Source organism: Schistocerca piceifrons, chromosome 2 (assembly GCF_021461385.2).
Source record: "Schistocerca piceifrons isolate TAMUIC-IGC-003096 chromosome 2, iqSchPice1.1, whole genome shotgun sequence".
Lineage (NCBI taxonomy): Eukaryota > Metazoa > Arthropoda > Insecta > Orthoptera > Acrididae > Schistocerca > Schistocerca piceifrons.
In genome coordinates this window covers 278,037,548-278,109,636 of record NC_060139.1, presented here as the reverse complement: position 1 = coordinate 278,109,636, position 72,089 = coordinate 278,037,548, and positions in this window count along the sequence as shown.

Genomic DNA, 72,089 nt, shown 5'->3' with positions numbered 1-72,089 from the left:
CAGGTGACGAATGGGGACGGCCGTTGACGGCGGCAGTTTTACGCCGGCTGCTGTGCCCCGCTCATTGTCTGAGACAGCCTGAAGACGCCCCAGGGGAAAGCGATCGGTCGTTTGCGCCCGCGCCAGGAGCGCGCCGCGCTGCGTACACAGTGCAGCAGTTCTGTCCTGGCGGTCAGTGACGCCGCAGCAGACAGCCAGACGCGCCTCGCCACACTTGGTGCATCTGGCGGGTGCCGTCTGGGCACGACCATAAACAGGATGGCCGGAAAACCGCACGCCGGAAGCGCCGCCGGACTTTCTCGCAGCCGCCGTTGCGTCACCAGGATGTTGCCTGTGTCGGAGGCGCGCATCCCGCCTAATCCGAGAGTCTGGCAGCAGGCAGGGTCTCCTCTGGACAGCCGCCTCACCTTTCTGAGAAGTCCTCCTCCACCTATTTATGTAGTATCTTGTGTCGGGATTCCAGCGGAAAGGAAGGGACGGGAAGGGAGCGACGACCGAAGTGTTCATGGAAATCATGTGAATTGCGATTCCTCTACATCTACATGTCTACATCTGCGTCTACATGGACACATCGTGATCACATTTAAGTGCCTGGCAGAGAGTTCAATCGAACCACCTTCACAATTATTTCAAACTCGTACAACGCGCGGGAAAGCGAACACCCATATTTTTCGGTGCGAGCTCTGATTTCCCTTATTTTCTTATGTTGATCGTTTCTCCCAATGTAGGTCGGCGTCAACAAAATATTTTCGCATTCTAAGGAGAAAGTTGGTGATTGAAATTTCGTGCGAAACATGCCGCAACGAAAAACGCCTTTGTTTTAGTGGTGTCCACCCTAAATCCTGCATCATTTCAGTGACACTCTCTTCCCTATTTCGCGATAATACAAAACGTGCTGCCCTTCTTTCAACTTTCTCGATGTACCCCGTTAATCCCACCTGGCAAGGGTCCCACGCCGCGCAGCAGTATTCTGAAAGAGGGCGGAAAGCGTAGTGTAGGCAGTCTCTTAAATATCTCCGTTACATTTTCTAAGTGTACTGCCAATAAAACGCAATCTATGGTTAATCTACCCACAAGGTTTTCTACGTGTTCTTTCCCATTTAAGTTCTTTGTATTTGTAATTACCAGGTATTTACTTGAATTTATGGCCCTTAGATTTGACTGATTTATCGTGTAACCGAAGTTTAACGGATTTCTTTTAGCACTCATGTGGATGACCTCACACTTTTCGTTATTTAGGGTCAATTTCCACTTTTCGCACCATGCAGATACCTTTCCTAAATCGTTTTGCAATTCGTTTTGATCTTCTAATGCCTTTACTAGTCGATAAATTACAGAGTTCTCTGCAAACAACCAATGAACGCTGCTCATACTGTCTCCTAAATCGTTTGTATATATGAGTGACAGCGAATTGCCCATAACACTACCTTGGGGAACGCCAGAAATCATTTCTGTTTTACTCGATGACTTTGTCAGTTACTACGAACTGTGACCTCTCTTATACGAAATCACAAATGCAGTCACATAACTGAGAGGATATTCCATAAGCACGCAATTTCACTACAAGCTGCTTGCGTTGTACAGTGTCAAAAGCCTTCCGGAAATCCAGAAATACGGAATCAATTTGAAAGCCCTTGTCAATAGCACTCAGCACCTCATGTGAGCAATGAGGTAGTTGTGTTTCACAAGAACGATATTTTCTAAATCCGTGTTGACTGTGTCGTTTCTCCATTTTATTACTTTGAGTGTCGCAGAGTCTCTCTCTCTCTGTCTCTCTCTCTCTCTCTGTCTCTCTCTCTGTCTCTCTCTCCCACCTCCCCCGTTAGAAGAGGAACGGAAATAACGCGTGTCCGCGAAGTAGGGACGAATCTGAATTTTGCGCCATTTTGTCATACGACGGTTGGCAGCCATGTTTTTTTTTCATGTTTATCTGCGATCCTTCCCATTAGTAGCCTGATAGATTTTGTGCAGTGAGCATTGTTGTTTGATGTTTGTTTTCGTCATGTAGTAGGTGAAAACTGAGCAACGTATCCGAGTGATAAAACGAGAAACAGTGAAAGTCTCACGGCAACCGTTCGTGATTTCCGTGTGACACTCGGACGTAACGTTGTTCGGATGTTGGAGACCAAAGGTTCTGTTTCAGCTTAAGGAAACAGGACGACTGCTATCGTGCGTGACAACGCGTCTAGAAAATCTGTTCGCCAACGAGCTCAACAGTTGACTCTACAAGGGGGTTCAAATGGCTCTGAGCACTGTGAGACTTAACATCTGAGGTCATCAGTCCCCTAGACTTACAACTACTTAAACCTAACTAACCTAAGGACATCACATATCTCCATGCCCGAGGCAGGATTCGAATCTGCGACCGTAGCAGCAGCGTGGTTCCGGACTGAAGCGGCTAGAACCGCTCGGTCACAGGGGCCGGCCTACAAGTGGGGAACGAGAACTTTATAAGAAGAATAATTTTCTCAGATGAGGCCCGCTTCCAGCTCAATGGTTTCGTCAAGAAGCAGAACTGCAGAATTTGGGTAACGAGAATCCGCGAGTGACTGTGGAAGACGATGTGCATCCACAACTACAGTGTGGTGTGAGTTCTGGGCAGGAGGAGTGATCGACCCGTACTTTTTTGAAAATGATGAGGAAGCTGCTGTCACCGTGAAAGGCGATCGTTACCGAAAGATGCTCTCTGATTGGTTTTTCCCATTTATTGATGAAAATGACGATTTTTGGTTTCAGCAAGATGGTGCGACATGTTACACATCCCTTGAAACGATTACTCTGCTGAATGAAAAGTTTCCTCAAAAAATTATCTCTTTGCGTGGCAACCACGAAAGCCCTGTCAGATCACGCGATGTTACGCCTTGTGACTTTTTTTGTGGAGATCTGTGAAATCAAAGCTATATGTAAACAAACCACAAACAATACACCAATTGAAGGATGAAATTAAAAGGGTTGTTAACGGCATCCCACCATATGTTTGTCAACGCGTCATCGAGAACATCAGTGAACGCATTTCTCGTTGCCGCGCGGCCTTGAGTGGTCATATGGACGATATAATTTTTCATACATAAATGAAAGGAGTTACTTAATGTGCGCCGACCGTTGTGGCCGAGCGGTTCTAGGCGCTTCATTCCGGAACCGCCCTGCTGCTACGGTCGCAGGTTCGAATCCTGCCTGGGGCATGGATGTGTGTGATTGTTTGTGATGTCCTTAGGTTAGTTAGGTTTAAGCAGTTCTAAGTCTAGGGGACTGATGATCTCAGATGTTAAGTCCTACATTTTCAATCAGTTTTGTATGTTATATAGCACTTTAATATTCGTCCCTTCTTCCCGGCCACCCTCTAGGTACACTATCATCATGAAAGCCACCTGCAACAGAGGGTGAAACATTGATTGATGTAAAAAATGGAGGCTCTATGACAAACATGGTAAAGTTTTACTGACGAAAATTAGGCTTTAACGTCCAGTTGAAGGAACTGTCCGGCCATTCGTCTCGAGGAAAACACGGAAAACCTAAATTTCGATGGCGAGATGGGAATTTGAATTACGCTTCTTCTGAATGAGGTCGCTGTGCATCGCCAACAACCAGTATACCACTTCGCTCAGTTTGATGAATTGATTAGTACAAGCATACTCTGTCTCCGCCTACTACCCTGGGCATTTTCTGTACCGCATTTATGTAACTGCTTCACCTAGATGGGCAATGAGTCCGTCACCTTGCAGATGCACAATTACGCTCGACCTACTGCGGGAATCTCAAAGTAGCGAGCATGGAAGTCATGGACGGGGAATGCGGATAGGTGGTGCTGCGCGGGAATCAGGGTCGTCGGCCCAGAGGCATGCCGAGATGGTCCGTAATTGCGGTAAACGCAGTGTACGGATGCCTAGTAAGCAAGAGATCCCACGTTCGAATCCCCGTCCTACACACATTTTCACTCGTCGCCGCTGATTCCACTTAAAGTCCCGTTGCAGCTGACATCAATAGTTACTTCCTTTTCCCTTCTTCCCCTTCCATCAGCCGAGAAATCACCGTAAGTACAAATCAACCTATTCTTAACGACTGTTTTCGATCTAAAAAGCAAATCAAAATGTAAATAACTTAATTACAGACCACTGATGATGCTTTACCTCAATAAAGCGAAACACGTCTGGTGAAACAATCACGCATTTTTGTAGTTGCAAGTACAGTACACAAATACCCTCAAGAACACTACATCATTATTTACTCCATTCGCAGATTAATAATTTCTGCTGTGAGGAGTAGTATGTTTTTTGGATGCTTAGTACCTCGTATACATGGCATAATGAAGCCATTAATACTTATTTTCCTCTGCGCAGCGTCAGGTGTTCAAGTGTGGACACTTGGACACAAAATGGTTAGTCTATACCGACACATATATCTGTGTGTGTGTGTGTGTGTGTGTGTGTGTGTGTGTGTGTGTCTGTGTGTGTGTGTGTGTCTGTGTGCAGGATAGGAGGCCCATTTGGTAAATGTGTATCATATTCATGTAACTAAACATATTTACATATGGTTCCATTGCTTTGCAACAATATTCAGCCATTTTTTTCAGAATATATAATGCTATGTAGTAATTGTAAAGAAACACTCATAGAACTGAGAAATTCACAAAGCCTTATCACTCTCGATTGTCAGTACTTTATTTACTGTCTCCAGCAAGCAGTAGGATCTCCTCTGGTGTTACGTTCAGCTCGGTAATGTCCAGGCCGAGCGTACAGCTGATGCAGCCACTGGATGTTGTCTACATTCTCCGAAAATTTTCTTTGAATGTCGTCCCAAAGGTACACTATGGGGCTTAGATCAGGAGACTGAGCAGACCACTGTAGCACTTGCAAATCGTGTCTTTCAAACCGATCAGACAACACTTTGGGTGGGTTTCGGGGTGGTGGTAGAGGTGGCGATGGGAGAAACATCGATGACGTCATCAATAACACACAATGTCGATGAACTCTCCTCACATACCCACTTATGAGGTGTTGTACGGAAAGGCCCAGCTGCATGAACAGAAGCAAATGTTAATCAGAAGGGGAGACGTCTGGTGAATATTGCGGGTGGCGTGAGACATGCCCATTAATGTCTATTCAAGGTTTCCTTCATTCGATTTACAGTACGTGTTTTGTCAGTGGCATGAAGCAGAACGACATTGTTATCTCCTGTGCATATTGCGGGCGTATGTCTTTGAGTGTGGTATTCAAACTGAGTAATTTTGCTTTGTATCATGCAGCATTCACCCTCTGACTTTGTAGCAGCCGATCGTGGTACGCCTCTCTAACCAGGACGTCCTTTGACTTTCACCTTACAATCGTTGTCTTTGAATCGTCCAAAACAATCTCTATACAATGTTCTCGACAGAGCACGCTCTCCATACGCTTCGACTAACAAACGATAACTACCCACGGCAAATTTCTTGAGATGAATGCAGAAGAGTAACACTTCCCGCAAATGCTGTTTTGTAAGTACAAAATCCGACATGTCCAAGGCACGAAATAGACATATTCTTTTCATTCCACTCGGAAGTCACACACAGATCTGAAAGCCTAATGTATCCATCGTCCAGTAGGCCCCATGTCACTACTACTACCCCCGTTTCGCCGACAGCAAAAAATAGTTCAAGATCGCAATATAATCGAAACGAGAACATCGTGAAAAACGTAGGTAGGTCGAACTAAGTGATGTTGGAGGCATTGACATTTCCCACACAAGCGACTATAGGCCACTGAATGAGGAACTGGTGGGTTACGAATACTGCCGACTGTCCCCGAGTCCGACACGAATTGAAAGCGGGAAAGAACACATGGCGAACGACAATATGTATTTTGTACTCCATCTTACTAATGACTTGGTTCACTAAGAAACGAGCTGACACAATGCGTGCGAGTAAGGAGACAGGTGAGGTTCCGTTGCTCTCAGTTTGCTGAGAATAAGGAATCAGACAATACGGGAACTGCCGACTCGGAAATGAACCATGGGAGTAACAAAACAGTTCAGGCAGTAACAAGACGGTACTTCGAGTCTGGTGGAATACTCCCTACTCAGTAACAGATATACACTGACGGAAAAAAATCTTACGCCAAAAATGTAATTAATGCAGGGAAATGAAATGTGGTGAAAGCATTTGTCTAGGAGACATACTTAAGTGATTAACACGGCAGGATCACAGGTTAATGTAAACATGAGATAAACCATTGCAAATGTGAAATGCTGGACATTAACAACCGATTTAACTGTCAGAAATTTGACTTCAAGCATGCAAACATGTATGTATTGTGTTGCACAGGTTCCGGATGTTAGTTTTTGGGACGGCGTTCCATGCTTGTTGCGCGTGGTCGGTCAATACAAGGACAGTTAATGCTAATTTGTCGATGATACTGGAGTTGTCGTCTGGTGGTGTCCCATACGTACTCGGCTGGAGGCAGATCTGGTGAGTGAGCAGGCCAAGGGAACGTGTCGACAGACTGTGGAGCACGCTGCGTTACAACAGCGGTAAGTGGGCGAGCATAACCCTGTTGGAAAACGTCTCCTGGAATGCTGTTCATGAATGGCAGCGTAACAAGTCTAATCACCAGAGTACCGTACAAATTTGCAATCAGGGTGCGTGGGATAACCACGAGAATGCTCCTGCTGTCATGCGAACTCGCAGCCCAGACCATAACTCCAGGTGAAGTTCCAGTGTGTCTACCACGCAGACACGTTGGTTGCACGCCCTCAACTGACCTCGTTCAAACCAACACACGGCCAGTACTGGCACCAGAGTAGAACCAGCTTTCATCAAAAAGCACAGCAGACCTGCACCCTGCCCTCAAATGAGCCCTCGCTTGATACCACGGAAGTCGCAAATGGCGTTAGTTTTGAGTTGTATTGTATGGAACTGGGTATCTAGAAACGACGGAGAGGCTTCGTCCCCGCCTTAACCCTCAATTGTTCTCAACCCTACTACAGGCTACAGCAGTCCACTCACCCCACCACCGCCACACACCGAACGCAAGGTTATTGTGTGGTTCGGCCCCCAGTGGACCTCCCCGGGAACGCCTCACACCAGACGAGTGTAACCCCAAATGTTTGCATGGTGGAGTAATTATGGTGTACGCGTACGTGGAGACAGTGTTTGCGCAGCAATCGCCGACATATGTAACTGAAGCGGAATAAGGGGAACCAGCCCGCATTCGCCGAGGCAGATGGAAAACCGCCTTAAAAACCATCCACAGGCTGGTGGGCACACCGGACCTCGACACTAATCCGCCGGGCGGATTCGTGCCGGAGACCGGCACGCCTTCCCGCCCGGAAAGCAGCGCGGTAGACCGCACGACTAACCGGGCGGGCTGATTTGGGGGGTTAGTGGAATGCACGCTACAGGGCATCTGAACCGGAAGTTTCGTTGAAGTAACCGATTTGTAACAGTTCGTTGTGTTACTGAAGTGCCAGCTGTTGCTCAAATTGTGGCTACATCGCAGTGCAGTATCGCAGAAGGAACATCCAGCTTCTCGTAGCCGTATTACACAACCTCACTCAAACTGAGTTAAGTGTTGATAATGCCCTCTTTGTCGCTTGAAAGGCATTCTTGAGTAACATCAGCTCACCGCGTCCGGTCTCGAAGGTAACTAACGCCCACGACCGTTACAGCGTGTATTTAAAGCAAACCTGATTCGTATCCTCATAGTGTATACTGGTCTATGCTGACTGTCGTAGTTTTTCTCCTGGTTTACTGTAGAACCGAAGATGACAGCTAGACTGTCGAAACAAGTCACAGAGATAAATAAAAATATTTCAGCACGTAATCTGGGGTTTAAAAATCCTTATTTATGTAATGGAACTGTTCAATACACATTTTTTCCTCAAGAATCGGAGAGCCCGATACACTAATTTAGAAGACGATCCAGTGAGATCGGAGTCAAGATTTCACTTTTGCAACAATTTTGATGGTACAATCATTAACATGATTTATGTACGGAAATTAATGATGAAACTAACTTAAGATTAATTATTTAACAAGAAACATACTATTTATGTATTTTCGATGTGCTTGAGTTACGTTTCTATCTGAAGTATTAGTAATTGTTCACAAAGATAAAATTAACAGGAGAACGCTTCTGTGTATGAAATATTAATTAACTGTATCTCGTTGGTTAAATTTGGTTTTTTTTGGGGGAAGAGACCAAACAGCGAGGTCATCGGTCTCATCGGATTAGGGAAGGACAGGGAAGGAAGTCGGCCGTGCCCTTTCAGAGGAACCATCCCAGCATTTGCCTGGAGCGATTTAGGGAAATCACGGAAAACCTAAATCAGGATGGCCGGACGCGGGATTGAACCGTCGTCCTCCCGAATGCGAGTCCAGTGTGCGAACCACTGCGCCACCTCGCTCGGTTCGTTGGTTAAAAACATCGATTATATCGACTGTACATACATATCTTTGTACTAAAAATTCCATATGCCTGTAATTGTCAACAAGTGTGTCATTCAGTTACGGAGTAGTGAGTCGGAAGTTGGCAGCTTATGGCGTGAGCAGCTGGACTGTGAAGGCGTTTGGTTTTGGCTGGAAGAGATTTGGTTGATACACTATGTGATCAAAAGTATCCGGACACCTGACTGAAAATGACTCCTTGCACCTTTGTGGCGCCCTCCGTCAGTAATGCTGGAATTCAGTATAGTGTTGGCCCACCCTTAGCCTTGATGACAGCTTCCACTCTCGCAGGCAAACGAGTACTGGAAGCTTTCTTCCGGAATGGCAACCCATTCTTTACGGAGTACTGCACTGAGGAAAGGTATCGATGTCCGTCGGTGAGGCCTGGCACGAAGTCGGCGTTCCAGAACATCCCAAAGCTGTTCTATAGGATTCAGATCAAGACTCTGTGCAGGCCAGTCCATTACAGGGATGTTATTGTCGTGTAACCACTCCGCCACAGGCCGTGCTTTATGAACAGGTGCTCGATCGTGTTAAAAGATGCAATCGCCATCCCCGAATTGCTCTTCAACAGTGGGAAGCAAAATTGTGCTTAAAACATCAATGTAGGCCTGTGCTGTAATAGTGCCACGCAAAACAACAAGGGGTGCAAGGCTCCGCCATGAAAAACACGACCACAATATAACACCACCGCCTCCCAATTTTACTGTTGGCACTACACACGCTGGCAGATGATGTTCACCCGGCATTCGCCATACCCACATCCACATCGGATCGCCACATTGTGTACCGTGATTCGTCACTCCATACAACATTTTTCCACTGTTCAATCGTCCAATGTTTACGCTCCTTGCACCAAACTAGGCGTCGTTTGGCATTAACCAGAGTGACGTGTGGCTTATGAGCAGCCGCTCGACCATGAAATCCAAGTTTTCTCACCTCCCGCCTAACTGTCGTAGTACTTGCAGTGGATCCTGAAGCAGTTTTGAATTACTTTGTGATGGTCTGGGTAGATGTCTGCCGATTACACATTAGGGCCCTCTTCAGCTGTCAGCGGTTTCTGTCAGTCAACAGACGAGGTCGGCCTGTATGCTTTTGTGCTGTACGTGTCCCTTCACGTTTCCATTTCACTATCACATCGTAAACAGTGGACCTGTGGATGTTAAGGAGTGTGGAAATATCGCATATAGATGTATGGCACAAATGGCACCCAATCACCTGACCACGTTCGAAGTCCGTGAGTTCCGCGGAGCGCCCCATTCTGCTCCCTCACGATGTCTAATGACTGCTGAGGTCGCTGATATGGAGTACCTGGCTGTAGGTAGCATCAAAATACACCTAATATGAAAAACGTATGTCTTTGTGGTGTCCGGATAATTTTGATCTCATAGTGTATTTATCTTACAGAGAAGTTCGATATGTGCAATTTTATGGAGATATACACGGAATCAATGAAAAGAAAACCAATAACAAAGAAAGAAGCACAAGCAGTGATCAGATTTGAAAGTTAGTGAGATCATACCTACTAGACATAACAATTATTGTATTCAGCGAGAAATAATCTTTTACAAGCTAGAAATTCATCAAGGAGCAGCAAGAAGTAGGTACTGTGCGACATCCGTTCTCGCCTGATTAATTAGCTGCTTAGTGATGTAAGCTAAATAAGTAATAATTTGGACTTTATTGTTCCGATTATTTATTCATAAGAGAGGAGGGCCGCTTGGAGACCCACAGTGAGACACGTTTCGGACTCTGTCAGACGGCAATAACGCTGTCTCACGCGATCACAGGGCATTTCCGCGACCTTCATGGACATTGCTCGATAACCTGACGCTCCCCACGCCCCGGAAGCAGTCGTCACACGGGACGGGTTCCTCAGCGACGTGTTTCTCATCGCGGAGCACGCCAGACGTGGTATGCATCGTCGTAGCTGCAACGTTCTGAAACGACCTGCTACATCTCACGGAACGTGTTCCTCATCGTGATTCGCGACCTTAACGCTCTCGAGCGGAAGTTCCCGGATGCATCTGGCACGTAAACGAGACAGTTTGCTTACGAAGGTGGACTGGTGTAAAATAGTTGCGTTATTCGGAGAAGAGCGGAGAAATTAGCGAAGATGATTCTGGAATCGTCGGTGATTGGAACAGCGAATTGCTCGCAGAAGAACACTACATAATGTTGTACAGCAATCTGAAATGCATAATGACTTCTAGAATTTATTAGTTAACCCAACTGAATCTTCATCCCATTTTCTGTTTTAATGTAGTTGTCGTGTGTAACGTCAGTTCACGTATGCATAGTGTTCATATTGTCGATGTCGCATAGCCTACCAGCACTCTGAAGTAACGTACTCCGTCACGTAGCATTGAAGATGGGTACTTGTTCCGTAATTACATTTAAATGAAAGAGGAGATTTTTTTCGAAGATGCTCACCATTAGTGAAAAACATATTTACTGGCAAGATACCAACATGAGCCTCTCCATAAACCCAGAGGTAGGTAGATATGATTTAAAGAAGGTTTCATAATATCAAAAACTTCCACTGTGTAATTTGCGTTTACTTTCTAACATACACTGGCAGTCACGTTTAAGATTTCTGGCCGCTGAGAAAACGTTCCAGTCGTTGAACTTGGCAACAAGAATTGCAGCAAATACATTGTTTATAATAAACGATATTGACTTTTGAAATAATACTTGTATTAAACGAGTAAGAACGACACAAAATCTTTTACGAAAAGAAACTGAGAAACAAGTTGAGGCGAACCTGCTACCTGTTTCTTTACAGCTCACGATGCTTTGAGCTACGCTGGAGTCCGAGATGGGGGGCGTCCCTCAGTGTATGGCACAGATTGTCTAAAGGCTGTATGTACAAATGTTGTTATTTCATATTTAATATGCAAAGTGTACCAAAAAAGACGCGCTTTTGGTAATACATCACTGCGCTGTAGCACTGAAACGGTATACTTTAGTAGCACACAAGTTGTAACACTAAAAACTTGAACTACAGGAAGCTCTTACCTACCCATACGTAGTTTCCTGTCATTTTATTATAACAAATCGTACATTAAACGACGAGATTTCGACAGGTCTTGAATTTGGCGATGCTTCGAAACAGCTTACGGTCATGCCACGTACTCTATGAGAAAGAAAGCCCACCAGATACGGTGTTCAACACTCCTGCAGTAAACAAAAAAAAAAAAAAAATGGAAATGGGCGTCATTGGCCGGAAGGCCCCTTGCAGGGCAGGTCCGGCCGCCTTGGTGCAGGTCTTATTGCATTCGACGCCACATTGGGCGACCTGCGCGCCGGATGGGGATGAAATGATGATGAAGACAGCACAACACCCAGTCCCTGAGCGGAAAAAATCCCCGACCCAACAGGTAATCCAGCCCGGGCCCGTAGGACGGCAATCCGTCACGCTGACCACTTTTTTTAAATCTCGTTTTGTTCTATATTGTTCGTTGAATTTGTTCGTGGCGGACGTCCATTGACACTCGTTCAGGTTGTTCATTGATCCATTCACTCAGTTTTTTTTTTATTACAGCGGGTAGTTAAACCCTCTGTCCGAACACGCTGAGCTACCGTGCCGGCAACCACTCAGCTATCGAGGCGGACACCCCTGCGGTATAGCGGCTCGTATGTTCTGCTTTGACGTAAAACGATGTCGCATGTCACCGGCCACGTCCCTCTTCACGAGGCAAAACTCTGACTTGTCAGATTCTTTATTTAACGCCCCAAAGTGTAGTGGAACGTGGAACTCCACGCTGTGTCGTCACCAGCTGCTCGACATGTGCGTTTCGATGGAAATGGAAATGTCGTGTGGCTAGGGCCTCCCGTCGGGTAGACCGTTCGCCTGGTGCAGATCTTTCGATTTGACGCCACTTCGGCGACCTGCGCGTCGATGGGGATATCCTTATCCGTTTCCGCGATACACAGGTTCAGAGTTACCCTATTTGCAGACGTAAAATACGCACGTGAAGTACGGCGTGAAGCGAAAACGTAGTTTATAAAGTGACGTAGCACGAAGAAACTTGCTGTGAAGTGCCACCGTTATCATGAGAATGGTTCTGGGAATCCCTTGTTGGAGAATTGAGGCACATTCAAAATTTTTGTCCACATAAAATCTGCCCTGATGTGTGACATTAGTTTTGCGTAATTTAAATTTCGAGTAAGTAAAATACTAAAATTTTACACAAAGTTCTTTTCATATTACCGACATGCCCTGCTGTAGCAGGGAAAAGAAGAGAAACAAACTAGAAAATGTTCCTATTAAGGAAAAACAGGCGAATATACTCCTGTTTAAAAGATTATGCAAAGTGGGATACTGGCTGCCACATTTGACCCTCTTCAGCACCTTTAAAAATTTTCCAAAAATTTTTGTTTCCGCACATGTGCTGAGAGAGATGGAGAACAGTGGCAGTGGGAAAGAGATGGGAAAGTAATAAATACTGAAAGATGGTAGACAGTCATTGCAGTATATAAAGAGAAAAGGAGACAAGGGCAGTGTGTGAGAAAGAGGGGGACACAGTGGCAGTGGAAGATAGTTGACAGTGACAGAACAGTGCTAGGAAAAGAGTGGGAGAGGAATAAAGAGAAGGAGAAAGTGGAACTGCCTGATAGCTAGTGATAGTGAGAGACAGAGTATATGACAATGACTACGAGGAAGAGAGAGGCAGTGACAGTGAGAAGAGACAGCAGCAGTGGGGAGGAATGAATGAGATACTAGCAGCAAAAAAGAGCAAGAGGGAGACGGTAACAGTGGGAGGAGGCAGCAGTAGTACGACAGATTGAAGACTGTGTCTGTGATACAGGAGACAGTGACAGAGATATACAAAGAGGTAATGACAATGAGTTGGGCTGAACGAGTGAGTGAGAATGAGCAACTGGGAGTGGGTGGGTACGAGCGGCTTACAACGATGGACTAGTGGGTGAGAATGAGTTACAGTTAGGGGAGTTTGTGGAAGTATGTGGTCAGATGCATCTTCAAAAAAGCGGGAATATGTTCGGGTGCCAAAATTTTTGGGAAGAATGTAAAGGTGCTGAGGAAGTTAGAACGAGGTAGCTGGTATCCCATTTCTGAATCAGAGTCTTTTAAACAGGAACATATTCGCCTTTCTTCCGCTTGTCATTTACGCTCACTGCCACGGTGTGAACGTATGTGAAGTTACACTGACGAGCGATCAAGTCTTCTGGGAGTTTCACTTTTTTGTTTTTTTGTTTTTGTCGGGCAACGCGTACGCCATGCAGCAGCAGCAGTGTTGCGGGAGGCGTGGTGCGTGGGGAAAGGAAGCCACGGCCGGCCAGCTGCCGCCGCGGCGACCTTGGCTCGCGATGCGGGGGAGTGGGGTGCGTGGCGGAGCGCGCCAGCGCCTTGTAAGGCAGCGGGGTCTGCCGGACGCCGCCGCCTCGTGACTCATGAATGGGAACGCCGGCGATCTGCGAGCAGGAATTCGCGGAACGCCGCGGCGGCCCCGGCCCGCTGCAGCGCCGGATGGCGGCGCCTCTGCCACGCACCGCTTACGCAACGCCGCCGACTCATCCCGCCGCTGGAGCGCTGCGGGCACTCGCCCGGCAAGTTGCTGTGTCTTTCACAGGGATTTTGTTGTCATACGCAAAAGCTGCAGCTGATAAAAAATAAGGAGGAAAAGAATATACCGGGTGAGCAAAAAGTCAGTATAAATTTGAAAACTGAATAAATCACGGAATAATGTAGATAGAGAGGTACAAATTGACACATGCTTGGAATGACATGGGGTTTTATTAGAACAAAAAAAAAAAAAAAAAAATTACAAAAGTTCAAAAAATGTGCGACAGATGGCGCTTCATCTGATCAGAATAGCAATAATTAGCATAACAAAGTAAGACAAAGCAAAGATGATGTTCATTACAGGAAATGCTCAATATGTCCACCGTCATTCCTCAACAATAGCTGTAGTCGAGGAATAATGTTGTGAACAGCACTGTAAAGCATGTCCGGAGTCATCGTGAGGCACTGGCGTCGGATGTTGTCTTTCAGCATCCCTAGAGATGTCGGTCGATCACGATACACTTGCGACTTCAGGTAACCCAAGAGCCAATAATCGCACGGACTAAGGTCTGGGGACCTGGGAGGCCAAGCATGACGAAAGTGGCGGCTGAGCACACGATCATCACCAAACGACGTGCGCAAGAGAATTTTCACGCGTCTAGCAACATGGGGTGGAGCGCCATCCTGTTCTAATAAAACCCGATGTCATTACAAGCATGTGTGTCAATTTTTACCTCTCTATCTACATTATTCCGTGGTTTATTAAGTTTTCAAATTTATACTGACTTTTTGATCACCCGGTATAAAATCACTGACAAGAAAAAGGGCCTAGATTATAGGACATATCCAGGGCGTTCCAGGAGGAAAGGTCAATACTCAGGGACATAACAGGAAATATCATTCTAAGCAAAAAAGTCTAGTATACATCGACTTTAAAATGCATATCTTAAGAGCTATGAGCACTTACTCATCTTCCATACTGCTACTGCAAGGTCTTTCCACATTTTGAGACGTGATAGTATGGGCCAAAGCAATAAAAACATGTGCGTACCTTAAGAGCTATGAGCACTTGTTCAGCTTCACTACTGTCAAACATTTATCTTCTGCTGAACAAGTGCTCATCGCTCTTAAGGTCTGCATTGTAGAACCCATATTTACTAAACGATTTTTTCTTGTTTTGATCAATTCTGCCTTCCCCACAAAATATGGTAATCAAAGAGTTTGCAGTAGGAGATATTTGTTTCACAGTATCGAAGAGGAAGTAGTGCTCACAGCTCTTAAGGTACCCGTTTAAGAGCTCATGGTTACTAGACTTCTTTCCTTCGAATTATATTAACTATTATGTCCCTAAGTATTGACCATCCCTCCTGGGTCATCCTGTATACTAGAGAGAACTGTAGAGGGTAACAACTGTAGAAAAAGATATTGGGATATATTCAGCAAATAATTGAGAAAAAAAGAAAAAGAACTGCAAAGCTGAGGCCCTCGTTTGTTTCTCCCTGAGATATAATCTCTGCTCTCCTGTCCACTATTTATCACGATCATTAGCCGTAGCACAAATCTTTTTTTTTTTTTTGTAACATGGGCAACTACCTCTCGAACAGGAAAAATCAATTACGAACTTCCAGCATGCTGAAATAATTGTAGGTCAGAAACTTCTGTTAATCAGTACAACGAAAAATCAGCCAAAGTTTCAAATTCCCCTTTTTTGTTCACTCGGTGACTACGCGCTGCAACTGTTCATTTGCACATTTTTGACATGGTTTTTGCATTTTCGGAAATACGATTTTTGACTATGTTACGATGACTTAAAAATGGGTCTTGTGCCGATTTTCGGGACGATTGTGTTCCGGCCGCGAGTGTTGGCCTCGCCAGAGATACTGGGGCGCCGAGTTGGCGGCGAGGAGAGGAGGGTTGGAGAGTACCGAGCGAGAAGGAGAGAACGGCAGAATATTGGGGTCCGGATGATCCGAATTGTGCATTAATAATTTTGGCACTCTGTGGTGATGAAGTGACGGTGAAACCGAGACGTTTGGGAATTCAACACTGCTGTGGAACGATAAGCCGTGGGCTCTGCAATTTTATGGACGCAATTTACGGCGACCTGCGGCCGATGTCGTTTGTGGGTGTTTTTGCCACGGCAGATAAACAACACAGCGTGGGCCCACAATGAGGATGTCATGATATTGGAGAAGAAATCAGTGGAAAATGGTACGTGTGTTAGCCTTCAGTGACTTCTGCGGTGTTAGTTTACTTAACTGTGTGGACACTGAGCAGTAAATGTCACTTTTCAACGGTATTTACGATTGTGTAAAAGTGTGGCCAATGCCAGATGGGCGCTGTCATAAAGTTATTATATTTCTTATTTGTGAACATAATAATCTGTTGTCAGGATTACTCATTGGACAGATCTGAAATTGTCAGTTCTGCGCTGTAGCTCAGAACTGGACTTTGACAAATATGCTAACTGTGAGTTTTGGATATGTTTTTATATTTATGTGTTAAATGAAAGTGAATTTTGAAGTTTGTAAGATGCCTTTGTACGATTACCATTCTGTAAGGGTTTATTTGGAAGTGATGTTGTTTGCTACTGTTATTGGTTAAGTATTTATTACGCGATTAATCAAAGGAACAATTATTTAACCAGCCTTTCCATGAAGTGTTTTAAGACTTGTTTTTCAGTGAACTATTATTAATAAATTACGTAAATTAGTAATGTTGTGTAAGCAGTTATTGAAGGCACCCATCTCCATTAGCCAATCAACCATGGCCAGTTGCGAACGGGCATTGATGTAACATTAGGGGTCTAGAGGCTATTTGTTAAGTTGTGGCAACGCTAATCCTGTTGTTTGTTGTTCTTGTTGAAGTGTGTAGTCGCCCCTAAATTAAATACTAATTCCACACAGTCTCGGCCCGAACTAGTCGAGTGAATAAAAAAAAGTGAAATTTGCAACTTTTTTAAAATTTTATGTGGTACTTCTTTAAAATAACGAGTAAAAATAAAAGTGAAATTTGCAACTTTTAAAAATTTTATATGGTACTTGTTTAAAATAATGAGAAAGAGACGTACCACAAATTTATTAAACGTGGTAAACCTACATACATACTCCGCAAGCCACAGTACTTTGCGTGGCGGAGGGTACCCTGTATCATTACCTGCCATTTTCTTTCCTGTTCCACTAGAAATAGAATGAGGGGAAAACGACTGTATTTTTGTCTCCATACGAGCCCTAAATTCTCTTGTCTTATGTTCGTAGTTCTTACGCGAAATGTACGTTGGCGGTAGTAGAATCGTTGCACGGTCAGCTTCAAATGCTGGTTCTCTAAATTTTCTCAGTAATGTTCCTCGAAAACATCGTCATCCTCCCTCCATGGATTCTTTTGAGTTCCCCAAGCATCTCTGTCAAACTTGTGTTGTTCTAACCTAATGGTAGCAAATATAGCAGCTCGCCTACGAATTGCTTCGATTTCTTCCTTTAATTCTACATCGTACGAAACCCAAGCACTCGAGTGTTAATCAAAACTGGGTCGCATAGCATCTTACATGGGGTCTCCTTTACAGTTGAGCCACACTTTCCCAACATTCTCCCAATAAACCAAGTCGACCAATCGCCTTCCCTACTAGAGTATTTCCGTACTCGTTCCATTTCATATCGCCTTGCAACATTACGGCTAGATATTTAATCGATGTCACTGTGTGAAGCAGCACACCACTAATACTGTATTACAACATTACAGATTTGTTTTTCCTACTCATCTACACTAACTTAAATTTTTCTACATTTACAGCTAACTGCCATTCACTGCACCAATTAGAAATTTTGACTAAATCATCTTAAATCATCTTGTATACTCCTACAGTCACTAAACGGCGACACGTCCCGGTACACCACAGCATCATCAGCAAACAACCGCATACCCCTGCTCACCCCGCCCGCTAGATCGATTATTTATCTGGAAAATAGCAGCGGTACTATCACACTTCCCTGGGACACTCCTGAAGATACCCTTGTCTCTGATGAACACTCGCTCTCGAGCACAACGTACTGGTTTCTGTTACTTGAGAAGTCTTCGAGCCACTCACATATCTGGAGACCTGTACCGTATGGTCGACCTTCCTTAACAGTCTGCAGCGGGCCCCGTGTCGAATGCTTTTCGGAAATCTACCGATAACCAATTTGACTGTTGCCCTTCATACATAGTTCGCAGAATATCACGTGACAATCGGGCAAGCTGAGTTTCGTACGAGCGATGCTTTCTAAAACCATGCTGATTCGTGGACATAAGCTTCTCAGTCTCATCATCATCATCATCATCATCATTTAAGACTGATTATGCCTTTCAGCGTTCAGTCTGGAGCATAGCCCCCCTTATACAGTTCCTCCATGATCCCCTATTCAGTGCTAACATTGGTGCCTCTTCTGATGTTAAACCTATTACTTCAAAATCATTCTTAACCGAATCCAGGTACCTTCTCCTCGGTCTGCCCCGACTCCTCTTACCCTCTACTGCTGAATCCATGAGTCTCTTGGGTAACCTTGCTTCTCCCATGCGTGTAACATGACCCCACCATCTAAGCCTGACTGCTACATCTATAGAGTTCATTCCCAGTTTTTCTTTGATTTCCTCATTCTGGACACCCTCCTGCCATTGTTCCCATCTACTAGTACCTGCAATCATCCTAGCTACTTTCATATCCGTAACCTCAACCTTGTTGATAAGGTAACCTGAATCCACCCAGCTTTCGCTCCCATACAACAAAGTTGGTCGAAAGATTGAACGGTGCACAGATAACTTGGTACTGACTTCCTTCTTGCAGAAGAGAGTAGATCGTAGCTGAGCGCTCACTGTATTAGCTTTGCTACACCTCGCTTCCAGTTCCTTCACTATGTTGCCATCCTGTGAGAATATGCATCCTAAGTACTTGAAACCGTCCACCTGTTCTAACTTTGTTCGTCCTATTTGGCACTCAATCCGTTTATATTTCTTTCCCACTGACATTACTTTCGTTTTGGAGATGCTAATCTTCATACCATAGTCCTTACATTTCTGATCTAGCTCTGAAATATTACTTTGCAAACTTTCAATTGAATCTGCCATCACAACTAAGTCATCCGCATATGCAAGACTGCTTATTTTGTGTTCACATATCTTAATCTCACCCAGCCAGTCTATTGTTTTCAACATATGATCCATAAATAATATGAACAACAGTGGAGACAGGTTGCAGCCTTGTCTTACCCCTGAAACTACTCTGAACCATGAACTCAATTTACCGTCAACTCTAACTGCTGCCTGACTATCCATGTAAAGACTTTCAATTGCTTGCAAAAGTTTGCCTCCTATTCCATAATCTTGTAGAGCAGACAATAACTTCCTCCAAGGAACCCGGTCATATGCCTTTTCTAGATCTATAAAGCCTAGATACAATTCCCTGTTCCACTCATAACACTTCTCCATTATTTGCCGTAAGCTAAAGATCTGGTCCTGACAGCCTCTAAGAGGCCTAAACCCACACTGATTTTCATCCAATTGGTCCTCAACTAATACTCGCACTTTTCTTTCAACAATACCTGAGAAGATTTTACCCACAACGCTGATTAAAGAGATACCTCTGTAGTTGTTACAATCTTTTCAGTTTCCATGTTTAAAGATTGGTGTGATTACTGCTTTTGTCCAGTCTGATGGAACCTGTCCCGACTCCCAGGCCATTTCAATTATCCTGTGTAGCCATTTTTAAGACCTGACATTCCACTGTATTTAATGAGTTCCGACTTAATTTCATCCACCCCAGCCGCTTTATTGCACTGCAATCTATTGACCATTTTTTCCACTTCCTCAAATGTGATCCTATTTCCATCATCATTCCTATCCCATTCTACCTCGAAATCTGAAACATTACTGATAGTATTTTCACCTACATTGAGCAACTCTTCAAAATATTCCCTCCATCTGCCCAAGGCATCCACAGGATTCACCAGCAGTTTTCCTGACCTGTCCAAAATACTTGTCATTTCCTTCTTACCTCCCTTTCGAAGACTGCTAATTACACTAATTACGCTTCTCAGTCTCATTCAAATTAAATATATTTAAACTGATAATATGTTCAACAATTCTGCAGTAAAGCGATGTTAAGGATATTGGTGTATAATTTTGCGGGTCTGTTCTTTAACTTTTCTTATACTATGTACAGGAGTCACCTGCGCCATTTTCCAGTCGCTTGGCACTTTGCTCTGGCCGGGAGATTCGCGATAAATGTAAGCTAAGTAAGGGGCCAATGCCGTAGAGTACTCTTTGTAAAACCGAACTGGAATTCCATGCGGATCTCGAGACTTATATGTTTTCAATTCTTTCAGTTGTTCCTCTACACCAGGGATGCCTATTACTACGTCCTCCATACGGCAGTCTGTGTGATGGTCACACGACGGTATGTCTGTACGATTCTACCGCGTCAACGATTTGGTACTTGGATGTTTTGACCTTGACAATGGGGTTTAATATCTTTTCGCTGCAGCCTCTAACATCTTTTGGTTTAACCTTTGTGGGGTATAAAAATGACATTCTAGATAAACTGACAAATGATGACTTTTAATCTTGATTGAAATGTAATGGAAATGACTTGATCTAAAACTGCGCAGCGCAACGGTAAGGTCCGAGGCACGGACGAAAAGAATGTTTCAACCGCACGAGAGTTCTGGGGGAACCGGGTTCGTTTTCATGAATTTTGTGAATCACTCGAAATGAAGGCCGAGATGGTATGTTTGCGAATGTCCGTATCTGACCTCATCCTTGACTACTCGGAGCTCGTTTTCCGTCTCTGAACAACTCATCATCAACGGAATCCAATTCTAAATTTTCTGTCTCGTTCGCAAGCCCTTTAACCGTTTGGCCCTCAACGGATTCGCTCTTCTCGTAGAGCGTTGGTGGTAGTGGAGGGCGGTGCACTGATGCACATAGCTGGGCGTCAACCGAGTGACGGATAAGCCCAGCCTGGAACAGCTCGTCTTAGCTCACTGGCTCCGTAATCCGCGCCGCCTATCTGTGACTCACTCAAGCACGCATATCTGCCCTCCGCTCAATACGTGACTAAGCTAAGCACAATAAGCGGTGTTTCCCGCTCTGCTGCGAGCACGTAAAAATCTAATATAAAAACGCTAGGGACCACAGCCGCTATAAATTTCTCGAAAGAAGTTCTTTTCCTGCGTGAGGCTGTGTCTCTGTATCAATTCGCTTGCACATCTTCAAACGACATCACACAAAACATTTAGGTCATACACTGAAGCACCAAAGAAGCTGGTATAGGGCCGACTTTTGTGGCCGAGCGGCTATAGGCGCTTCAGTCTGGAACCGCGTGACCGCTGCAGTCGCAGGTTCGAATCCTGCCTCGGGCATGGATGTGTGTGATGTCCTTAGGTTAGGTTTAAGTAGTTCTAAGTTCTAGGGGACTGATGACCTCACATGTTAAGTCTCATAGTGCTCAGAGCCATTTGAACCATTTGAAGTTGGTATAGGCATGCGTTTTCAAACACAGAGATATGTAAACAGGCAGAATACGGCGCTAAAGTCGGCGACACCTGTATACGACAAGTGTCTGGCGCAGTTGTTAGATCGGTTACTGCTGCTACAATGACAGGTTATCAAGATTTAAGTGAGTTTGAACGTGGTGTCGTAGTCGGTGCACGAGCGATAGGACACAGCATCTCCGAGGTAGCGATGGACTGGGGATTTTCCCGTACGACCATTTCACGAGTGTACGGAGAACATCAGGAATCCGGTAAAACATCAAATCTCCGACATCGCTGCGACCGGAAAAAGATCATGCAAGAACGGGACTAACGACAACTGAAGAGAATAGTTCAGCGTGATAGAAGTGCAACCCTTCCGGAAATTTCTGCAGATTTCAATGCTGGGCCGTCACCAAGTGACAGCGTGCGAACCATTCAACGAAACATCATCTAAATGGGCTTTCGAAGCCGGAGGTCCACTCGTGTACCCTTGATAACTGCACGACACAAAGCTTTTACGCTCGCCTGGGACCTTCAATACCGACATTGGACTGTTGATGACTGAAAACATGTTGCCTGCTCGGACGAGTCTCGTTTCAAATTGTAACGAGCGGATGGACGTGTACGAGTAAGGAGACAACCTCATGAAACCATGAACCCTGCGCGTCAGTAGGGGACTGTTCAAGATTATGGAGGCTCTGTAATGGTGTGGGGCGTTTGTAGTTGGCGTGATATGGGACCCCTGATACGTCTAGAGATGACCCTGACAGGTGACACGTACATAAGCATCGTGTCTGATCACCTGCATCCACGCATGTCCATTGTGCATTCCGACGGACTTGGCCAATTCCAGCAGGACAAAGCGGCACCCCACCCCACAATTGCGATAGAGTAGTTTTAGGAACACTCTTCTGAGTTTAAACACTTCCGCTAGCCACCAAACGCTCCGAGACATGATCATTGTTGAGCATATCTGGGATGCCTTGCAACGTGTTCTTCAGAAGAGATGTTCATCCCCTCTACTCTTACGTATTTATGGACAGCCCTGCAAGATTCATGGTGTCACTTCCCTCAAGCACTACTTCAGATGTTAGTGAGTCCATGCCACGTCGTGTTGCGGCAGTTCTGCGCGCTCACGGGGGCTCTACACGATATCAGGCAGGTGTACCAGTTTCTTTGGCTCTTTTGTGAATGATTACTGCACGTCGTGATCCACAGAGCAGTGTGGGAAGAACAACATGTTACGGTGTCTCTAACAACTGTTCAGCACAACGATAGAAAGTGTAGGCGTCACTACCACAGACGTGAAGTTCTATACAGCGAGCCCCATTTGCTTTGTCAACACCGTATAACTTTTTGTCAGGAAGCAAAGTAAAAAATGTATCAAGCAAATGATGTTTAGCTACCAAGCGGACATTAACCAGAATGATGGCCTTTCTTGTAACCTTCTTCGTTACAAAGATGTGAGCAGCAGTAGGTCTTTGAAGGGATACACAACAATTCTTCGGAATTTCTAAAATTGTTGCGGGAGAGTGCTACCCAAATGACTGTTCTGTTTAGTGTGTAGAATCTATGAGACTGGCGACACACCACCAGCCTTACGGAAAAATGTCACCCGCACAGTGCTAAAGACAGCAAAGCTAGAAAACTACTAGAACAGAAAAATCAGCTTAACTGTTCATGCATCCACGTTGTTGACAAGAACAATACACAGAACAAGGGAGAAAGGAATCTGAGGGTCCTTTAGATGACGATCACTTAGGCCTTCGGAAGGGTGAAGGCACCAGAAAAACAATTCTGACGATGCAGTTGATAAAGGAAGTACGACTTAAGAAAAATCAAATCATGTTCTTGGGATCTGTTGAGCTGGAAAAGACTTAGAACAATGTAAAATGGTACAAAATGTTCGAAACATGAAGAAAATAGGAGCTGTAGGGAAAGACTAATTGGTGGTTGTAAGTTCCTATGGGACCAAACTGCTGAGGTCATTGATCCCTAGGCTTACACACCACTTAATCTAACTTAAACTAACTTAACGCTAGGGACAACACACACACACCCATGCCCGAAGGAGGACTCGAAGCTCCGACGAGGCGAATAAGAATTGAAGACTAAGAACGAAGTGCTCCGATTAAAAAGGATGTAAGACAGGGATGCAGCCTTTCACCCCTACTGTTCAATCTGTATATTGAAGAAGCAGTGATAGTAATGGAACAAAGGTTCAGGAGTGGGATTAAAATTCAGGGTGAAAGGATATCAATGACGACTCGCCGATTAGATTGCTATCCTCAGTGAAAGAGAAGACAAATTATATTACCTGTTTCCGTGAATGAACACTTTAATGACCAGAGAATGATTGAGAGTAAAGAGAAGACAAACGAAAATAAAGAGAAGTAGCACAATGAGGACAGCGACAAACTTAAGATCAAAGTTTGGGACCACGAAGTAGAACAAGGGAAGAAGGCTTGTAAAGTCATCAGATTACCAAAACGAATTGCAAAATGATTTAGACAAGATATGTGTATGGTGCGAAAAGTGGCAATTGACCTTGAATAAGGAAAGGTGTGAAGTTATTCACATGAGTGCTAAAAGAAATCAGCTAAATTTCGATTACGCAATAAGTCACACAAGTCGGAAGGCTGCAAATTCAACTAAATACTTAGGGATAACAATTACAAATAACCTAAATTGGAACGATCACATAGATAATGTTGTGGGTAGAGTAATCCAAAGAACACTTAGAAGGCGCAACAGGTGTACTAATGAGACTGCTTACACTACGTTTGTCCGCCCTATTCTGGAGTATTGCTGTGCGGTTTGGGATCCGCATAAGGTGGGACTGACGGATGACATCGAAAAAGTTCAAAGAGGGGAGATAGCGCCACAGACATGATACGTGAATTGGAGTAGCAATCATTAAAACGAAGGCGTTTTTCGTTGCGACGGGATCTTCTCATGAAATTTCAATCACCAGTTTTCTCCTCCGATTGCGAAAACATTCTGTTGGTACCCACTTAAATAGGGAGAAATGATCATCACAATACAATAAGAGAAATCAGGGCTCGCACAGTAAAATTTAAGTGCCCCTTTTTCCTGCTCGCCGTTCGTGACAGGAACGGTAGAGACACAGCTTGAAGGTGGTTCATTGAACCCTCTGCCAGGCACTTTATTGTGAATAGCAGAGTAATCACGTAGATGTAGATGTAGACGAAGGCGTTCGTGGCGTAAAGTAATCTTCTAGTACCGAATATAGGCCTTAATTTGTGGAAGAAATTTCTGAGAATGTACGTTTGGAGCACAGCATTGTATGGCGCTGAAACATGGATTGTGGGACAACCAGAACAGAAGAGAATCGAAGCGTTTCAGATATGGTGCTAAAAAAAAAAAAAAAAAACATTTCAGAAACGAGGAAATTGCCCGCAGAATCGGCGAAGAAAAGAAAATTTTCGGAACACTGACAAGAAGGAAGGGTAGAATGATAGCACATGTGTTAAGTAACGACTTCCATGGTAGATACCAGAGATAGCTGTGAGGGAAAAAGCTGTTAGGGGGGACAGAGATAGGATTACGTTCAACAAATAATTGAGGTTGTGGTCTGCAAGTGCTACTATGAGATGAAGAGGCTGGCGTAGGCGATGAATTCGTGGCGGGCCGTATCGATCCAGTCGGAAGACTGATGACTCAGCGTAAAAGGCTTTTATAAACAAAACACTATTTTTTTATTTGGTAAATGGTACACTGCGAAACGTTTTTGAGCAGGTGTTCAGGAGGTGGAGTGGAATACCAAATAAAACGTAAACTAGCCGGCCGGAGTGGCCGAGCGGTTCTAGGCGCTGCAGTCTGGAACCGTGCGACCGCTACGGTCGCAGGTTCGAATCCTGCCTCGGGCATGGATGTGTGTGATGTCCTTAGGTTAGTTAGGTTTAAGTAGTTCTAAGTTGTAGGGGACTGATGACCTCAGAAGTTAAATCCCATAGTGCTCAGAGCCATTTGAACCATTTTGAAAACGTAAACTAAAGTCCGTCCGAACAGGGCTTGGGGGCCTAACAGTACCGACCCACCGCAGTGTCATCCTCAGCCCACGGGCATCATCAGATGCAGATATGGAGGGCATGTGGTCAGCATACCGCCTTCCCGGCCGTTGTCAGTTTTCGTGACCCCCATCAAGTAGCTCCTCAATTTGCCTCACAAGGGCTGAGTGCACCCCACTTGCCAACAGCACTCGGTAGACCCAGAAGGTGACGCCAAGCCCGACAGCGTGTAACCTCGGTGATCTGACAGGAACCGGTGTGACTACTGAGGCAAGGTCGTTGGCTATATACACTACTGGCCATTAAAATTTCTACACCAAGAAGAAATGCAGATGATAAACGGGTATTCATTGGACAAATGTATTATACTAGAACTGACATTTGATTACATTTCCACGCAATTTGGGTGCATAGATAGTGAGGAATCAGTACCCAGAACAACCACCTCTGGCCGTAATAACGGCCTTGATACGCCTGGGCATTGTCAAACAGAGCCTGGATGGCGTGTAGAGGTACAGCTGCCCATGCAGCTTCAACACGATACCACAGTTCATCAAGAGTAGTGACTGGCAGATTGTGACTAGCCACCATTGACCAGACGTTTTCAGTTGGTGAGACATCTGGAGAATGTGCTAGCCAGGGCAGAAGTCCAACACTTTCTGTATCCAGAAAGGCCCGGACAGGACCTGCAACATGCGGTCGTGCATTATCCTGCTGAAATGTAAGGTTTCGCAGGGATCGAATGTAGGGTAGAGCCACAGGTCGTAACACATCTTAAATGTAACGTCCACTGTTCAAAGTGCGGTCAGTGCGAACAAGAGGTGACCGAGACGTGTAACCAATGGCACCCCATACCATCACGCCGGGTGACACGCCAGTATGGCGATGACGAATACACGCTTCCAATGTGCTCTCACCGCGATGTCGCCAAACACGGATGCGACCATCATGATGCTGTAAACAGAACCTGGATTCATCCGAAAAAATGACTTTTTGCCATTCGTGCACCCAGGCTCGTCGTTGAGTACACCATCGGAGGCGCTCCTGTCTGTGATGCAGCGTCAAGGGTTACCGCAGCCATCGTCTCCGAGCTGATAGTCCATGCTGCTGCAAACGTCGTCGAACTGTTCGTGCAGATGATTGTTGTCTTGCAAACGTCCTCATCAATTGACTCAGGGATCGAGACGTGGCTGCACGATCCGTTACAGCCATGCGGGTAAGATGCCTGTCATCTCGACTACTAGTGATACTAGGCGGTTGGGATCCAGCACGGCGTTCCGTATTTCCCTCCTGAACCCACCGATTCCATATTCTGCTAACAGTCATTCGATCTCGACCAACGCGAGCAGCAATGTCGCGATACGATAAACCGCAATCGCGATAGGATACAATCCGACCTTTATCAAAGTCGGAAACGTGATGGTACGCATTTCTCCTCCTTACATGAGGCATCGCACAACGTTTCACCAGGCAACGCCGGTCAACTGCTGTTTGTGTATGAGATTTCGGTTGGAAACTTTCTACATGTCAGCACGTTGTAGGTGTCGCCACCGGTGCCAACCTTGTGTGAATGCTCTGAAAAGCTAATCATTTGCATATCACAGCATCTTCTTCCTGTCTGTTAGATTTCGCGTCTGTAGCACCTCATCTTCGTGGTGTAGCAATTTTAATGGCCAGTAGTGTAAAACATAGAGGACACTGTTTAAAAAAGACGTTCATATCATCGTAACGGGCAAAGTTATAAGTGAGGCAGTCATACTGGTTAATGTCCCGTTGGTAACTGAACAAAATTTGCTTGATGCAGTTTTTATTTTGCTTGTAGGGAAACGTTATTTGGGGTGATGAGATAAATACAATGCGCTGTATGCTGCATAAAACGAAACATGTGCAACCTGTATGCTGATTTCTTTATTGCCAGACTGTCGTGTGAACCATTACATATTGTAAGCATACAATTTTCGTTTGATATCGCTTAGTAACTGCCAAGAGAGTGAAATTAACTAATCGCAAGTAAAATGAAGTCTTGGTTCAAATAAAAAGGAGTCTCGAGGAGGATAATATTTTCCTGAAGAGAACAATTTTTTTAAACTGACTCGGCAATACAACCATCTCCTTTCTTCACAACTAAAGCGGTACAGTTGTATTAAATCCAATACGCACCTTGTTGAGTTCGCTACGCGCAAAACGCTTTCCTCTTTCTGTATCTGCATCTATACTCCGCGAACAGCTGTGAAGTGCATGGCAGAGGATAGTTCCACTGTACCGGCTAATAGGGCTTTTTCTCGTGCCGTTCACATACGGAAAAACGATTGTTTAGTTCCCTCTGTGATTGTCTCCAGACACGTCTTCTCTGGTGGTCAGGGCTCAGTTCGAAGCGGGACTCATGACTAACGACAGTTCTAATCCAGTGAATGAGATTCCAGGCGCCGACGACCAGCAGAGAGGTGACTAGAAACATCCCAGTTAGCGGTGGAATACCAAACTGACTGTCGCCCGCCATACGGCCAGACAACCAGGAGAGATGATGATGTGGGGTGGCATCTCATCACAGGACCCCTTTTGTTGTCGAGTGCGCCACCGCTGCAGCACAGCGGTACGTGACGATATGTGCGGCCTCTTGTATTGCCCTTCATGACAAGCTACCTTGGGCTTACATTTCAGCAACATAACGCCTACCCTACCTTGGCCAGCAAGGTCGCCAGATCTCTCCCCAACTGACAATATTTGGAGTATATTGGGCAAGACTCTCCAACCATTTTGAGATTTTGACGATCTAACTCGCCAATTGGACAGAATTTGGCACGCTACCCCCCAGGAGGGCATCCAAAAGCTCTATCAATCAATGCTAAGCCAAGTAAATGCTTGCATAAAGGCAAGGTGGACCAACGCGTTGTTGGTTTGCCAAATTTTTGAAACTCTTTCTCTTGAAGAAATCATCCAGTTTTTCTGGAATTCTAATAATCTATTTATGCGAATGTGTACGTCACATCCACTGATTTCCGTCACATTCTAATAGCTCATTCGTGGTGGGCCTATTTTTTTGTCCTGGAGTGTATTAATAACAGCTTACGAGGCGGTATGAAATCAATGGCATAAAAAATATAATATCCATAATGCGTCGCCGTTATCCAATTGTAACATAGTTTACATTGTCAACAGTAAAAATTCATGTAGCTTCCGGGCTGTCGTCTGCTATAACCTTAAAAGTTCTTGTGAGTAACCGTGTAAGCAACATATGTTTTGGGTGTATGTGGCTTATAGTTTATATTTTAAATTGTGTCATCAATTTTAGAGTTATTTAACTCGATAAGATGATGTAAATATGAACATCAGACAGCTGTTTGCATTAATCCAGTTATATTCGAACAACCAACCGATGGGTGTACCTGGAAAATGGATTACACAGAAACTTCATTGCGAAAATAACTTACGAAATCAGAGATTAACTAACAAAGAAACAAATGCCATTTATATGGTTTGAAACCTAGGTCAAGAGCTTTCGACTGCTACCTTCCGCAACCGTTGGCTGTTTTTATTTCAAATATTATATTCGCTGCTGCAACCATGCTTAAGATTCCAGTTGATAAAGTTGGGAGCATGTTGGGCAGGTCCTTGTAACTACCTCGGCATTTCGACGACCTAACGCGCTAATTGGACGTAATATGGCACGACACTCCTCAGGAGGACATACAACGACTCTATCAGTCAATGCGAAGTCCAATAATTGCTGGCGTAAGGGCCAGAATTGGAGCAAAGGGTTATTTGTGAAGCTCTCTCTTGAATAAATCATATAGCTTTTCTGTAATTTTGATAATTTGTTCGTCTGCAGATGTACATCACATCTACCGATTTTCGTCTTATTCGTGTAATTCCTTCGTGGTGCGTCTTTTTTTTTTTTGTCTTAAAGTATATTTTATGCTATCTGGTGATGGTCGTGGTCGGTAACTGGTGAAAAAGCAAAGTAAATCATCGTCAGTGGCTGTTGTCGGTGTATCACGTAATTTTCAAATAGTTACGACCTGTGGGGCAGCGCCTACTTAAAAGTTACGCCATGCCCGGTTATCCCACATATCTTACAGCTGTGACGGAACGTCGTGTAGCCGGGCTTCTTGTTGCGGAAACTACACGAGGGGTCAGTGCTGAGTGCTGAGCGGTTAGCCAACGGGCGTGTCGGAGGGGTAGCAGAGCAGAACGCCTGGCCGATGCGATGCGATTCGGTCAGCGAGCGAATGCTAGTGTGGTAGTGCTCGCAGACCACACGAGAGCCGCTCCATCTTCCGGCAATTAGGCCAGACCGGCTCTGGCTATGCTGCAGGGTAGCCAACTGCGAGGTCCGGCGGGGCGCCTTTCGTGAGGCGGCGCTCTAAGGTCTCCCACCCTGGGGACGCGGACGACTGTGCGCCGAACTTCGGGATGGGGGGAGGGGGGTCGAAAAGTTTCTAGCCTAACAAATAAAGACTGATAGAAATTTCATAATAACAATTTATTTTTCAATATAATACCCGTGTAACTAATATAGTTGCGGGTACGCTCAGATAACTTCTGCAAACCATTCAAATAAAACGTCTTCTATTTCGAGTTGTAAGTAGGCTGTTTAAGTTTTTATGTAGGTAACGCCATGTAGCGCTCTATATGAAAATCACTGACTGTGGCTGGTTTGCATTATTGGAATTTCCTATTGTAGTGTTGGGCAGTTGGCTGTTAACAGCGCGTAGCGTTGCGCAGTTGGAGGTGAGCCGCCAGCAGTGGTGGATGTGGGGAGAGAGATGGCGGAGTTTTGAGAGCGGATGATCTGGACGGGTGTCCATCAGAGACAGTAAATTTGTAAGATTGGATGTCATGAACTGATATATATATATGATGACTTTTGAACATTATTAAGGTAAATACATTGTTTGTTCTCTATCAAAACCTTTCATTTGCTAACTATGCCTATAAGTAGTTAGTGCCTTCAGTAGTTAGAATCTTTTATTCAGCTGGCAGTATTGGCGCTCGCTGTATTGCAGTAGTTTGAGTAACGAAGATTTTTGTGAGGTAAGTGATTCATGAAAGGTATAGGTTATTGTTAGTCAGGGCCATTCTTTTGTAGGGATTATTAAAAGTCAGATTGCGTTGCGCTAAAACTATTGTGTGTCAGTTTAGTGTTGATCAGAATAAGTAAAGAGAGTAATGTCTGAGTACGTTCAATTTTGCTCAGCTGTTTGAAAATCAAATAACGTAAGGTGTTTATCAGCACAATCATTCAAAAATTTTTCTACGGGGACGTTTCAGAGCCCAGCCAAACAAAAACTTTTGGGTTTGCCGATGTCATTGCAATTTTGAGAGAGAAGAGAAAGTACTTGGAAGTTCAACAATGGGTACTGTCTTGAAAAGAGGTTATAAGCTGAATGTCAACAAAAGTTAAGCAAGGGTAAAGGAGTGTAGTCAATTACATCTACGTACATATTCCTCAAATCACCATACGGCCCATGGCGGAGCGTATCTTGAAGCACTATTAGCCACTTTCTTTCCTGCTGCATTCGCAAAAAAAAGAGGGAAAAACGACCGTCTACAAGCCTCCGTACAAGCCCTAATTGCTCGCATCTTGTGAGATTAGATTAGATTAGTTTCAGTATTCGTTCCATAGACCCAAAAATGAGATGATTCTCGTTGGTGTGGAACAAGTCAGAAAGTTTCAACAAAAAGCATCAAACATTTGAATATAATACTCGCTACACTTGTCATTTGTCAGGAGATTGTCCAACTATGCGAATACATTACAGTAAACTGGGACTGCTAGTACTTACAGAATTAATACACTTTCAGAATGAAACAAAGTTATGCACTTTTAATAAATTTATCATACACAAAATACCTTATCTTGACTGTTATGATCAAGTGTGGCCAAACCTGAAATCTAACACACATTTTTACTTAAGATTGTCTAACAGTCCCTGTTAAGATATTCATCTACAGAGTAGAAGAGTTGCCTAACATAAAGTCTTTCAAACTCTCTTTACTCTGTGCTTCATATGAAACAAAGTTTTAATGCTTGCTGGCAGTTTACTGAAATTGTGTGTTGTGCCAGATTTTGATGTAGATTGTTCTTATTCCTAGTACTGATACTATGTATTGGGCTATTGGTTAGAAATAGAGTCATATTACTTGCAACAAATTTCATTAAGGAGTAAATATACTGAGAGTCAGTGCTTAGAATCCTTGAACAGGTTTGTACATGATGTTCTTGAATTTACACCGCAAGTGAGTCTTATTACACGCTTTTGCACTTCAGAAACTTTTGCTCGGTTTGACGAGTTATGATCCCATATCACATAATAGAATGAAAGTAAGCAAAATATACAAGTTTTTTATATTTAAATCTCCTAAATCTGGCATCATTCGCATTGGAAATACAGACCTGTTTAGCAGCTTCAGCAATTCTGCGGTATGGCCTTCCCACCTGAATTTATTATCGAGTTGTAATCCTAGAAATTTAACACTTTCAACCTCTTAGATCTGCTTGTCTTCATATGTTGTACATATTGTAGAAGGAAATCTTTTATAGGATCTGAAGTGCATATAGTGGGTGTTTCCAAAGTTTAATGACAGTGAATTTAAACCATTTATTAATGTGAGTGGAAATTTAATTAGCAGCCATTTATGAACCTGTACTTGACTTGCTGCTTATTGCAACGTTTGCGTCATCTGCAAACAAAGAAAACTTAGCATCTGGCAATGTGACAGACGACAGGTCATTAATGTACACAAGAAGAAGCAACAGATCCAAGATGGAACCTTGAGGAACACCACATGTAATTAATTCCCAATCAGATGAAGATTGGTTGCTTATTCCACAGGTATTTTGCAACGACACCCTTCGTTTCCTGTTAGTTAGGTAAGATTCGACCCATTTTGCAGCACTGTCAGTGGCATCATAATATTCTAATTTACTTAAGAGAATGCTGTGATTCACACAATCATATACTTTTGACATGTCACAGAAAATGCCAGTAACCTCTAATTTTTTCTCAAAATAAAGGAACTTAGATCTCTGGACTACTTGCGTCAGTATCTTGCAGTGTTCTTCGTAATGCATTATAGCGCTAACTTTGAGCTGTTCCTAGACAGTAAATACAGTTTCCTTTTTGTCCCACATGATATCTTAATTTCTTGTTTAATCCACGGTTTATTTTTAGATTTCTGTGTGATATGAGTTACCTTTAGGGGAAAACAATTTTCAGAAGAGGAAGCAACTTTAGTAATGAATGCTTTATACTTTCCATTTGAGTCTGAAGTATTGTAAACATCTATCCAGTTTGTCTTTGAGCAATCTCCTAAAATTCTCAATTTTTGACTGATTTATTATCCACCTGTACTCAGATTTAATAGATTTTATACATCCTGACAAGTTTCAACATTTAACGTAAGATGCTGCATGTCATGATCAGATAGCTCATTTACTATTTGTTTTGTGATATGACTTTTCCCTAGATTTGTCTCCGAAGAGATCATCAATATCAGTCTCAGAGGATTTACATACTGTACCCTGGTTGCAAAGCTCACAGTAAAAATTAAACTGAATGACAATTTTAATGGTTACAATAATTGTTCACTGACAGAGCTTTTCAATAAATCCACACTAAAATCACCAACAACCACAATATCCTTATTTTTACTGTGAGCTGGGACAGCAGAGCTTCCAAGTTTTTTATGAAGAGGTTAAAGTTTCCTGATGGTGCTCTAAATATACTTATTATTATAAAGGGCTTCTGTTGCACAAGCTCCTAGGTGCAGCTCTGAGCAAAATTTATTAATATCAGTATTCTTGAAATTAAAACAGTTTCTCACAAATGTGGCAACTCCTTTTGTCTCCATGGTTTCTTTACAGAAGTAAGAAGCCAACTTGAATCCTGTAGCATTTAACATATCTATGCCAGTGGTCACGTGTTGTTCAGAGGGGAGAGTATATCAACTGGTATCCTCAACTCTAATTCTTCAACAGAAATAAGCAACTCATTAAGCTTACCCCTTAGTCCTCGGATATTCTGATGCAATAAAGATAACTGATTTTGTGCACTGGCTGAATTACAACTGGATGAACCTAATTTTCCTGTCAATTTTTAAAAACTTCAGTTTCAGTTAGAGGCTGTTTGCATGATTTATGTGCATTAAAATTTCCTTTCTGGCTGCTTCTTTTATCAGTGTGAACGTCATTTTCAACCTGTCACTAAACATCTTTTCTTTCTGCCTTCCCTACCCCAAAAACTGATGTTCTGTCACTTGTAACCACGGTACTTGACCACATGTGATAGTGCCCCCACCCCTTAAGTTACTTCCTATTAAGTCAAACAGTTTTCCCTTCCCTTTCCTATTGAGGTGAAGGGCATCCCTAGTATAATCCCATTTACTTATAGATTCAACAAGAACCACACTGATATGAGACCCCACACCTGATCCAGCAGCCATTCCACCTCTAAATTAACTCTCCTAACAAAAGAGCGTAAGTGAGGCTGGTCATGGTACCTCAAAATATATTCAAGCTCAACATCAGTATGTCTCGTTGCTGAAGCTATCTTCACCAGGTCACCCTGGTTGGCGAAGGTAGAATCGTTCTGCAGTCAGCCTCAGATGCCAGTACTCTAAATCTTAGCAATAGTACCTTGCAGAAAGAACCACGTCTGAAACTTCCTGGCAGATTAAAACTGTGTGCCCGACCGAGACTCGAACTCGGGACCTTCGCCTTTTGCGGGCAAGTGCTCTACCATCTGAGCTACCGAAGCACGGCTCACGCCCGGTACTCACAGCTTCACTTCTGCCAGTATTTCGTCTCCTACCTTCCAAACTTTACAGAAGCTCTCCTGCGAAACTTGCAGAACTAGAACTCCTGAAAGAAAGGATATTGCGGAGACATGGCTTAGCCACAGCCTGGGGGATGTTTCCAGAATGAGATTTTCACTCTGCAGCGGAGTGTGCGCTGATATGAAACTTCCTGGCAGATTAAAACTGTGTGCCCGACCGAGACTCGAACTCGGGACCTTCGCCTTTCGCGGGCAAGTGCTCTAACATCTGAGCTACCGAAGCACGGCTTACGCCCAGTACTCACAGCTTCACTTCTGCCAGTATCTCGTCTCCTACCTTCCTACCTTTCTGAGAACAACGTCTTCCCTCCAGGGATTTCCATTTGAGTTCACGAAGCTTCTCCGTTTATTTAATCGTGTCAGGAGCACCGTACATAAAATCAGAATAATTAACACATAGATATCAAGTATGTAATAAATACAAAAAGAGTATAAAAGTATACAGATATATAAGCAGAATCAAGTGGTTTTTTTGTTTTATGAAGTCTTGGACCAGAACCTGGCCACGTCCAGCACTTCCGGGGTTGCATTCATCAAATCCTTCATGGTGCAGGTACTTGGGCACAGCACACACTGCGTGAGGTGGGTGGTGGTTTGAATGTGTGTCCACAGTCACACAGCGCCTGTTCATTTGAGAGGCCCCATTTGCGCATATTCTCTTTGGATCGTGTGACACCAGAGCGCAGCCTATTAAGAGATTCACATGTCGTCCATTCTTCCATATGGCCGGGAGGGAGTTCTTCGTTTGGGACTAACCATTCCCCAAGGTGCGCGTTTTCTTCTCGCCACATTGCCAGCCTCACTTGCCGCGGTGTCCCGACGATGTTTTCTGCTGTGTGCAGGAAGCTTTTTCTAGATTTTAGTCGACGGCGGGCTGGCTGGTGTTTGTACAGCGGGTGGGCTGGTGAGGTCAACGCCTTTGCCTTTTCCTTCCTGGCCGCTATTTTCCTTCTAATATCTGGTGGGGCCACGCCTGCCAGGCAGTACAATTTATCAGTCGGGGTTGGTCTCAGACAGCCTGTGATGATGCGACAGGATTCATTAAGCGGTATTTCTACTTGCTTGTGTTTAGTGTTCATGCAGTGCTTTTTATAGGTGAGGCCTAAGTATTTTGGTGTTTCGCAATGTTCCAGGGGCACTCCTTCCCAGTTAAGTTGTAGTCTTCTTGCAGATTGTCTGTCCTTTAGGTGGAAGACGCAGGTTTGGGTTTTCCCTGGGTTAGGTTTGAGATGGTTCCACTTATAGTAGGTGGCAAGCTGTTCGAGGGCTTCTGACAGATTCTGTTTAACAGTTTCAAAGCTGTCTGCTTAAGCGGTAATGGCGCAATCATCTGCATATATGAAGCCTTCGGTGCCTTGAGGGAGGGGCTGGTCATTGGTATATATATTAAAAAGTGTTGGGGCCAGTACGCTTCCTCGGGGAGGCCATTTTTCTGTATCCTCCACCGGCTTCTCTGTCCCTGAAAATCCACGAAGAATCTTCGATTCTGGAGTAGGTTTCCAATCAGTAAGGTTAGTCTATAGTCCCTACTCATTGCGTATATTTTCCCCAGGAGCAGTCGGTGGGTTGACTGTGTCGTAGGCTGCTGATAGGTCTAGGAAGACAGCCCCGACGATCTTCCTGTTCTCGAACCCATCCTCTATGTGTTGCGTTAATATTAGCACCTGTGACGTACAGCATTTGCCCTGCCTGAATCCTGCTTGTTGTGGGGTCAGGAGGGGCTCGATGGCGTCCGTGATTCTGTGGAGTATCATCCTTTCCAAAACCTTGTACATATGGCATAGCAGAGAGATCGGCTTGTAGTATTTGGCATTGTCACGTTCTTTGCCTGGTTTTAGGACGGCAATGACTCGCGATTTTCTCCATATTTTTGGAATTTTGCAGGATGTCTTGCAGTTGTTCATCATATCGACTAGCCATTTCCTTGTTACAGGTACAAAATGCTTTATTTGCTCGACGCATATATCATCAAGGCCGGCTGCTCTCCGCATTTTGCACTTACTGATCGCCTTCTCCAGTTCCGCCAAGGTAAAAGGCTTGGATAGTTCTTCGGTCTCCTGAAGGGGGTTTCGTTCTATGCTCCTTCTTTTTTGTCTTTAGGTTGTCGTATCTTGGTGGTTTCCCATTTGTGAGAAGCTGGTGTGCAATTTGGTCTGCTGTGACGTTCGCGTGTAGATTTGGTTTGGTGGGGTCATTGGCTAGGCGTTTTATGAGTTTCCAGGCCTTTTGACTATCTCTGCCAAAATTAGTTTCCTCCATCAGATTGGTCCATTGCTCCCTTCTCACTTCTGATATCCAGGAGGTAATAACTCTTCCTCTGGAGAGTGTTTCTTCACTGAAGGGGTTTCTTTCGAGGAGCATTTGGGGGGTGAGTCCTGGTGTGTAACTTGTTCTGCATCCCCTTGGAATAGACGCTCGGGAGCAGGTTTTGACGGTGTCCACGAAGCTGTCATAGTTCTCTGGATCTGGGCTATATGTCTGGACTCTCTCTTCTAGTATTCTGGTGAATTTGGGCCAGTCTGCCCTCCTGAAATTATATCTCCTTCTGAACTTTACTCTTCGTGGTATAACTATTGGCAACATTTGGCACATTATTAGGCGATGTTGTGTCTTTGGGATGGGGGCGCAGATGGACTTAAAGCACTGTTGTGCTATATCTTCGCCGACGAATAGGAGATCCGGTTTGTATCCGCGGCGCCACCTACCGCTGTTGAAAGATGTGGGAAGTTTGCTGTCGTGAATAAGTGCCAGGTGGTTTGACTCGGCCCACGCCAGAACGGATTCACCGTTTTTGTCTTCTTGTGCACATCCCCATACGTGACTATGGCTGTTGAAATCGCCGATGATGAAAGCCGTTTTCTGTTTACCGATTTTTACTGGTGGTTCAAAGTGGAAGTCTACATTTGGGGGTTTATACAGTGAGGTCACCGTGTATTCGTCAAATTCCACCGTTATAATCTCGATGTCTTTCTCCTCAGTGTGATCCGCCATCCTCACTTGGAGGTCCGGTTTGGTGAACACGGCACTCCAGTAATGCGCGTGCGGTCTTTCTGCTACTACTTTCATCCCTGGAACCTTGGGGCGTCGGTGTTGGATGTCCCTATGCGTTTCTTGCACGCAGACTACGTCACATTTAGTTTTCTTTTGACAAAGCTCGCTCAGCAATTGTTTTTTGCTAGACGAAAGACCTTCTATGTTCAAAGAGATGTTCGTCAAAGCCGGTTCTGATTAGAACCTATCCGGTTTTTCTCGAGACATTATGTCGCTCTACTGTGATGCTTCTGGTGTGAGAGAATCTGCCGGCTTAGAGCCGTTGCCCAGGGGACGCCCGAATGTGTTCTTAATGACACATCCTTCGCGGAGGCTTCTCTCGTGTCCCCCAGCTTCTCCGTAATATTAGCGTGCTGATAGAACCTACTAGTAACAAATCTAGCTGCACGACTCTGAACTGCTTTAATGTCTTCCTTTTATCTGACTTGGTGGGGATCCCAACCACTCAAACAGTACTCAAGAATGAGTCACACTAGCGCTCTGTATGCTGTCTCCTTCATGGATGACCTACACTTTTCCAAAATTCTCCCAATAAAACGAAATCGTGCATCACCCTTCCCTGCTACCAACCTGACGTGCTCATTCTGTCATATCGCTTCGCAACGTTACGCCTAGGTATTTAATCAGTATGTGTCCAGCTGCACTCAACTAATACTGTATTCGAAGTTGCAGGCTGTTTCTCTACCCATCCGCATTAACTCGCATTTTTCTGCATTTAGAGCAAGCTACTATTCATCACACCAACTAGAAATAATGTCTAAGTCACGTTATATGTTCCTACACTACTCAACAATGACACCTCGCCATGCATCCCAGCATTCAAACAGCCATAAATTGATGCTCGCTATGTCGATCAGGTCGTTTAGGTATATAGATAACAAAAACCGGCCCTGTCACATTTTCCACTCCTGGCGATACCCTTGTCTCTGATGAACACTCGCCATCAAGGACCACTTATTGCGTTCTATTATTTGAGAAGTCTTCGAGTCACTCACTTTTCTGGGAACCTACTCCATAGGGACCTTCGTCAGCAGTCTACCGCGGGGCACCATGTCAAATGCTTTCCAGAAATCTAGGACTATGCAATCAGCCTGTTGCCCCCCCCCCCCCCCCCATACATGCTTTGTAAAATCATCACTTGAGAAGAGGGTAAACCGAATTTCGGATAAGTGATGTTTTCTAAATACGTGTTTCCATTTCTGGCCATTAAAATTGCTACACCATGAAGATGACGTGCTACAGACGCGAAATTTAACCAACAGGAAGAAGATGCTATGATATGCAAATGATTAGCTTTTCAGAGCATTCACACAAGGTTGGCGTCGGTGGCGACACCTACAACGTGGTGACATGAGGATAGTTTCCAACCGATTTCTCATACACAAACAGCAGTTGTTGTGATGCCTCATGTAAGGAGAAGAAATGCGTACCATCACGTTTCCGACTTTGATAAAGGTCGGATTGTATCCTATCGTGATTGCGGTTTATCGTATCGCGACATTGCTGCTCGCGTTGGTCGAGATCCAATGACTGTTAGCACAATATGGAATCGGTGGGTTCAGGAAGGTAATACGGAACGCTACGCTGGATCCCAACGACCTCGTATCACTAGTAGTCGAGATGACAGGCATCTTATCTGCATGGATGTAACGGATCGTGCAGCCACGTCTCGATCCCTGAGTCAACAGATGGGGACGTTTGCAAGACAACAACCATCTGCACGAACAGTTCGACGACGTTTGCAAGAGCATGGACTGTCAGCTCGGAGACCAGTGCTACGGTTACCCTTGACGCTGTATCACACACAGGAGCGCCTGCGATGGTGTACTCAGCGATGAACCTGGTTGCATGAATGGCAAAACGTCATTTTTCGGATGAATCCAGGTTCTGTTTAGAGCATCATGATGGTCGCATCCGTGTTTGGCGACATCGCGGTGAACGCACGTTGGAAGCGTGTATTCGTCATCGTCATACTGGCGTATTACCTGGCGTGATGGTATGGGGTGCCGTTGGTTACACGTCTCGGTCACCTCTTGTTCGCATTGACGGCACTTTGAACAGTGGACGTTACATTTCAGATGTGTTACGACCCGTGGCTCTACCCTTCATTCGATCCCTGCGAAACCCTACATTTCAGCCGAATAATGCGCGACCGCATGTTGCAGGTCCTGTACGGGTCTTTTCTGATTACAGAAAATGTTCGACTGTTGCCCTCGCCAGCACATTCTCCAGATTTTTCATCAATTGAAAATATCTGGTCAATGGTGGCCGAGCAACTGGCTCGTCACAATCTGCCAGTCACTACTCTTGATGAATTGTGTTTTCGTGCTGAAGCTGCATGGGCAGCTGTACCTGTACACGCCATCCAAGCTCTGTTTGACTCAATGCCCAGGCGTATCAAGGCCGTTACTACGTCTAGAGGTGGTTGTTCTGGGTACTGATTTCTCTAGATCTATGCACCCAAATTGAGTGAAAATGTAATCACATGTCAGTTGTAGTATAATATATTTGTCCAATGAATGCCCATTTATCATCTGCATTTCTTCTTGGTGTAGAAATTTTAATGGCCAGTAGTGTATTTGTGGACAGAAGCTGTTCTGTCTCAAGAAAATTTGTTATGTTCGAACTCCGAAGGTGTTCAAGGGTTAAATCAGGTAACGCTAGGAGAGTCAGGTTAGGAAATTAGACGTGGAAAGTAATAGCTGAGTTTTGCAATTTTGGCTTCCATACATCTTTTAAGGCAAGTGCCGGGATGCCTCATTTGAAAAGGGCACAGCCAATAGTGAGGTACCCCTTATTTTCAGAGAAGAACGCATTTTACTTTATTTCCAGTTTTGCTATTTAAATGAACGTTATCAGCGCTGCAGGATGTAAGGAGTAAGGAGCGAGCGCTAGGTTCCCACGCTGGCCAGCAGAGGCGGTTGTCCATCTGGCGCTTTCAGAGCCAGTGGGATGAGGTGCCGATGCAGAAATCGTTCGTGGCGTCACAAAGAGGTAGGCAGGAAAAGTACATTTATTCTGGCGCGAATCAAGTAATTGTTATTAATAATTATTTACTAACAAAAGTTGCCTTTTGCCACTCAGTCATTAGGAGGAGTCTGCAGGTTATAAATACTATGTGTTCAAATGCGTGTTAAATTTTATGGGACTTAACTGCTAAGGTCATCAGTCTCTAAGCTTACACACTACTTAACCTAAATTATCCTAAGGACAAACACACACACCCATGCCCGAGGGAGGACTCGAACCTCCGCCGGGACTAGCCGCACAGTCCATGACTGCAGCGCCTGAGACCGCTCGGCTAATCCCGCGCGGCATAAATACTATCTTTCAGTAATTTTACAACGCCAGGAAACGTTGATACTACTAAATAAATGAATAACTTTGGCATAACCGAACTATGATCTCGCACCGTTAATAGTTAGCTTACAATCAGTGTGAACAAGTTCATTTTACGGTGTTTCTTAAATAAACACACCATAACGACATTCCTGTAAAAATTATTTGCAAAAAAAAAAAAAAAAAAAAACCTTATTCCTGTTTCATTACGTGAAACGTAGACAGCAGTATTGTACTTTCAGAATCCGACGGCTCTGCAATGGGACATAAAACTACGAAAGCATCTCCGCGTTACAGGTAGGAGGAATTCCTACGCGGTGGCTCACTAAGTCAGTGCAAGGACGTACTGGCTTAATTATCGCAGAATTCGGGTAGCCAGTTATACTTTACGCCTCTTACCGACCATCTACGGACTCACTGGCTCAACTGAGACATTTCTGGGGGTTTAGTGTGACTGGGCGGTTCCTGCACTCTCACCTTACCCCAGACTTCCGCAATCCTCCGAGTCACTAATGACCCCGCTATCGACAGTACGTTAAACTCTAATCTTTCTTTTTTCGTAATTTTAGCGAGATGCTTTTAATAATTATTTCCACAGCGGAACTCTTGTCTCAAATTCTGGTAAAGAATCCAAAGAGATTTCTTGGTTCAAATGGCTCTGACCACTATGGGACTTAACTGCTGTGGTCATCAGTTCCCTATAACTTAGAGCCACTTAAACCTAACTAACCTAAGGACGTCACACACATCCATGCCCGAGGCAGGATCCGAACCTGCGACCGGAGCGGTCGCGCGGTTCCAGACTGTAGCGCCTAGATCCGCTTGGCCACTCCGGCCGGCAAAAGAGATTTCTGGTCGTATGTAAAGTAGACCAGCGGAAAGGCACAACTAGTACCTTCTCTGCGCAATAGTGACGGTTACAGTGCCACTAAAGCGGAGTTACGAGACAATTTCCCGTAATCCCTTCACCGAAAGATACGAAGTAACTGTTTCAGAATTCGAATCACGAACAGCTACCAACATGAGTATATCTTAAGTAGATACTCTCGGTGTAGCGAAGCAGCTTAAATCACTTAATAAAGGCAAGGCCTCCGGTCCGGATCGTGTGCCGGTTAGGTTACTTTCAGAGTATGCAATATAATACCTCCGTACTTAACAATCATATTTCACCGCTCACTCAAGATCCATATCTAAAGACTGGAAAGTTACACACGTCACACCGATACTCAAATAAGGAAAAACGGGTAATCTGTTGATTTACAGACACGTATCACTGATATCTATTTGCAGTAGGATTCTGGAAAATATGCTGGATCCGAACATCTACTGACAAAAAACAGTCAGCACGGATTTAGAAAATATTCTTGTCAAACTACCTCTTCCTTGTTGGAAGTAATACATGCTACCGAGAAGGGATCTCAATTTGATACCATATTTCTAGATTTCGACTTTTGGCACCGTTCCTCAGACGAGACTTCTAATCAAACTTCGAACGTATAGCGTATCGTTTCAGTTATGCAACTAGATTCATGATTTTCTGTCAGAAATGCAGATGATAAACGGGTATTCATTGGACAAATATCTTATACTACAACTGACATGTGATTACATTTTCACTCAATTTGGGTGCATAGATCCTGAGAAGTCAGTACCCAGAACAACCACCTCTGACCGTAATAACGGCCTTGATACGCCTGGGCATTGAGTCAAACAGAGCTTGAGTCAAACAGAGCTTGGATGGCGTGTACAGGTACAGCTGCCCATGCAGCTTCAGCACGATACCACAGTTCATCAAGAGTAGTGACTGGCAGATTGTGACGAGCCAGTTGCTCGGCCACCATTGACCAGACGTTTTCACTTGGTGAAAGATCTGGAGAATGTGCTGGCCAGGGCAGCAGTCGAACATTTACTGTATCCAGAAAGGCCCATACAGGACCTGCAACATGCGGTCGCACATTATTCGGCTGAAATGTAGGGTTTCGCAAGGTTCGAATGAAGGGTAGAGCCACGGGTCTTAATACATCTGAAATGTAACGTCCACTGTTCAAAGTGCCGTCAATGTGAACAAGAGGTGACTGAGACGTGTAACCAACGGCACCCCAGTATGCCGATGACGAATACACGCTTCCAATGTGCGTTCAGCGCGATGTCGCCAAACACGGATGCGACCATCATGATGCTGTAAACAGAACCTGGATTCATCCGAAAAAATGACGTTTTGCCATTCGTGCAACCAGGTTCGTCGTTGAGTACACCATCGCAGACGCTCCTGTCTGTGATGTAGTTTCAAGGGTAACCGCAGCCACGGTCTCCGAGCTGATAGTTCATGCTGCTGCAACGTCGTGGAACTGTTCGTGCAGATGGTTGTTGTCTTGCAAACGTCCCCATCAATTGACTCAGGGATCGAGACGTGGCTGCACGATCCGTTACAGCCATGCGAATAAGATGTCTGTCATCTCGACTGCTAGTGATACGAGGCCGTTGGGATCCAGCACGGCGTTCCGTATTACCCTCCTGAAACCACCGATTCCATATTCTGCTAACAGTCATTGGATCTCGACCAACGTGAGCAGCAATGTCGCGATACGATAGACCGCAATCGTGATAGGCTACAATCCGACCTTTATGAAAGTCGGAGACATAATGGTACGCATTTCTTCTCCTTACACGAGACATCACAACAACGTTTCACCAGGCAATGCCGGTCAACTGCTGCTTGTGTATGAGAAATCGGTTGGGAAACTTTCCTCATGTCAGCACGTTGTAGGTGTCGCCACCGGCGCCAACCTTGTGTGAATGCTCTGGAAAGCTAATCATTTGCATATCACAGCATCTTCTTCCTGTTGGTTAAATTTCGCGTCTGTAGCACACCATCTTCGTAGTGTAGCAATTTTAATAGCCAGTAGTGTATGATACAACGTCAATGAAGCAAGCAATACGCTGCTAATATACACTGCGGAACCAAGGAACAGTTAATTTCGTAATGGATGGGAGTGTGTGAAAGGGTATAAATTTGTAGACGGGGAGGAAAGCTTGACTAGAGTAGCAGGTTCAAATGGACGGAAGTTGTAGGCTCGCACAGGGCAGAGGCAACCTAGGCTTCGGTCTAAAGACAACCATAATAACAACAGACAGCAACATACTCAGTCCGCAACTTGTCTGGGACCGAGGGGAAAGCCTCCTTTGTAGCAGCTGGGACACGGCCGGAACAGATGGCAACTGGAGTAGAGCAGCGCCGAGCAGATCGGAGTAGGCCGTCTGACAGCTGGCGAACACAGCAGACGCAACGGGGTGGCGCTGGGCTGCTGCAGGCGCCTGGCAACAACACGCAGGGTCACACGGTAAGTATCAAAGAGCTACCAGAGAGAGGCAACGCCGCGACCGGAGTGAAGCAAGCCGAACCGCACTCGGCCACGTTTTAGGAAGTCGATAGAAAGGGGCGTGGTACGTGACAGTGCCCAAGGAAATTAAGAAATTGCAACATCTAGCCTCGAGCAGTTATAGCCAGAAACAATATCAATTCTGAGTACAACGCACAAACACTCTATATACGTCGTCTCTTAACAGTGTCAGTAAATACCTGTAACCCTAGACGGTCAGTAGCAGAGAATTTACAAGTAAAAGATGTTGGTTTTGTTGTGGTCTGCAGTCCAGAGACTGGTTTGATGCAGCTCTCCATGCCACTCTATCCTGTGCAAGCTTCTTCATCTCCCAGTACCTAGTGTAATCTACATCTTCAGCATTCTTCTGTAGCACCACATTTCGAAAGCTTCTATTCTCTTCTTGTCTAAACTATTTATCGTCCACGTTTCACTTCCATACATGGCTACACTCCAGACAAATACTTTCAGAAACGACTTCCTGACACTTAAATCTATACTCGATGTAAACAAATTTCTCTTCTTCAGAAACGCTTTCCTTACCATTGCCAGTCTACATTTTATATCCTCTCTACTTCGACCATCATCAGTTACTTTTGTCTCCAAATAGCAAAACTGCTTTACTACTTTAAGCGTCTCATTTCCTAATCTAATTCCCTCAGCATCACCCGATTTAATTCTACTACATTACATTATCCTCGTTTTACTTTTGTTGATGTTCATCTTCTTCTGATATCCTCCTTTAACGTTTTACTACGCCCTTTTCCACAGAACTCTTTCGAAGAATGACAAAAGTTTCAGAGCCGTAAGTTCTACAGAAGTATTAGCTTAATTTCGATATTATATACCATTCGTTTCACATTTAAAACAAAAACTGTATTGCACTGAGCAAGGATATGCTATCACTTACACCAGTTATACTATGATCCAAGCCACCCAGGCAGTTGAATGTGCAATGAAGTTTTTGGTTGACCGAAACTTTATTAAAATAATAGCCAGTACGGTGCCCTGTCTTTCTCATCAATCAGATTACTCAGCTTTCATAATTATAGAGCTAAATTTTGAAAAGCTTCGTAATGGATCGCCCCTTGCGTTTTTAGTATTTTATTTACGATACGTGTACATAAGATTTATGAAAGCATTGGAGACTTGTCGATTAGCTAACACGCCGTTTCAGAATTCGTCTTGCAGTTTTAGTTTTTATGATGAAAAGTGTGTTAAATAAGTCAAAGTGTGGTTAAATAAAGGGCGAGCGTAAACATTAGGCTATGCTTTAGATCAGTCTATCACCGCAACCAGGGTCTCAAGAGAGGGAGAGGGGGAGGGGGGGGGGCTGCGTCGAAAATCACACATTTGCCACATCACTATGCCTCTAAACTTCGATTTCAAATATTCCGTATCAGATTAGTTTATACTTTGCGAATTTTACTTTATTTACGCTATTATCTCGAGTTACTATTTAAAATACTGAAGTACCTGTAGCTGAAATGAAATGTGCGGAGAGAGCCTCCCGTCGAGTAGACCGGTCGCCTGGTGGAAGTCTTTTTAGTTGGCGCCAGTTTGGCGGCTTGCGTGTCGATGAGTATGAAATGATTATGAAGACAATACAACATCTTGTCACCGAAGAGAGAAAGTCTCCGATCCAGCCGCGAATCGAACCCGGGCCCTCGCATGGGATTCCACCGCGCTGACCACTTTATTTGTTGATGTCATTTTGTTCGTTTTATTTGTTTCGTGCGAACGCCCCACGACACCAATTCAACTTCATCGTTGAACCAGTCACTCAGTTTTGGAGAGGTGGACGGCGTCCCCATGTAATGTCATCCCAGAACATCACTCACCACCACCTTGTTATGCACCACTCAGCTATGGAGGCGGACTAACTGTACTTGATTCAGACTTTGACTACGCATGTATAAATGCATACCAAGAGTGCTGTGCGAAGTAATTTGCACTTAATACTTTGCGTATAAAGGGCTCCTATTATAAACTTAAGTTATGATTTAAAGCAAGTAATTATCTGTTCACTGAAGATTACAGATCTTTCTGTCTGAAGTCATTATTTTCTTGTTTCAAAGCATGCTTCATTTAAAGTTTCTAGAAAGCAAGAAAAACAATCGTTAGAGCAATGAGTACTGCAATTGTCAAAAACTCCCTGCGATGTCACACTGTGCTATTAGCTGTCATGTTCCGAGAAGCCATTCTGCGGTTGGTTTCAAAATGAATGAGTTCGTGTATGCTTTTCGAAGCTGCACATTTCCTTAGTTTCTTTTTTCGAATCATGTCTGCAGTGTGCTCAGATTATAAGTATACGCAAGCATCTCGAAAACAGATTGAAGAATGGTGTCTGTTACAGAGTCCATGGTGTTGTTGGCGTAAGGCATGGTGCTCTTAGTGGCCATTGGGATTGGAGATTCGCATCGTGAAGTCGTCTCCTAACAGTTTGATGCGATACGTAGCAGCCTATAGTGCCTTCGAATGCCGAATTCAGTTGTGGAGTACACAGCGTTGATATCCATCATCCTGTCAGTCGCGGACGGTCTTTGTGGTCTAAGTCCTCAACACTACCTGTCATTTGGAGCCGGTACCACGTCCGAACCACATCACTTTGACTCCGGTGCACGTAACGTGATCGTATGGACCCTATCATTGGTCGCGATTGTCCATTATATCATATGGATGTCCAGTCTACTGTGCCACAGACTTCTCTAATGCGGTCCTAGTGGAGCTTTACTTTCAGCTGAAATTCTGCAATCATTCTACACTCATGCTCATAAATTAAGGATAATTGCAGAATGTGGTGCCACACAACGTGGCACTACACAAAACTGGCGCCAATAGCAGAGGCACATAGGGAACACACACGACACAGATCAGTCCACGGTACTTGTGATGAGAAAACCGTCCCGAAACCCATGTGCTACAAAACGCCACTGTTTCCTACGCATGTATTCCGACATCATGTGGGATATGATCACCATGCACACGTACACAGGCCGCACAACAGGTTGGCATACTCTGGATCAGGTGGTTAAGCAGCTGCTGGGGTATAGCCTCCCATTCTTGCACCCGTGCCTGTCGGAGCTCCTGAAGTGTCGTAGGGGTTTGAAGACGGGCAGTGATACGTCGGCCAAGAGCATCCCAGACGTGCTCGATGGGGTTTAGGTCTGGAGAACAGGCAGGCAACTCCATTCACCTGATATCTTCTGTTTCGAGGTACTTCTCCACGATGGAAGCTAGGTGGAGCCGTGCGTTATCATCCATCAGGAGGAAGATGGGACCCCCTACACCCCTGAAAAGGCGGACATACTGGTGCAAAATGACGTCCCGATATACCTGACCTGTTACAGTTCCTCTGTCAAAGACATACAGAGGTGTACGTGCACCAATCATAATCCCACCCCACACCATCAAACCACGACCTCAATACTGGTCCCTTTCAAGGGCATTAAGGGGTTGGTGTCTGGTTCCTGGTTCACGCAAGATGAAAACCCGGCGAGGATCACTGTTCAGACTATACCTGGACTCGTCCGTGAACATAACCTGGGACCACTGTTCCAATGACATTGTACTGTGTTCTTGACACCAGGCCTTACGGGCTCTCCTGTGACCAGGGGTCAATGGAATGCTCCTTACAGGCCTCCGGGAGAATAAACCATGTCTGTTCAGTCGTCTGTAGACTGTGTGTCTGGAGACAACTGTTCCAGCGGATGCGATAAGATCCCGAGCATGGCTACCTGCGGTACTCCGTGGCCGTCTGCGGGCACTGATGGTGAGATATCGGTCTTCTTGTGGTGTTGTACACTGTGGACGTCCCGTACAGTAGCGCCTGGACACGTTTCCTGTCTGTTTGAATCGTTGCCATAACCTTGAGATCACACTTTGCAGCACACGGAGGGCCCGTGCTACGACCTGCTGTGTTGACCAGCCTCCAGTCGCCCTAGTATTCTACCCCTCATAGCGTCATCAGTATCTTTGAGCCATTTTCAACACACAGTCACCATTAGCACGTCTGAAAACGTCTGCACACTTACTCGCCGCACCGTACTCTGACATGCACCAACACATCTCTGCATCTGTGGACTGCTGCCAGCCCCACCGTGCGACGGCCGCAAGTCAAATGCACCGCATGGTTATACCCCGAGGTGATTTAAACCCGCAAACCGCCCACCAGAGCGTTGTTTCACCATGTATCAGCAGTATCCTTAATTTATGAGCATGTACAGGGTGTTTCAAAAATGACCGGTATATTTGAAACGGCAATAAAAACTAAACGAGCAGCGTTAGAAATACACCGTTTGTTGCAATATGCTTGGGACAACAGTACATTTTCAGGCAGAAAAACTTTCGAAATTACAGTAGTTACAATTTTCAACAACAGATGGCGCTGCGGTCTGGGAAACTCTATAGTACGATATTTTCCACATATCCACCATGCGTAGCAATAATATGGCGTAATCTCTGAATGAAATTACCCGAAACCTTTGACAACGTGTCTGGCGGAATGGCTTCACCTGCAGATGAGATGTACTGCTTCAGCTGTTCAATTGTTTCCGGATTCTGGCGGTACAACTGGTCTTTCAAGTGTCCCCACAGAAAGAAGTCACAGGGGTTTATGTCTGGCGAATAGGGAGGCCAATCCACGCCGCCTCCTGTATGTTTCGGATAGCCCAAAGCAATCACACGATCATCGAAATATTCATTCAGGAAATTAAAGACGTCGGCCGCGCGATGTGGCCGGGCACCATCTTGCATAAACCACGAGGTGTTCGCAGTGTCGTCTAAGGCAGTTTGTACCGCCACAAAGTCACGAAGAATGTCCAGATAGCGTGATGCAGTAATCGTTTCGGATCTGAAAAATGGGACAATGATTCCTTTGGAAGAAATGGCGGCCCAGACCAGTCCTTTTTGAGGATGCAGGGACGATGGGACTGCAACATGGGGCTTTTTGGTTCCCCATATGCGCCAGTTCTGTTTATTGACGAAGCCGTCAAGGTAAAAATAAGCTTCGTCAGTAAACCAAATGCTGCCCACATGCATATCGCCGTCATCAATCCTGCGCACTATATCGTTAGCGAATGTCTCTCGTGCAGCAATGGTAGCGGCGCTGAGGGGTTGCCGCGTTTGAATTTTGTATGGATAGAGGTGTAAACTCTGGCGCATGAGACGATATGTGGAAGTTGGCGTCATTTGGACCGCAGCTGCAACACGGCGAACGGAAACCCGAGGCTGCTGTTGGATCACCTGCTGTACTAGCTGCGCGTTGCCCTCTGTGGTTGCCGTACGCGGTCGCCCTACCTTTCCAGCACGTTCATCCGTCACGTTCCCAGTCCGTTGAAATTTTTCAAACAGATCCTTTATTGTATCGCTTTTCGGTCCTTTGGTTACATTAAACCTCCGTTGAAAACTTCGTCTTGTTGCAACAACACTGTGTTCTAGGCGGTGGAATTCCAACACCAGAAAAATCATCTGTTCTAAGGAATAAACCATGTTGTCCACAGCACACTTGCACGTTGTGAACAGCACACGCTTGCAGCAGAAAGACGACGTACAGAATGGCGCACCCACAGACTGCGTTGTCTTCTATATCTTTCACATCACTTGCAGCGCCATCTGTTGTTGAAAATTGTAACTACTGTAATTTCGAAAGTTTGTCCGCCTGAAAATGTACTGTTGTCCCAAGCATATTGCAACAAACGGTGTATTTCTATCGCTGCTCGTTTAGTTTTTATTGCCGTTTCAAATATACCGGTCATTTATGAAACACCCTGTATGTAGTGCGGCTGTCTGCCCGTAAGTAGCGCTCACGGTAACAGTGTGTGAATGTTTACAGACAACGCCGTGATTGACTTTTCTATTGATACAGGAACCGTCACAACAGCGACACAACTGAATGCCATACCCAGCTGAGGTATCTCTATGGTCGACAGCCGAATTAATCTGGATGCTGTGATACTTGTTAAGATTACAAGAGCTCATCACTGCTCTTCCTCCAGTTGCGGATGAAACAGGAAAGGCAATGACTAGCAATGGTACGTACTTCCCTCTAACATACAAATTGTACTCACATGTGGAATAATATGTAGGTGTAGATGCCTGGCGTGACCATACCACGCTCACAATAGCATTTATCTATTGCTTTGATTATTTATTTACTGCTGTACGCCTATTAAAGGTGCACTCACATACTCCTAGTACATGCTGATTCAGAGAAACATCTTAGTTTTAAATTCAGTTATTGTAGCAGGTAGACTACGATACACTTTGCTTTTAAGACGACCTCACAAGAAGAGATCACGCGCTTACAGAGCTGGTGATCTGGGAGACCATGGGACGTCACTGTTTCTCGAAATTATACGGTTGCCAGTAATTTGTGGAAATGTGAGTAGTTTCTGTGTAACGAAGGCTTCGAGAAAGGCGACATACCTATCCAACGTGAGTGTAATTGCAAGGCAATTCTTTTCTTCAGAAAAATATCGGTCTGTTTTACATATGATGACACAGCACCCACACGGTATCTTTGTTGCAGCGCAATGGACGTTGGTTTAGCTGAGTAGTTAAATGAAACATCAAGTTCACTATTACCAGTCACTGTTTATTTATCTCCACGACGCGCTTCAAAGGTTTAAACCTCCGTCAACAGGTGGATTTACATTTGTTAGTATGTCATGAGTCTGTGTGCTGTGTTACGACTTTTTCGAGGAACTCGTGGCATTGTCTTGTGGGAGAAACAAAAAACTATTTCAGATCTTGGTTTTGGGTTTCAGCAACGAAGCAGCGAAATCCGTTAACGCTGACAACAATACGAGCTATTTTAGTAGTCCATCAATACTGGCTGCGAAGCGTACGCTCTGACGGAAATCGACAGAGACAGAGAGAGAGAGAGAGAGAGAGAGAGAGAGAGAGAGAGATAGTGTTGTTATCGATCTGTCGTTTATGAACGTAATTAAAGTTCATTCACGTTATTATTTAACCCTAGTATGGTTCGTAGTATTTTCTTTTATGTCGTCTTGTAAGAAGATAAGTTCATGAAAATTCGTTACATATTACATCGATGCGTGTTGGCCATTCAGGGAGCAATCTTTTGATAATCACCCAGACCCGTAAGCTTCATTTAATGTTTATTAGCACTGGACACAAAATTTTGTAATAACAGGTACGCTGGACGTGGTTTTGTGCACAAAAAACTACTTCAATCCGTGTTACACTGGCTTGCCTATGTTGATATCACACAAGTTCAATCTGTCAAGCATAAGTACTTGTAATGGAAAGATGACTATTTTATATGATGAGGTGGATCGCTCTCATGTCAGCCACGGTGTGAAACACTTTTTTAATCCTTGCATTCTGCATAAAGGTTTCTAAGCTATCTGTTTTACTAAGGCATACAATCTATGATTATGCAATTTTACTTATTTAGCTACCCACTCTCTCTCTTCTTTACCTGCATCTCGTAAGATTATAGGTTACGGCCGGGCTCGTCCTTGATGATGCTTTTAACATTAGTATTGTCTTAACCCGATTGTTTTCTCAATATGAATGCGTGTTTTTTGTATGATGTTCACTATTGATAGTGTCCAGTGCATATTCACCTGCGTTTACGATTTGAAAGATCTGAAGATGGTTTCTGTACACAATAGAAACTCGTCATTATGTCTGAATTGTCTAATGTAGGCAACAAAAATATTTTTTAAGTATTTTTAAAATTTTGATAAAGCAAGTTAAGCCCGCTGTCGCTTTTCCTGATAATGCCAGGCTTAAAAAATAGGTTTCGCTTCCAGGCGAAATGGGAAATAATATGACAAACTGAAAATCGATAGGTTCCTAGAACGATCTAGATTCCAAGTTAGCCTTACCCTATAGGCGACACTTGAAACAAAAAATAATAATGCATTTTTGATTAAAATAAACGGAAAGGAAGGAATATTGTGGTTTAACTTCGACGATGATGTCATTGGGGACAGAGGAAAAGCTCAGATTGAGAAATGATAGTGACCATGCACTTTCAAACTGAAAATCGATAGGTTCCTAGAACGATCTAGATTCCAAGTTAGCCTTACCCTATAGGCGACACTTGAAACAAAAAATAATAATACATTTTTGATTAAAATAAACGGAAAGGAAGGAATATTGTGGTTTAACTTCGACGATGATGTCATTGGGGACAGAGGAAAAGCTCAGATTGAGAAATGATAGTGACCATGCACTTTCAAACTGAAAATCGATAGGTTCCTAGAACGATCTAGATTCCAAGTTAGCCTTACCCTATAGGCGACACTTGAAACAAAAAATAATAATGCATTTTTGATTAAAATAAACGGAAAGGAAGGAATATTGTGGTTTAACTTCGACGATGATGTCATTGGGGACAGAGGAAAAGCTCAGATTGAGAAATGATAGTGACCATGCATTTTCAAGGGGATCATAGTGGCTTTCCCCTTAAGCGGTTTAGGGAAATCGCGGAAAATCTGAATATGGATGTCCGGTAAGGGATTAGAATACCACTCCGTGGTCGGATCAGTCCGATGTCTCCCTCACGCAAACTAAGTGGAGAGGGAATTGAGAAAGTACTGTCTCAACACCGGAAGTGTTGGAAACACGGCGCTACAGAAGTTTCGCATTAAGTGGATAGCTAACGCGCGAAGCAGACTGGAACTAGAAACGGTTGGCGAGAAAAGAGGCTTGTGTGAAGCTCTAACTAGAAGTGGGAGGTTAGTGGAGCGTCTGAGGAAGAATTCAGGGATACCTAACTTTATACTGAGAGGGACATTGAAAGCGTAATCTGCAACAGCTGACGATCAGCATAATGCATGTGAGTGATTACCAAGAATGACGGATTCAATAGGTGTGTAGAAATGTCAGTTTTATCAGACAATAGAAATACGATGGGTTTGTTTATAACATAACTGCTTTTACCACCAGTCACGATTTTCTTTTCATTTTATATTTTGCACGACGTGTTCGGGAAATTATTCTCATTTTCAAATGCGTCTTTCGTGCGCTGTGCCGTTTTTGATCTGCGAGATGCCGCATTGTTTTGTTGTCCTTACTGCAAAAAACACGCATAATTTTTAGTTAGTGAATGATCGTTATAAACAGTTCGGAATTTGGAAAGAACGTCTGCTGTCGGTTTTCTCGTGGAACGCATTGATATATTTGAAAAACTTTTAAAGAAGTTTGTCGAGTTTCATTCAGTTTCTTCATTTAGTAGTTTTTGTCCAATTTTATCTTCGAGTGGATCCATGGTATTGCATGGGGGCTTAATTAAATATAATGCAAATATTTTTAGTAGCTGTGAGTCCGATTACGCTGTATCTCGTAAACGGTTGGCCCTGACTAGCATTATTACGCTATCTGACTGCATAGAACAACAACAAAGAATGAAATGAAAATTTTCGTTAACACAATTAATTAATTAAGTAAGTCCCCAGCAACTATGAAACCTACGAAACCAAAGCACAAGTATAACTGTCCTGTATGTGGAAGTATGACTCAACGCACATCTGGCACGGTTCTTCTTCAACAAGACCAGAATTTTTAAATACCAATTATACTGACGTGATAAAAGAAAATTAGAAATACTATAATTGCACAAGAAACCCAGAATTACACTCTAATACAAGAACACACGCCAGACGCTTTGTTGACTGAACCTGTAATGACACAGTATTTAGGACACTGAAATAATGAGAGAAAAGAAATTTTTTTTTTTTTTACCTTCGTTTATATTGATGAAAAGCACTCTAAACGTTACAATCTCTCCACACCGACTCGCTACTACCACATCTCAACCAGAACTCTCCAATATCACATCTCAGCAAGCACTGCCTACTAGCACATCTCAACAAAACAGACTCTTCACTACGACATCTCAGCACAGACTACCATGAGACCTCGACAGGCACTGACTACTACGAGCTCTCCCCAAGCACTGTGGAGGCGGCTGAATAATACTCTTTGGCGCAATCTCTGGCGCTGTGGCTCAGTGTAGCCACCTTTCAGTATAGCTTTTCTTTAATTTATGCAGTATATTCATGTTGTCGTGGCCTTTAGTCCGCAGATTGGCGTGATGCAGCTCCCGACCCCGGTCTATACCTTGCATGTCTCTTCATCTCTGTATAACTACTACAAACGACATCTATTCGAACCTGTTTACTGCTATAGTCAAGCACTCTACAATTTTTACGCCCTCTCCTCACCCCCCGACACACACTCTTCCTTCCATTACGAAATCAACTACTCCGTAATGCTTCAGAGGGCATCCTATCAGCCACTCCTCTCTTTTAGTCAAATTGTGCCATAGATGCATTTTCTACTCGATCCGACTCAGAGCTTCTTGACGAGTGTTTGCGTTTTCAGATCTATCCTGAATCTTTGATAAGTGTCGCTATTGCTGTTCCATCGGTACAGGAGCATCGTTTTGCAATGGACTGATGTGTTCTTTAAATCTCACATTGAAGTTGCGTCCAGTTTGCTCTACACTTTGCACACAACTGAAGGAGCTAATGGAAGATTCGAAATACAACTTTGGAATGTAAATTTGTTCTCGGAAGTAAACCCAAGACAATGAAAGTTTTGGAACCACTAGAACAATCAATGGTTCAAAATAGTTCAAATGGCTCTGAGCACTATGGGACTTAACTTCTGAGGTCATCAGTCCCCTACAACTCAGAACTACTTAAACCTAACTAACCTAAAGACATCACACACATCCATGCCCGAGGCAGGATTCGAACCTGGGACCGAAGCGGTCGCGCGGTTCCAGACTGTAGCGCCTAGAACCGCTCGGCCACCTCGGCCGGCTACGGACAAGTATTCTGCATTAATTCACGTAATTACAAAATCAGACGAGATATTATACATTATATAAACGTAAGACCTGTTATATGTGGGGGTACATAGATGCACTGATATACGGGTTACATAATACACTGAGGTGACAAAAGTCAAGGGTTAGCGATATGTACACATAAAAATGGCTGTAGTATCGCGTACAGAAGGTATAAAACAGCAGTGCATTCGCGGAGCTGTCATTTGTACTCAGATCATTCATGTGAAAAGGTTTCCGACGTTATTACAGCTGCAAGACTAGAATTAACAGCCTTTGAACGCAGAATGATTGCTGGAGGTAGGCGCATGGGACATTCCATTTTGTAAATCGTTAGGGAATTCAGTATTCCGAGGTCGGCAGTGTCTAGAGCATGCCGAGAATACCAAATTTCAGTCAACAAACAAGCAACACTACTTCAAAAAAACCGCAGAAACAAGTGTGGGACGTACGAGGAACGCATCCGTTAGGACAGTGCGGTGAAATTTGGCGTTAATGGATTAAGGCAGCAGACGACCGACCGCTCGGCCATTTCGGCCGGTCAACAATCAACGCACACGTGCTTTGAGTTCAGCAAATACCAGTTTTGGCCATCAGGTGCCACTCTGGCGCTGTACAGCATGTCTTCGGCATCCCAGATGCTCATACTGAACAAATTGTTTAAGCGGCGGTTAAAAGTAAAATCAACATAAGCTTTTGTCACTTGTTTGACCTTTTCCGCACACGTCCTGTTCCTAATTCATTATATGTACAAACATGTCTATTCACAGCGCCAGATTTGCACCTGGTAGCCAAAATTTGAACTACTTTTCTTCTCAGAGAAATCGGTTCCACATCAACCCACTAAGGTATCGACCAAGTTTCGCTGCCATGCATTAATTACAGCCCACACTGGACATCTGACAGTACCTGCACTTTAATTATAACCAAGCGGTAGGAAGACCTGCAATGTTCGTCTTCCAAAGAACTTGGTCCGCGGCGGGTATACTACTTCTCTAGCCCTGTGAGAGTGACTCGATGGAAGCGCTCGCTGCGGCCTAGAACACGGCAGAGGGGCCTCTCAGACCCACGCTATAAGCCGGTGTCGGCGTAATCGGCTCAAGGTCGCAGGCAGCAGACGTCACACAGCGCCCACATGTGGGTCAGTGTCACCGCGCCACCCGCAAACCACACGTTACGCCGACTGCGCCCGCTGCCATGCATTACGTATGAGAGAGCAGGAGGGGACTGCCTCAGGCATCTCATTAAACCACCTGTCATCCCACTTTTAAACCACTCCCAGTGTGCATAATGACGCCTATTACCGAGGTCCCTTGCGCGTTAAAGCGGAGCACGAGTATGTGTTTAAAAATACTGCGTACTTCGGACCGTGACTGAAACTTTCACTGCGCGTGGGTATCGCAGGGGAAAAAGTAAGAAACGCCATTTTTGTGTTTGCAGAAGATACATTCCTTTCCTTCAGTCCGTAGTGGTTTCACTTAGAAAACTAAGACAGTGGAAAATTTTACGAGTAAATACAGTCCACGTCTGGAACATAAGTTTATTGTGATCTACGTGTATTTCAGAGCGAATGTAAGGTTTTGTATGTTATTTTTGGTATTCGATGAGAGTGATATGAGACCTCAGTCTCTTTTTATTCGATGAGTCGTATTTCATACTTGAACACTGGATAGTATTTTAATAGTCGATACGTTAGGTGACAGAGGTTCTGAGTACAAGCGAAGTGATTTTTATCTACGTCGGCCTGAAACTGCCGGTAGGTGTATGCGACCATTATTGTTAATATAATTGACTGTAATTTAGCAAAAACTGAGTAGTTGCAAACAGACAAATACTGGTTGTTTTTTGGTGCATTTATTCCAAATGACATGCTTCGGGCTCTGCCCATTATCAGATTTCCAGCTGTAAACAATATGTGCCTGTGATTTGTTCTTACGCGCAGGTACCCTACATGTATTTTGCTGTTGTATTTCGCTGTTTTGACGGGTAGTGAACATTTTAGCACATGGGTAGCCACAATAATAACCCACAGGATAAGACAAATGTCCTAAGATTTTATGTTTGACGAATAGTCAGGAAATGTATTTACAAATCTAAATAAATCCTTTCGAAATCTTTTAGGAGTCATGTCTTTCCACGACAAACTATATTTTCTACAATTTTGTTACGTACCTTCTTCTATTTTGTGGTACTGTAATGTGTGTTTTAATGTGTTTACTTGTAGCACTCAGCATGTACGTACGTTTAATTTTTATTTGGTTACTATTTTAGTTTTTAGTAAACATATCGGCATTTGCACAGCCGCTTTGCTGTAAGGTGGTGCCCTCTTGCACTGCGTGGTTTACCTAACAAAGTGTGAGGGCACTGAAGTAGCAGTGTTTCGTAGTCCTTCTCACGACCAACATTCCCACTCCCCAAGTTTAAATTATATGTAACACCTTTTGGTGATGTATGAGTAGCGAACAACCTGTCCAATTTATGTTTGCTATGAAATAGTATATATTGGTTCTAACACTTTTAGTTCGATTATGTGATCTCTTATGAACGTTTGGTGTTTTATAAAAAATGTGTAGCTAATTTTTTTATATTGTTTACACCAGGAAATTTGATGATGAACAGAGCCCGAAACATGTCATTTGGAATAAATGCACCAAAAAACAACTAGTACCTGTTTTTTTGTGACTACTCACCATTTCTAAAATCCATTCAATTACAGAAGTGATTTTTGGTGGTCAGTAGTACATTGTCGTTGCCTGTTTAGCATTCGAGACTACTAAGTTAGAGAGTTTGGTGTTGGTCACACTGCTGAGCGATCTAGGAATAACTAGCAAGACGCAGAGATGCAAATGCAGAGGGTGTTGATCCTTGGAAATATGGTTTTGTAAATATTGATTTTTAGAAATCTGAAGGTATTCAGCTAATGCTGTCGCTGCATTGCTTACTCGCGCAAGGTGAGTTTCTGAAAGGCAAATTCTCAGTATGATTTTTCTTTATTGATTCGGGTCAGTTAGGTTGGTTTTCGAGACGAGATTAAACAAAATTATGACTAATACGGACTCGGTATGTGAACTGGGGTGGCAGTCATTAAAACAAAGACTTTTTTCGTTGCGGTAAGATCTTCTCCTGAAATGTCGATCATCAACTTTCTCCTCCGATTGCGAAAATATCCTGTTGGCGCACACCTACATAGGGAGAAATGAACATAATGATAAATTACGAGAAATCAGAGCCCGCACAGGAAGGTTTAAGTGCTCGTTTTTCCCCGCGCACCGTTAGAGACTGGAAAGGTAGATAAATAGCTTGAAGGTGGTTCGATGAATCTCTGCCAGGTACTTAATTATGAATTGCAGACTAATCTGTGAGATGTAGAGGTGTGCTCACATGGCTTGGACTCAGAAAAATGGTTCAAATGGCTCTGAGCACTATGGGACTTAACATCTGAGGTCATCAGTCCCCTAGAACTAAGAATTACTTAAACCTAACTAACCTAAGGACATCACACACATCCATGCCCGAGGCAGGATTCGAACCTGCGACCGTAGCAGTCGTGCGGTTCCGGACTGAGCGCCTGAACCGCTAGACCACCGCGGCCGGCGCTTGGACTCAGAGTCATAGATTCACCACCCCTTTACCATTTCATTGTCGAATTACACGGCAGGTTTATATTTTTTCATAAGAGGTAAATTTTATAACGGGAATTGACAACTTGGAACTCGGAATTGTAGTGGAGCTAGACGCATGGAACAACCCATTTCGGAAATCGTTAGGGAATTCAGTACTCCGTGAGCCACAGTTTCAAGACAGTCCCGAGAATACCAAGTGTCAGACATTACTTCTCACCACGGGCCACGCAGAGGGCCACAACTTTCTCTTAACGACCGACAGCAGCGGCGTTTGCATAAGAGTCGTCAGTGGTAACAGACAAGCAACACTGCGTGAAGTAAAGGCAGAAATCAAGGTGGGACGTATTCGTGAGGACAGTGTGGCGAAATTTGGCGTTAATGGGCTACGGCAGCAGACTACCGACGCGAGTGTCTTTGGTAGCAGCACAACATCGCCTGCAGCGCCTCTCCTGGGCTCGTTACCATATCGGTTGGATCCTAGACGTCTGGAAAACAGTGGCCTATTCTGAAGAGTTCAAATGGTTAAAATGGCTCTGAACACTACGGGACTTAACATGTGAGGTCATCAGTCTCCTAGAACTACTTAAACCTAACTAACCTACGGACATCACACACATCCATGCCCGAGACAGAATTCCGCACTGAAACGCCTAGAACCGCTCGTCCCCCGCGGCCGGCCAGTCTGAAGAGTCACGATTTCAGCTGGTAAGAGCTGATGCTATGGTTCCAATGTGGCGTAGACCCCAGGCAGCCATGGATCCAAGTTGTCAACAAGGCTCTGTGCAAGCTGGTGGTGGCTCCATAATGGTGCGCTGCATATACCTGGAATGGTCCAAATGAACCGTTCATTGACTGGAAATGGTTATGTTCGGCCCCTTGGAGACCATTTGCCGCCGTTCATGGATTTCATGTTCCCAGACAACGATGGAATTTTTATGGATCAAATGCGCCACAAGACTGAGCCACAGTTGTTCGAGACTGATTTGAAGAAAATTCTGGATAATGTAAGTGAATGATCTGGCCACCCAGATCGCCCGTCATGAATCCCATCAAATATTTATTAGATATAATCGTGGGGTCAGTTCGTGCACCAAATCCTGCACCGGCAACAGTTTCGCAATAATGGAAGGTTGTAGAGGCAGCACGACACAGGGTTCTCCCAAAGACTTGTTGAGTCCATGCCACGTCGAGTTGCTGCACTACGCTGGTCAAATGATGTCCGACACGGTATTAGGAGGTATCCCATGACTTTTGTCACCTCAATGTATACGATAAAATTTAAGTAACTAAAAATGGCTCTGAGCACTATGGGACTTACCATCTGAGGTCATCAGTCCCCTAGAACTTAGAACTACTTAAACCTAACCAACCTAAGGAAATCACACACATCCATGCCCGAGGCAGGATTCGCACCTACGACCGTAGCAGCAGCGCGGGTCCAGACTGAAGCGCCTAGAACCGCTCGGCCTCAGCTGCGGGCCCATCTCAGTGTAATGTCTTTACCATAGTTGCTTTTTCTTGCATTGCACTTGGGCGAGGTTTTTTTAGCTGGTTTGCTGCTGAACTGCATTCTAACGTTCACCACTTCCGAGCAGTACCGAGTTTTTGCTGCCACTACGTAAGTTACGAAAATTTGTTAGGACCGGCTTAACATCACTCTTAGGACACAATAAAATTATTTACAGTCAAGCATTGCATTTCAAGGTGATCGTCAGGGTCAGTTCAGCTAATGTTTAGTTCAGATTTCAATTCATTTGTCAGACATTGTTATTCTTACAGTGCAGTGTTAAATCTTCACGCGTGTGTCATTTAACGTTCGGAATTTTAGTTGATCAGTTTTGGTGTGTAAATTTTCAGGCCATTTTAACAGAAGCATTTTTTGCCTTTATTCTTTTAAAGTTCAGTTTGTGTTTTTATGTAGATTTTTTACCCTGTTACTTCTGTGTGTTAGTATTGCAAGAGTTCGCTGTACTGCACAACAAAGTATGTCACAGGATAGCTTCTTTAGTATACTGGCTTAAGTTTTCTAATATTTTTAGTGAAAGTTAACTGGAATAAAGTTACAATGTTTCAGGTGAATATGGCGACTCTGTTCATCAGATAGCGTTTACGTAAGCATATCACTTGCGTTGTTGAGAAGACAGAAGGTTTACATTGCAATACACACACACGTTAAAGTTAAGAATAGGAAATTAGTATATAAAACAAAATAAACAAAAAACAGTTGTACGAACTAAACGCAACAAATGTGCAGCATCATTGAATACATATTGTGTTTTCATCAACGTAACAATGCTGCATTTAGTGAGAGTTTCCTCACTTACTTCCATTCATCTCTAATAAATTAAAGTACTTGATTAAATTTTTGTTAGGTTTTCAGGTACTTGTATGCTGCTGGTTTAGTTCGGATCGAAACACTGGCGCCATAGCACCACAGCACGCCAGTAGAGCAGCCAAAACAAAATCGCGGAGGCCATGTAAAGTGAAGATATCTATTTCCATAATACTGTTTTTTTAATGAAGTGTTTTCCACCTACTGTGAGTTATAATTAATACCGATCCTAAGTCGTCAACTTTCCTTCACAACAATTATGAACATACTGTAATATCTCCAACAGACACTTCTGTCACTGTTTTGTCTTCATAAGTCGCCGTCTTTTATACACTCAGATCCATATCGTTGACTTAGGATGTCTGTGCGCGTGTTTGCACTATACTGCATGCGTCACCGAGTTCAAGAAAGTGTTAAATTTTACGTATTACTACGCGTAAAACTGTCCACTGCGCCACAAAACAATACGGTGGTACCTAACCAATACAGTTTTTACATTAGAAAGTTGTTTACGTTGCTTTAACTCACCAGATTAAACGAAAACAGTTTTCCCCTAATACTGAATCTTGCCCTAGCACGTCACGACGCTACGAAACTTTCGACACAACCAACAACAACCAACGCCTTGTGACTTGCGTATTTCAGAAGAAACAGTAAATGCAAACTTCCAACTGATGAAGAACCTGTCGATTCGAAACCGGTAACGACGCTATTTCTATTATTAAACTGCATTATTAATTGTGGTTACGACTTTTTTTTAAGTTTTTGTAAGAATTAACCTGCTCCTTGTCACAGCCACTGTCTCGCTATGTTTTCAACAAAATAGCGTACACATACTTTACACAATAATCAGAATATGAGCTCAATTTCACATTTTTAAATCTAGTAAGTTCTCCATCAGCCAGTTGGCCTGTCTGTAAGGGCTAGACTGGATGAAGTGATCTTCATTTGGGTGGGAAGTTGTCTACAAAACTATCATTCAGGTGGTACTGCAGCGTTGTTCAGCAGTCCTGAACACGCACGACGCTGGATTGAGAGACGCGAGGAAGAGAAGTGCGAGGAGATAAATGCGCAGTATATTCAGTGGGCGCGATGGGGACCCATGGGTGCAGAATCATCCCTGTGGACGAAGCGACTTGCAACAAGCTGTGCTTTACATAAAGATTTGGTGGTAAAATTCTAGGAGCTGAAGTCTCAAAAATAGTCAAAAGGAACATGCTACATATCACATACGAACGAGGGTTGCGCAGAAGGTAATGCACCGTATTTTTTTTTCTCGGCCGAAAACAATGCTACGAATGCGAAACATTATACACTACTGGCCAATAAAATTGCTTCATCACGAAGATGACGTGCTACAGACGCGAAATTTAACCGACAGGAAGAAGATGCTGTGATATGCAAATGATTATCTTTTCAGAGAATTCACACAACGTAGGCGCCGGTGGCGACACCTACAACGTGCTGACATGAGGAAAGTTTCCTACCGATTTCTCATGCACAAACAGTAGTTGACCGGCGTAGCCTGGTGAAACGTTGTTGTGATGCCTCGTGTAAGGAGGAGATGCGTACCATCACGTTTCCGACTTTGATAAAGGTCGGATTGTAGCCTATCGCGATTGCGGTTTATCGTATCGCGACATTGCTGCTCGCGTTGGTCGAGATCCAATGACTGCTAGCAGAATATGGAATCGGTGGATTCAGGAGGGTAATACGGAACGCCGTGCTTGATCCCAACGGCCTCGTATCACTAGCAATCGAGATGACAGGTCAGCCACATCTCGATCCCTGAGTTTGCAAGACAACAACCATCTGCACGAACAATTCGACGACGTTTGCAGCAGCATGGACTATCAGCTCGGAGACCATGGCTGCGGTTACCCTTGACGATGCATCACAGACAGGCTAAATGGCTCTGAGCACTATGGGACTCAACTGCTGAGGTCATAAGTCCCCTAGAACTTAGAACTACTTAAACCTAACTAACCTAAGGACAACACACACATCCATGCCCGAGGCAGGATTCGAACCTGCGACCGTAGCACATCACAGACAGGAGCGCCTGCGATGGTGTACTCAACGACGAACCTGGGTGCACGAATGGCAAAACGTCTTTTTTTCTGATGAATCCAGGTTCTGTTTACAGCATCATGATGGTCGCATCCGTGTTTGGCGGCGTCGCGGTGAACGCACATTGGATGGGTGTATTCGTCATCGCCATACTGGCGTATCACCCAGCGTGATGGTATGGGGTACCATTGGTTACACGTCTCGGTCACCTCTTGTTCTCATTGACGGCACTTTGAACAGTGGACGTTACATTTCATATGTGTTACGACCCGTGGCTCTACCCTTCATTCGATCCCTGCGAAACCCTACATTTCAGCAGGATAATGCACGACTGCATGTTGAAGGTCCTGTACGGACCTTTCTGGATACAGAAATTGTTCGACTGCTGCCCTGGGCAGCACATTCTCCAGATATCTCACCATCTGGTCCATGGTGGCCGAGCAACTGGCTCGTCACAATACGCCGGTCACTACTCTTGATGAACTGTGGTATCGTGTTGAAGCTGCATGGGCAGCTGTACTTGTACACGTCATCCAAGCTCTGTTTGACTCAATGCCCAGGCGTATCAAGGCCGTTATTACGGCCAGCGGTGGTTGTTCTGGGTACTGATTTCTCAGGATCTATGCACGCAAATTGCGTGAAAATGTAAGCACATGTTAGTTCTAGTATAATATATTTGTCCAATGAATACCCGTTTATCATCTGAATTTCTTCTTGGTGTAGCAATTTTAATGACCAGTAGTGTATGTTATTGTTAGAAGACCCTCTCAGTGAGCGCGCCAAGTTTCCGTCACTTCCGACAGATAGCGAGGCTGCAGGACAGTTTCAAAATGGCGTCTGTAGGTGATGTACGTTACAAGCAACGTGCCTTCATGGAATTTCTCACTGCAGAGGAAGAAACTGTTGGGGTATTCACAAATGCTTGTGCTAAGTCTATGGAGCACCTGAGGTCGACAGAATTACAGTTAGTCGCTGGGCACGGAGGGTGAGGTCATCAAAAGGCGGTTCGGCGGAGCTCCAAGATTTGCAGCTGTCGGGGAGACCATCCACGGCTGTCACACCTGACACGTTGCAGCGAGCTGATGTTGTCATTCGTAAGACAGACGGATTACGACTCGTCAGTTGGCGCTGCATCTGTCAATCAGCAAAGGAATTGTGGATGCAATTATGCTCACTCTTGGATATTCAAAAGTGTGTGGAAGATGGGTCCCGCGGTGTCTAACGGTGAATCGGAAATCGCACAGAAAAAAACTTTTATCTTAATACCGATCCCAAGTCGCAAACTCTCCTTCACAACAATTATGAGCATACTGTTATATCTCTAACAGACACTTCTGTCACTGGCCTTCTTGTCCCGGATTGTGACAGGTGATGAAACCTGGGTTCACGATTTTGAGCCCGAAGCAGTCGATGGAATGGCTCCATTCCCACTCCTCACAGAAGAAAAAAAAAATTCAAAGCGTATTCTTCCGCCGGTAAGGTCATGATCACCGTCTTCTGGGACTGTGAGGCGTGAGTCTCATTGATGTGATACCAAGAGGCTCTACCATTAATTCAGAAGCATGTGTCAACACATTAACAAAATTGAAGACGCTCTTCCGGCGGCTTCGGCGCCACAGCAACCCAGGAGACGTTTTGCTGCAACACGATAACGCACGGCCCCACACAAGTCTGAGGACTGCTGAACACATCGCGAAACAGGGTAGGACTGTGTTACCCCATCGACCCTACAGCCCTGGGACTTCCACTTGTTTGGACCATTACCGGATGCTATTCGTTGAAGACATTTTGAGGACGATGAGTAGCTGACATACATAGTGAAGCACTAGCTCCTCCACCAGGACAAGAATTGGTACCGACAGGGCATACAGGCCCTTGTTTCGCGCTGGAGGAAGGTCATAGAATCGGACAGAGATTGCTTGGAAAAATAGCGTGTGTGGATAAAACACCATCCTTTTGTGTGTGTAATTCTTATTATGTTCATTAAAGAATTGTTGAAGAAAAGAAAATGCGGCGCATTACTTTCTGGGCAACCCTCGTATAACGACGAAAAAATTAACATTGGGCTTAATTCAGAAGAGCTACCGATAATCATTCTTTCCGTATAACATCCGCGAACGAAGCCGGAAGGGTGCGGCCTGATGCTGCACGTTTCCTAGGGACGCAGAAACAGTACCGATGGCGTCAGTTTTATTAGACTTGCAGAAGTCCCCGCACGCTGCCGTGGGTGCGGCTGCGGACAGACAGTCTAATCGCCAGATATCGGGCCGATAAGCACTCTTCTGTACCCAACGCACCGATTCCTAACAAGTCGAGTAACATCTGCGGACCATTGCGGGCAGAGACACGCCTTCCCGGGCCGTCTGCTACATCCGTGCCCTGGTTCTCTACTGTCTTGCGAAGGACATTGGCGACTGTGGTATCGGGCAGATGTCCGTCTCCGGTAGCTGAGCGGACGCCGGCACGGTAGCTCAGCGTGTTCGGTCAGAGGGTTAGCAGCCCTCTGTATTAAAAAAACTGAGTTAATCGATCAACAACGAACTTAAACGGATGTCTTACGACGTCCGCCCCGAGCAGATGCGACGAACGAAAGCGAACAAAATGAGATTAAAAAGAAAAAAAAAGCGGTCAGCGCGACAGAATGTCTATCCTAAGGGCCCGGGTTCGATTCCCGCCTATGTCGGAGATTTTCTGCGCTCAGGGGCTAGGTGTTGTGTTGTCCTAATCATCATTACATCCCTAACGACGCACAAGTGCCCGAAGTGGCGTCAAATCGAAAAACTTGCACCTGGCGAATGGTCTACCCGATGGGAGGCCCTAGTCACACGACATTTACATTTTTATTGGCCAGACTGCGTTATTTCTGTATTGGCTTGGAGTTGTTCTTCTGCGCACAATTGCTTCAGTAAAACGATTTTTTTTTAGCCATCAGTCTTCTGATGTTAGATGCGAGCTACGAATTCCTCTGCTGCACAAACTCTTCATCTCACAGTAGCACTTGCGCACAGTATCCTCAATTATCTGCTGGATGTATTCCAATCTCTGTCCTCCTCTACGGTTTTCACTCTCTATAGCTCCGTCAAATACCATGGAGGTTATTCCTTGATCACTGATTATCCTGTCCTTTCTCCTTGTTATTGTTTACCACACGTTTGTCTCCTCACCGATTCTTGGGATACCTCCTCATTTATTATCAGTCCACCTAATTTGCAACATTCTCCTGTAGCAACATATCACAAACGCTTCAATTCTCTTTGTTTTCATGATTTTCCCCAGACCATGATCTACGTTCATGCATGCTGTGTCCCAGATGTAGTTTCTCAGAAATTTCTTCCTCAAATTAAGGGCAACACCACTATACCCCTTTTGACCAGAAATGCACTCTTTGCTTGTGATAATCTGCTTCTCATGTCCTCCTTGGTTCGACTGTCATGTGTTATTTTGTTTCCAATGAAGCAAAAGTCCCTAACTTCGTCTCCTTCGTGGTTCCCCACACTCTGGTGTTAAGTTTATCTCTAATTTCATTTCTGCTACTCTTCATTACCTTCGTTTTTCTCTGTTTTACACTTAATCCATAGCGCGTATTCTTCTGACTGTTCATTCCATTTACAGGCCCCGGATTTTTTTTCTCCCTTTCACTGATGGTAGCAATGCCATCAGCGAATCTTAACACTGATTCCCTTTCACTCTGAAAATGTTACGGGTAGTTTTGAACTGCCTTCTTACAATGTTCTGAATCAATCGCAGCCGCGAAGGGCAAATCATTTTTCAATAAGACTGCACAACGATCTCTACATGTTAAACTAATACAGATGTTATCCGAGCTGTGTTCATTCCATAAGCGTCATTTTCGATTGTGACAAAAATATGACGACTCGTTCTTTGACTGATAAGGAACCAAATAAATTATCTTACATACGCAGTTTAGTCTCAAAATCATTACAAAAGAGCATTGCAAAACAGCATTGTATTTTATAATTTAGCAAATATATTTGTTCAAAAACACCCTAGACTGTATAATTTCAAGACATCACAGCAGAGTTGTACAGTTTCTAGATCTACGTGATATCTGTCGAACACTGAACCATTAAATTGGATGCAGTTGCTTGCTTATAATCACCTCTACGGGCTACGGTAGAGAGAAGACAGGTTTACCGGTAAAAAGGCCGTCGGGAGGTGGATGAGTAATGAAAGATTTACAAAGCAGTCGGACAGAACCAAACAATTTTTTTTTTGTGGTATAACAGCTTTCCAAGTGCTTATCTTTGGTGTAGTGCTGAGAATGAGGTGCTCAAATTACCTTCTGGAACAAAGTTCCGTAATGAATAACGTAACTTCTGTAACGGAACCATTTTCTATACAGTGTGTAAATAATTACTCTTATTATACGTATTTGGCCAATACAGGACCACACTAAACAATTATTTATGACATCACATTCTTTTTCTTTTTTTGGCCTCCCGGTACTGATTCTTGCACTTTGTTAGAAAGCACCAATGAGATAAAGGTTACTTGAAATTACTGCAGACAGTCGCCTTTTGCTTTGTTCTTCAATTTTTTTATCCCTTCACTGGTTTCGAACCGCGTAGCGATTGATCATCAGATGATACATGCTTATTGATTGCTTGCAGCAGTGTCGGGGTCGCGTAGCTGTGGCAAGATGTATAAACGAAACATGTAAGCACTGAGTGTAGCGAGAATTATTCACATATTGTAATCGATTTCGTTGCATTACTTACTGTTACTCGCATCCGTTGGTTGGTTGTTGATAAACACAGTATTCTGGAAAACATAATGAATGTAATCCAGCGACCTTAATTGTACTGCACTTCACACACTTAGCCACAGGTAACACCTTCCATTTGCTGCACAAAATGTAAATGAACCAAGGAGAACAGCTAAGTTATGTCAAAGAGTTTGTGTTAGGGCAGAGAAGTCTCTTTGTTCTGCTCTTGTAGTACACATTGGCGACAGTAAATGTATATCTATTTCTCTACTGCAAAAGTAACATGTAGTTTCACGGTAAAGTTGACAAGTACTGTTTGTAAAATATATTGTATATTGTGTAATACACGAGGTGGCACAGTTGTCAGCACACTGAATTCGCATTCGGGAGGACGGCGGTTCGTTCCCCGTCAGGCTACCAAGATTCAGATATTCCATAATTTCCCTAAATCTCTTAAGGGGTAACATCACTGTAACGACCTAAGGAAAGCGCTTTTCTTGACAATTTTTTCTGGATGGAAGGAAAGAGAGGATGAATACATTTGGTAGTTATTGAAGTATAGTAAAAAAAAAATTTTGTCGAAAAATATTACAAAATGTCGACACTGCAGCAGTTCTCCCGAGGTATGTTGAATTTCAGGCGCTACAACTGGTCCCTTGTGAATCTGCAAAAAAGAGAACAAATCTATGTATGAAACTTCCTGGCAGATTAAAACTGTGTGCCGGATCGAGACTTGAACTCGGGACCTTTGCCTTTCGCGGGCAAGTGAGTGCTAGTTCTGCAAGGTTCGCAGGAGAGCTTCTGTGAAGTTTGGAAGGTAGGAGACGGTATTGGCGGAATTAAAGCTGCGAGGCCGGGGCGTGAGTCGTGCTTGGGTAGCTCAGTCGGTAGAGCACTTGCCAGCGAAAGGCAAAAGTCCCGAGTTCGAGTCTTTGCCGGCACGGTAGCTCAGCATGTTCGGTCAGAGGGTTAGCTGCCCTCTGTAATAAAAAAACTGAGTTAATGGATCTACGACGAACTGAAACGGGTGTCTTGCGACGTCCGCCCCGAGCAGATACAACGAACGAATACGAACACAAATGAGATAAAAGAAAGAGTCTCGATCCGGCACACTGTTTTAATCTGCCAGGAAGTTTCATATCAGCGCAAACTCCGCTGTAGAGTGAAAATATCATTTTAGAAATCTATATATCTTCACGAGTATAGCTAGTAAAACACATAGGGGATTTTAGAAGCATTGATTTTTGTTGTGCAATTGGCGAGTGTTTGAATAAAGTCGTTCAATTTTCACCAAAAAAGGACAGTCATTTGTTGATAAATACCGTTTAAATTAATTAATCGCAAATCCCCTACGTGGTTCACTTTGAACTGTTATTTCAACGTTGTGGTTAAATTTTCAAATAAAAGGATTGAAACTTGTTGGAGTTATGCTGCGTGCCGTTTTGAAAAAAAAAAATACTCAGAGAGAAACTCGTTTGAAGTTTTGAAACGTGTTGTAGATGTGAAAGAATGAAAAAATTCTACTTCCAAATACTCTTACCATTAGCCAGCTACCCCAGAATTGGCCTATCGTACTGTTGCCGATGCGATCAAAATCATAAACTAGTGGATATCATACAACGATTCAAATTTCGGCCGTGGTGATCCCAGGAACGCACAAAACTTAACAGCTCCGTTTAGACCTAGTCTAAGCAGGCGCATTGTTAGGACGATTCGACGCATTGAGTTACTACTTGGTATACCAACATCTGGGCAGTTTGGACAAGCAATAATTGTTGTGAAGTCTAAGCCTCGAGGACTTTGTTCTTGCAACATGGTGTGTGGTGGTGTCTGCACTACGCGTTTTGTTTTTCACGGATTGTGAAATAACGGAAAATACAGCAAAAAAAAAAAAAAAAACAAAACAAAAAACAAAAAAACAGTCCGCAGTTCACATCAAAATGCTATTTCCTAGCAGAGGTACTGACTCCTTTTGAATTCCTCACAGCCTCATATCTATTATTTGAACGCTTTGATGCCATACTGTTTTGACGCCGCGTTGGATACGAAGTTTTCGTACCTTTTTTGCTTAAATACACTTTCTTACCACTCATTCTTCTTTGAGAGACAAAACTGTATAAGGTCACAAACTATCAAAAGTCATTACCGCATACAAAATTCAATATTCGAAGCGAAAGAATTGTCTTTTTCGTACACGTACTGACGCTTGCTGACGCCAAGCTGACGTATTATTGTTTTGACATGCTTCAGCAATACCCAGACATTACACGGGGTATCGAGCTGGCGACGGTAGGCTATGTCGGGTCATCCGACGCTCTAGAGCAAGAGCTCGAAATTCCATAGAACAATTTTTTTTTCTTCAGAGATCAGAATTTTTGCCTCAAGTTTTAGAAGGTTGAAAGCATCTTTTAAGCCAATAAAACGAAATGATTTTTTTAAAATCCTGCAGTGATGTTAATCGTTATGGTTCTTCTGAAAGGGCACGGCCGATTTCCTTCCCCACCCAAGCTTATGCTCCATCACTAATGGACTCGATGTCGACGGGACGTTAAGGCCTAATCTCCCATTCTTCTTTTTTACCCGCTCGGTCCGGCCTCAACCAAACCTGAAGGGAAAGAGAGACTGTCTGTTGTTCCTCTCCTGTACCTCCACATTTAGCGCGCCAATTTCTCAACGGTCACCGCAAGACATGTGTCCGCTGGCAACCCTTGCCTGCCCGTCAGAAGAAAAGCCGCGTGATGCATCTGGTCAGTGATCTCTTTCTCCTTATTCTGAAACCAAAGATCTCGTGTGCCCGTAAGTCCATTGCAGAATGGGGATTTTGAAATCTGCTCACTCATTGCTGTAAGTATTGCTACTTCAAATTAACAGAAAGGGGGTGTTATGAAAGTGCTGTATACCAGCAGATATCAGTTACATCTATGGAAATATGAAACGAATCAGATAAGATCTGGCGGACGTTTTCAGTGCGCCAGCGTAGTGGTGCCATTTTTCAGCAAGACAATGTTCGTCCACACAAGGCACGTGTCCGCATGATAGTGAAGTACTCCCGCGGCCGGGAAGATCACCAGAATCTGTCCTTCCAGAACGTGTGTGGGACCAGCTCTGTACCACTGCCATTACACAGGATGTCAAGGCCCAGTTACACAACAGTATGTGGACTCCATCGTTCTCGCGGAGAACACAAATAGAGAAAATGAACCACCACAGACGTATCATCTAAGAAATTTATTTCAAACGACATCTTCAGGTCCACTATAGATCAAAAGAGTACTTTCATTCCTTGGTCCATGTATTGTAGGACGCACATAATACTGTGGTACTGCAGTGCCTGCATTGTACAGGATTACGGTGCAATGTTGCTTCAGACGTTCATGCGATGTTCCTGCATCGTAATTCTAAACAAGTCGGGCACTGTTCAAAAAATGGATCAAATGGCTCTAAGGACTATGGGACTTAACATCTGATGTCATCAGTCCCCTAGACTTAGAACTACTTAAACCTAACTAACCTAAGGACAACACACACATCCATGCCCGAGGCAGGATTCGAACGTGCGACCTAGCAGCAGCGTGGTTCCGGACTGAAACGCCTAGAACCGATCGGCCACCGCGACCGGCACGGGCACTGTAACATCGTATTTATTCATAGACACCTGACAAGCGTCTTTCAATTAAAATGTCTCCCCTGTATGGGTATATTCAGAATCCAAAATTTTTGATAAAATTTTTGGGAAATAGCGATCTTTTAAGCTACGTAAAATGAGTGAAAATACAGTCTAGATCGCGATGGTTATTTTACTAAAATGACCGGTTTCGGCCTAGTCTTAGGCCATCTTCAGAATAGCACTGAGGTCGACTGGCTGTTCTAGATATCGTCAACTTCAGATGGTGTTGCTTATCTGAAGATGGCTTAAGACTAGGCCGAAACTGGTCATTTTAATAAAATAACCATCGTGATCTAGACTATTTTTTCACTGATTTTATACACACATAATCAGTGTACGAGTATGGAAGTTTGAGTCTAGCACTGCAGCGTGCTCGGTACCCTAACGGTAAGGCGACTGCTCGCGATAAATGGGTTCGCGTACCACGGCTATGAGTTGTCATCTTGGGCATTAGTAAATCACTTCAGTTGTATTTTGTCCTTTATTACTGGATCACTACCGGTTTCGTGGCACTAAAAGCCATGTCTTCAGGCGAACAACTGTATGAGAATTAATCCGGAAGGAATAACAACCTTGAGACATACATTGGTACGGTAAATTGTTTTAAGATTAAAAAAAAACAATCTAAAACTATTAAAAACTGTTACATGAGAATATTAAAATGTTAGTACTCCCACAACTCAAACATTAGAGCTGAAAAGCTCGGAACTTTGTATCCAACATTCGTTCTCCGTCAGAACAAAACACCGCTAAATGG